The sequence below is a fragment of the Diadema antillarum genome, unplaced genomic scaffold, assembly GCF_040938485.1.
Source record: "Diadema antillarum isolate AM-2024a unplaced genomic scaffold, OU_Dant_1.0 seq00001021_RagTag, whole genome shotgun sequence".
Taxonomy (NCBI): Eukaryota; Metazoa; Echinodermata; class Echinoidea; order Diadematoida; family Diadematidae; genus Diadema; species Diadema antillarum.
The window spans coordinates 85617-157705 of NW_027271856.1; the positions used below are offsets into that span (position 1 = coordinate 85617).

The 72089-nt window shown below is 38.2% G+C and overlaps 2 protein-coding genes across 2 annotated transcripts; one reads left to right on the forward strand and one right to left on the reverse strand.

The window, feature by feature from the left end:
- Positions 1-911: 911 nt before the first annotated feature.
- Positions 912-24399, forward strand: LOC139742809 (leucine-rich repeat-containing protein 45-like). The gene is made up of 13 exons (XM_071653323.1): positions 912-1022; positions 8370-8715; positions 9155-9287; positions 10929-11107; positions 11448-11576; positions 12182-12294; positions 12659-12795; positions 15556-15691; positions 18972-19161; positions 20070-20326; positions 21097-21270; positions 23343-23490; positions 23937-24399. The coding sequence occupies exons 2-13, from the start codon at positions 8427-8429 to the stop codon at positions 24131-24133; spliced, it is 2082 nt and encodes a 693-aa protein (XP_071509424.1). The 5' UTR covers positions 912-1022; positions 8370-8426; the 3' UTR covers positions 24134-24399.
- A 6326-nt stretch (positions 24400-30725) lies between these two features.
- Positions 30726-56441, reverse strand: LOC139742798 (phospholipase B-like 1). Its single transcript, XM_071653313.1, has 11 exons — positions 56199-56441; positions 46244-46357; positions 45285-45507; positions 44100-44334; positions 42745-42909; positions 40500-40644; positions 40054-40254; positions 39095-39235; positions 38267-38452; positions 36901-37004; positions 30726-36342 (listed from the first exon to the last, which is right to left on the reverse strand). Exons 2-11 carry the CDS (start codon positions 46341-46343, stop codon positions 36166-36168), a joined length of 1677 nt encoding a protein of 558 aa, XP_071509414.1. The 5' UTR covers positions 46344-46357; positions 56199-56441; the 3' UTR covers positions 30726-36165.
- Positions 56442-72089: the final 15648 nt, after the last annotated feature.

Here is a 72089-nt window from a genome sequence, read left to right on the forward strand (position 1 = left end):
AGATACACGTCGATAACTCTGTGCCGACGTATATCTTATGCAGAGCGAACAAATTCAGTCAGGAAAGCCCGACAAATTTTGATTTGTTGAACAAAGACTGATTTGGATGAATGAATTAATGTATGGGTGAATGAATGAACTAACAAAATTAATGAATTTGTTTACCAACTGAAACTAAAAATCATGTATGAATATTGGAAAAACAACATATATAACATATCATAAAACAATTTGACAATATAACATATTAAATGTAAGAGGCCTACAAACGTCCATATTGAAACTAGTATCAATTTTTGCATATTATGTGAATTTAAAAAATTATTTGTAATTAAACACACACTGACTTTCCTGCAAGAAACTTATTTCCTCGTCACTAATATTTACATCACAAAAAAATAAAGATTTTACATATAATCTAATTCATAAAACTGCCTCGCTAAGAAAAACATACGTATATATTAAACACCCTATTGACAAAATAACTATAATTAGCCTCCATAAGCCCTAATAGGCTACAGATGACTTTTTCATTTCCAAAACGGAGATTTCCTCTTTGTCACTGGGCAGGGAATTTCAAAATTTTGAACTTGTATTTATAAATCTTGAATTTCAACAATACTGTTCTAACAAGAACGCTATAATGAGACTGTACTTTATTTTGATCAGATCATTCTTTTGTACCTTGTAGGCCTGTATTGATACGTGTTACTGCATGGGAACTGGGTGCGTAGATCTTGTCAGTCATCACCAGTTTGCAAACGATCTCATCAGCGGTGGTGGTCAGACTGCGAATCAATGCGGTCTGCCAGTATTTGTCAGACGAACTGGCAGCTAGCTGTCGGGTCGGCGGAAAGTGAGGGCGCGCTTCTCATTTGAATTTTTGTCAACAAGACTTTTCGTACTCTCCTGCTGTACCATTGTGTACTGGTACTCCTGAATCTGCCTCTGTTTATTTTCTCATGTGAACTGATGAACAAGGAGTAATTTAGATATTTCATATCTCTTTGAGTGACATAAAGGTAAGACGTGCCTGTAGAATCCAAATTTTGTTATTAGTTGCTGAAAATACTCAGAAGAAAGCAAACTGTTTTTCTTATTCTGTCAAGGTTGTTGTCATCGGTTAGTGTAGTCCCATACGCGTACATCGACGTTCGTACTTGTTAACTTGAATTTAACTCTAACGCCACGGCACTATTCCACTAACGCAACGTTAAGTGTCTAACCTTTAGACACTAGAATAGACACCTAAACTTACTTAGACTTAGTAGGGCCTACTAGACACTAACGCCGTTAGACCTCCCTCACCTCGGGCCTCCATCGGCCATCATCATGTTTTGATTTTCCTCAGCTCAGCTAATTTACTCGTAAGTTTAAGTCGTATAAATTTACTACCAATTCGACAACTGGCGGCTCTTTACAGAGTTCTAAAGTTATACACTTACGGGACCACTGTGACATGACTAAACTTCACTAATAAAGTCTATCAGCGTTTCTATAAATTACACAGCCCGCCCAGTCTCTGTATAGCTATAGACTATAGCGACAGGGCTTAACTGCGACTAACCGCAGCAGCGACCCCATACGGACAAATACGTACCTCCGCGACGGGGTTAAACTGCGACCAGCCCCAACACGCAGTGCTCCCACAGTATAACTGTGTACACGGAGCGTCCCGGGGTTAAACCTGATATCATACAGGGGACAGAAACTTGGCTTTCACCGGAGATAAACAATAGTGAAATTTTTCCTGATACTTAAAATGTTTATCGAAGGGACAGGAGTGAGGGTATTCATGGGGGCATTCTAACAGCATGTAAGAAGGACCTCATTATGATTCGCAAAGAGGAGTTTGAAACAGATACTGAAATAATGTGGAATCAAATTGAATTAAAAGGCCGGCATTCATTTTTGATTGGTACTGCATACAAGCCCAGACATGATGATAAACAGTTTGTATATGAACTTGAAAATTCTTTCGAGAAGATATGCAACAAAGGCAAGAGGTACAACATAGTGCTCTCAGGTGATTTTAACCAGCCAAACATCAATTGGGATGATTCTAAAATAGCACAGGACCATTCTGCATCTAAGGAAACAGCAGAATTATTGTTCGGGACCGTGACGGGTTTTGGACTGAATCAGCATGTAAAGGAACCAACTAGAAGAGGCAATATCTTGGACTTAGTTTTCTCAAACAACACAAGTCTTGTGCAGGATATCAAGGTAGAGCCAGGAGTAAGTGATCATGACATAGTCATCGCAAACTTAGATCTGTCGGCCAAATGGAAACATCAGCCCAGGAGGAAATATTTTGTACGTGGTAAAGCAGATGAGGATCAGATTGGAAATGAGCTGGATGAATTAAAGGAACAGTTTTATTTGATGGGGAAGACCTCCGTTCAGGAAAAATGGGACTTGTTTGAAACAAAAATCAAACATATTATGAATAAACATATCCCAAAGAAAACAGCCGCTAAACCAGGTAGCCTACCGTGGTTTACTAGGCACCACCACCGACTCAGACGCAGAAAACAGAGGGCGTACAACAGGGCAAGGAAAACTCGAGACAAAAGAGACTGGGATGCCTTTGTAATGTGCCAAAAGGAATTAAGGAAAGAATTAAATAAAGCTGAACAAGATTTTACATCAAAGAATCTCATCACAGCAATGAAGGAGAACACTAAGCAGTTCTGGTCTTATATGAAACGCCTGGGAAATGGGGAGAAGGGAGTTGCAGATCTTGTGGTAAACAATACTATTATAAGTGATAGCAAGGGGAAAGCGGAAGCACTCAATCACCAATTTGCAAGTGTATTCACAAAAGAAAGCAAGGAAAGTGTTCCATCAATGGGACCCAGTGCCATTGGGGATATTCCAGAATTAATCATCTCTGAAGCGGGAGTTTTGAAACAACTGATGAATTTGATGCCAAATAAAGCACCAGGACCAGACCAGTTGCCACCATGGTTCCTGAAGATGTTCGCTATGAAATTAGCACCAATACTCACAGATCTATTCCAGTCCTCAATTGACCAAGGATCACTACCATGGCAGTAGAAGGAAGCAAACATCTGTGCGATATTCAAGAAGGGAAGTAAGGAAGCACCCGATAGTTACAGACCAGTCTCTTTGACTAGCATCACATGCAAGATCTTAGAACATATTATTCACTCTCACATCATGGGCCATTTTGAAGAGAATGGAGTACTTGTGGATTCACAACATGGATTCAGAGCAAAACGCTCAACAGAAACACAGTTAATAGTCACAGTTGATGATATTTCACAGTCATTGGATAAAGGGGAATCCACTCACATGGCAATACTGGACTTCTCAAAGGCATTCGATAAAGTACCCCATGAAAGGTTATTAGGAAAACTTGAGTATTATGGTATTAGAAACAACCTACAAGTATGGATCAGGGACTTCCTTACAAACCGGATACAAAGGGTGGTCTGTGAAGGAAGTATGTCCTCGGAAGAACAAGTTCTGTCAGGCGTACCTCAAGGCATGGTTCTTGGACCCCTTTTGTTCCTGACATACATAAACGACCTCCCAGAACACATTAAATGTACAACGCGGCTCTTCGCAGACGATTGTCTGATATACACATCTGTCACAGAAGAAGAACATATGGACATCCTGCAAGAAGATCTCAGGGCTCTTGAAACATGGCAAGACACATGGAAGATGTCATTTAATCCTTCTAAGTGTTCTATTGTGGTTATCTCTAACAAAAAGAAACCACCCACTCGAGACTATGTCTTTTGTGGGCAGACCCTCCATCATTCAAGTTCCCAGCCCTATCTCGGAGTTCAAATTGACAGCAAGCTTTCGTGGGGGGAACATGTAGACAACACTGTCACTAAAGCAAACCGGACACTGGGATTCTTGAGAAGGAACCTCTGGTTTTGTCCCAAGGAAGTAAAAGCAACAGCTTATTCCACACTAGTAAGACCCATACTGGAGTACGCATCTTGCGCCTGGGATCCACACAAGATAGGCCAGATTGAGAAGTTGGAAAGGATACAAAGGAAAGCAGCACGCTTCTGCCTAGGAAACTACAGCAAGAGTAGCAGTGTCACACAGATGCTAGCTGATTTGAAATGGGAAACACTGGAAACAAGAAGAGAAAGGAATAGATTGACCATGTTATTTAAGATACAGCGGGGAATGGTGGGGATATCAGCCAATAAGTACATCACATATTTGCCAGAAAGGAAAACAAGGAGGAAAAATGACATGCAAATCCAAATACCATTTGCAAGAATGGATACATACAAGAACTCATTTTTGTAAGGACTCCCATGGCATGGAATAAATTAGAAAATGATATACTGTAAAACGAGAAATTTTCGCGTGCATTTTAATTTCGCGAATTTCGCGAGCGCCAAAATTTGCGAAATTAAAATGCACGCGAAAGCTTTTGTCTACACTACATGCATTGAATGCCAGTAGCAATTCGTAAAATTTCATGCCACGAAAAAGGCTTTCGGCTCCAATTCGCGAAAATTTCATGCCGCGAATATTTCATGTTTTACAGTAGTTAAGGTGTCATCGTCGGAGAGCTTCAAGGGGGCACTTACAGCATAACCACGCACGTGTATTCAACACCAAAGTCAGCGATATGCAGTGTGCTGCCCTGCTGGCTATAACTTTCAGAAGGTTCAGAAGGTTAGACAGGGCTGTACCGTTACCGGCAAGTGCACGGCCCACAACACAAAGAGAGCTCAGCGATCGCTTTACGATCGCTTTTGAGTTTTGATTACTTGACATCATTTTTTTGTCACCTCAAACTCATTAAATGTAATCTTCATTAATGACACTACATATCTATGTTATCGATATCAGTACGGGAAACGAGGTCTGCTTCCCCGTACAAGCACTGCACTCCTCCGCCTCATGAGGCCTCCGGAGAGCCTCGTCATGACGCCCCGGGGGAGAGAGACTCGTGAAGCTCCCTGCACTCTCTGTTCACTTTTTATTCATCTCACATCTGACATATAAATTGTTGCAACTTTGCACGTAACCCCGGCGCGGGGCGCTGTAACCAGTGACTAACAGTGCCCCGACGACTTGTGGGGAATGCAATTTAGTGAAGTAATCAAATGCACTGCGATGCTTGCAATTCAGTAAACAACTCATCGTTCAAAATGACACTTGTACATTTGTACTTGGATTCGCAACGAAAAGTCACATGTTGTAATACCATATTGTTGAATATTATAGGCAACTATGTTGGGTAAAAGTACCAGTATTCAGTCACCTACCGGAATTCGGTCACTTACCACTTATCACCAGCCAGTAAGTTCTGCAGTCACAACTCATGCAAATCACATCAATTCACATACCAGTACTTGCACTCTTATTCAAAACAGGAAAGTCCCTTAGTCCCCTCCAAAGACCCATCCATAATCCCAAATTTTACTGTAAAAAATGCAGAATCGGCACGACTTTCCCAAAGTGCATGCAGATCAAGCCCAGTTTTAAGAGAGGGTCGCCGAAAAAGCTCTAAAAATCGAAAAATAGGCCATTCTCTTGCGGGATTTCTTGCTCACAATCGCAAGCTTGGAGTGTGATGGTATCCTCAAAAACACAAAAGAAAAACAAAATTTCCGTATGTGCTGATGCAGTGACTCAATGTACAAGGGTTGAATGCAAGTGCCGATTCCCCAGTATTCAGTCACCAACGGGCGCCACCACGTACCCGATGCAATTTTGCGCCAGCAAGGCAGTGCGCAGCGCATTTTTCAGCTGCTGTGATCCCAGCGTGAACATGCATTGACTTTGGACGCGCACATTGCATGACCGAATACTGGTTGCGGTAAATGTATTCTGGGGGATTTTCAAGGTGATATATTTTGGGAATTTGTGCAATTCTGTGAGATGTTTAAAGGACAAGTCCACCTTCATAAACATAAGGATTGAGGGAATGCAACAATATTAGTAGAACACATCAGTGAAAGTTTGAGGAAAATTGGACAATCGATGCAAAAGTTATGAATTTTTAAAATTTTTGTGTTGGAACTGCTGGATGAGGAGACTACTACAGCTTGTGAGTCATATGCGTACAACAGTACAAAGAAAATGTACAGAAAATTCAACATATTTTCACTTTTTACGCATAATAAAAGAGCACTTGACTTGCCTCTTTCTAAAGGCAGGGGGAATAATATTACCCATAACATTTGTCGGTAACGAGTCGGGGGAATGTGCACTTTTTTCAAAAGATGAAATTTTGTGAAATTCTCTTTATATTTTCCTTATATTGTTGTACGCATGTGACATCGAAGTTATTCACACACTGCAGTAGTCTTCTCATCCAGCGGTTACTGCACAAAAACTTCGAAAATTTATAACTTTTGAACAGATTGTCCGATTTTCCTCAAACTTTCAATGATGTGTTCTACGAATATTGCTACATTCTCTCAATCCTTATGTTTATGAAGGTGAACTTGTCCTTTAACAAAATGAAAATTGAGATTAAAGAAATTTGATATATTTCACATACATTGCTGTAGATATGATGTATACGTATGTATCATTTTAGTTTAAAAAATATTGCAGAAAAGCTTAAATGACCGAATACTGGGGGCTTTACCCTACCCCTCACCATTACCTCCGAAAATAAGATAAATCGTCATCATCTTTGAGACCGTCTCCGTGAGATGCGAATCGCCATTTTCAACACATCACGTTAATAAAATGATCTGCGCATGCGCAAATGAATATTCATTTCAGTTCTCAGCTAGCTGTCCTGTTTGTTTTTTGCCACACGCATACATTGTGTATTACACGTGCTACGTTTTATCCATACCCGATGGACAGCAAGACTGTTAGCGCATGTGCTGTGTAAGTTGTACTATGATACGAAGTGCGGAGGGACTAAAACCTCGGATAAAATCCTTCACTGAACTCTTGAAAAGATTATATTGTAAATTGATTTCCGCGCCTCTGATTGTAAGTATCTTATCTATTCAAACAGTATGGCTACGAATTTCAGTGTAAAATCCTGTATTTTGGTCTCTGGTCACCGAAATGCTAAGCCATCTCAGGCGGTTCTTCGATAGCCATAGGGCTGCCATGCGACCCCGACTCGGTACGGGTTGGGGTCGCTGGTGCGATTACTTTGCACGGTGATTTTTTGTTACACACACATGTCCACTATTCATGATGAAAAGAAGAAAAAATTCTGTCTGTTTTTTTTTTTTACAACAACTGAGTTTTAGTCAACCTATTCACAGCGACCCATCGAAACACGGGCGCCAGCGGGTTCGCTCAATGCAAGGCTGCCGCACCTAGCGGCCTGATCCGACTAAATATTTTCGGTGCTTTTTTCTATGGCTCTCACCTCTCCACACACGAATCAGCCTCGTGAAGCTGAAGTCTGACATCTTTTTACAAAAATTTGTAACGAGAAAAATAAAATCAGTACTAACCTGATATTGTGCATATATTCCAAATTACTATTCTACACTGATAGAGTAGGTGGGTACTCCAGTTTGTTAGCAAACTACGGTAATCACTTTGTAGGTACAACTGTATAACGGGTTTACTTTCTTGGTCAATTCCGCCGTCCGCTAACCTTTGGGCGATTTTTCTGGAATCCTGCATGACGTGACGTCACATCACATCACGCATCCAGCACATACAGACAGCGCGCAAGCTGTGAGATTTTCAGAGCGAGCTTGTGCACACACCGGAGGATACAGTCAAAGAGGTTCAGAACCTCTTTGGATACATCCATGCACACTTCTGGTTGGAAAGTGGCAGTGTGATATCACAGCAGCAAATTTTGCAATGTAGTGTATGAACATTAACCCCTTACTCAGACTAGTATACTCAGACTAGTCTTCAAGCGATTAAAGTACTGGTAGTCAGTATGACAAGACTTGATCATTTTGCCACATTTCAAGGTATGTTTTACTGTAAAGCAAGATAGTTTACGGCATGAAATTCTCTTGAATCTGAGCCAACGGCCTTTCTTACAGCATGAATTTTTGCAAGTTGTCACTGGCATTCAATGCAGCAGTGTAGACAAGAACTCTTGCGTGCATTTTAATTTTGTGGATCTTGGCTCTCGCAAAATTTGTGAAATTAAAATTCATGGAAACATTCCAGGTTTTACAGTATTCATTGAAGTATTTTTGTGCAAAATGATATAATTTTTCATTATACAAGGACAAAAATCTAAGAAATATGAAATAAAGAACAACTTAGGTAAACTGTATATATCTTCTGATTATCCTAACCAGTGTAATATGTTTGCTCAAATAAGCCTATGGTACAATGTTATTGGTATAAGTTATGCCACACCACACACAGGTATTCCTGACAGTAACTGTACTCCTTTATGCACAATGCAGTGATGTATATGGTGCCGGAGCATTCGTCATACCAAGGGGTATAGCAGTGACAGAGTCATGGAAGCCTTTAAGGTGGTCTACTTGCAGATCTGTAGAGAGCATGGTATTTCACCTCAACAGAGTGTCTTAGCACAGCTAGCTCCCACCTTGAGAGGGGGCCCTGGATCTTCTAAGAGGGGTTCACAAAGCACTCCTTCTGGAAAGGCAGGAATCTCCTCTCCCTCAACATTGGACCTCTCCACCATATCTCTGACTGCCCAGACATGCTCTGTGCTGGGGTCGGCTCTGGCCACCAACCACAGCTTTCAGGAAGTGCGACTGGCAGACTGCTTGATTGGTGATGAAGGTTAGAGGTGCAACTCTGTGAATTCTCTTGGAATCTTTTTGCTATTGGTCTGGTTACTGTGGAGAACAACCATTTTTGAGACCTTTGTGGCAGAAAGAAAGAAGATAAGTGCAAGTGTGTATTATTTGTGAAATAAAGAAATATTCAAATAGTTATCTTGAAGCAGCAAACACATGAAAGCAGAAGAGTGATTTTTTTTAAAGGAATCATACTATGTCAACAACACTGTTTGCCAGACTTTGCAGCACCTTGTATATTTATATGAAAAAAAAAAAGATTAATAATTTTGGATCAACATTTTAGCATTTATTTGGATGCTTGATGAAAGTATTGGGTGCATATTCATATGAACAAGTTAATGGTCATCTGTAACATTCAATAAATCAAGTAGTCTTGGCAAGTCAAGAGCAGATCATTCAAGAAGTGTCTTTTGTTCCAGGAGCCAAGCCCCTCCTCCATGGTTTGTGTTCTAATGCATCTGTCAGAGCTTTGGACCTGAAAGGCAACAATTTGAGGTCAGGAAGTGCAGACAGTGTGGGCAAGCTCCTCAGACAGAATCACACCATTAGAAGGTAATACCTCCAGAGGGTCAGCCTCCTACCAGAAATATATTATAGACTTCCTCCTCAAACAGAATTGTGTAGTGCAAAGAAAGCCATGTGTGTGCACTAATCCACCAGGAAAAGACAGAGGTCTGCCGCCGGCACTTCTATACTGTCATGTAGTGTCATGCTGTGTAATGAACCAAAAAACAACAACAACAAAATAAGGCCACCAGGCTTGAGCCTATCCCAGCTTCTAAAGTGTAATAAGACATTTAACAGGTCATCCCTGGGTTCGCTGGTCATGAAAAAGTACAGTCCATGCTTTATAGAAGAGCCACTCAAGGGTAAGGATTAGGGATGACTGTCGTAGATGGGTGACCACTGTAGATAGGCTTGTTGCCATTATGATTTGTAATACACGTTATGCTGACAAAATCTGTACAAACTGTCTTGTTCAAGACAATGGACTGATAAAGTGCTTAGAAGATATATATCTGTCAAGTTGCTTTATCAATTCTTGTGTAGGCTTATTAGTGCACATGTATGGCAAGTATAAACATTTATTAACTGAATGTATCCTTAAATTTTGTTTAGAAATTATAGTAAGATGAAGTCAAAATAAAGCCAGTGCGTAGATGATATTCATGGCCAAGTCCTGAAGTTATGAGTGTCTAAATTAAGATTATAGAATACAAGTGAGTAAACAGCACAAGAAGTGTGATGAATGAGCACTCCAGAAATTATGGTTTGAAAAGAGTGGAAGATTTCCAACATGCACACGCAAGCAATTGGTTCTTTTTCAAAATCTAGAAGCCTGTGATGAAATATGATTCACGGTCATGCTGTGGCCAGCATTCATAACTTTCAGAAGTTTTTGTAATCTGTACTGTAAAGCAAGATATTTTTGCAGCATGAAATTTTCGCAAACTGGAGCCGACAGGCTTTTTGCAGCATAGAATATTCGCGAATTGCTACTGCCATTCAATGCCTATAGTGTAGACAAGAACTTTCGTGTGCATTTTGACTTTTTGGCTCTTGTGAAATTCAGGAAATTAGAATACATGTGAACATTTCTGGTTCTACAGTGCCCTACGTTGTATTGATTGCTTGATTGATTCAATGTCACAACTTTTTTTGAAGCTGATCTAATGACTGCAGCTGCAGCTCAACTTGGGCATGCTGATGCAGGTTAACAGTCAAGTGAAAATAGATAGAAAATGGATGAAAATAGAAATACATGTAGAACAAATCAGTGGTGGCTTGCTGTGCTAGACAGATAGTCAGTATATGCAGGGTATATATCACTATGTTTTCTAGGAGGGGGATATTTTCTGGCTGTGAGGGGCTAATGACTGCCAAAGAGAGGTGTCAGATATGTTTGGACTCTATTCTGCTTAGTATAATTATTCTCTCAGACTAGGTTTCTTTACTCATTGTAAGTGTCATGTACATCTTATCACAGTCTTCCCTGCGTTTTGATGGCATGCCGTGTGCAGAGAATCTAACAAAATTTAATTTGTCATCCTTTCATGCAAACACAAAACTTGCACTGCACCAAGAATAAGCTTAGCCTCATTTCAGTGTTACTCTTTTCATTTGATCATCTTTAATTAAGATATTATGATGTGCATCTGATTAAGAATGCGGTTGTGAACTTTGCTGTGCCAGATTATGCCTGGAGTGGAATAGTCTTGGATTAGATGGTGCAAGGTTTGGTGTTCTGGCTGAAGGACTCTCTGCCAACAACAGCCTTGAAGTGCTTGACCTGAGAAACAACCAGGTCAGCCATGATGGCGCTGATCATCTTGCCACTGCAATCTCCAGAAACAGCTCAATAAAGACCATTGGTAAATCATCTTACTACTGAATGTACTGTAACCATCAAAGATACACACTTAATTCTCTGTATTGTTTACTTTTTTCAAGTTGACCGCCATTCTTGTGTTCCTACGCTTTTAACTGTGGTGTATGTGTGCAATTTCTGCTCTGCTGTGGAGAACTGATTTCATTAATTTTTGGACAAGAGGAGAATAAAAGTGAGTGGCAAGGAGGCACAGCATTCATTTCTTTGATAAGTAATATTATTTATGATAATTGTGTGTTTGTGAACTGGATGAATAGAAAAGTTATTGAAAGTAATGAAACGAAGGTATTCACTATGAGCAAATTTGTCCTTGTCTTTGTAAGATCTGAGGTGGAACAATGTTGGCATTGTTGGTGGCAGAGCCCTTTTAGCTGGCTTAAAACACAACCATAGCATCACAGCCATAGAGCTGGCAGGCAACAACATCCCACAGGACATCATCAAGGCTATTGGTAAGCAGTTACAACCATTCAACTGGGAAAGATTGTAGAAATTATGGGTATTTTTGTAATGGATATCAGTCCAGAAGATTGTCATATCAGTCTTTGTTACTGGCTAATGCTTAGAGTTAGTCCCACTAATTGCTATTCTTGTTTTGATTTTTAAGACCAGGCCATATTAATTTGAAGTAAACTGAATGAATGATTTGTATGAATGTTAACAGTATTGTTGCTTTCAAAATTGCCCTTTTGGGAATTGATTCCTTTAAAGTATGAGTAAATTCAGCTGGGGTTTTCAAGATCTATAGATGTGATTTTTTTTTTTTATAAATGCAGAAGCCCATGTTCATGAAAGAGACCAAAATATGTAGATGTATTTTATAAGTGCTGAGGGCATCAGATGCACAAGTTTGAAGTTGCCATACTATAAAAGTGTCAGATGTAAATCAAAGCTGTGATAAGAGAACCTTGGAGTGAATGATATGACTTGTCTGCTGCTATGGGTGAGCATTTTAGGGTGTACTAAATCTCTATCAACGTGAAACATTCACAAAGATTTTGGAATGTAGTAGTTTCTTGCTTTCTATGATTTGTTTTCGTATGTTTATGATGGGAAGGTCTGCTAGAAGAGAGGAACAAGGAGCGAGCCAGCTTGGCTGCCTCCCACCAGACCAGGCAGGACATCTTATCCAGAGAGATCAGGCAACTCAAGAATGAAAAGACCCAACAGGTGCGTCTTCTAGTAAGGAAATTACATAATGCGACTCTCATCACATCCCTCTTCTGCCTTTCTTTTGGACTGTCAATATCACCTTGTGTTTTAAAAAAGGAAGAAGAAAGAAATGCAGAGGGCCAATACTGAGGCTTGCCATTTTTTTTCATACCCCCCCCCCCCCTTTTCACTGGAATTATCCATTCATCGACAGAATCTGAAGCTAGTTTAATGTTTGATACTGAATACTAATACTTCACATATGTTATCTCATGATATTACTGCATTCACTCAATCAACACATATATTTGGGTGAAGCATTGTGTCATGAACATTGTAGAGAGAGGTGCTTACATGACAGTGTCATTGACATTGTGCACAGGCTAGAGATCTTCTTCAGAGGATTGACCAGCAGACTGACCAGATGGGAAGGACGAAGCGAGATTCCAGTAAGAAGCTCAGGATGTTGGAGGAAGCACTGGCAGAGAGGAAGTCAGCCTTCAATGCCATGGCTGCCAAGTAAGTCTGTAGGCTTTAAACACCAACATCTTGACATATCTCTACACTGTGTACAATTACAACTGAAGAGCTTGATCGCAAAACAGATTAAGTGCCATTTTTAAACATTTTAGGTTTACGTCCATCATCAGATAAAGCAAAATAAAATTCTTCCGGTGATACCTCACTTTTTGGATAACAAGGAATATTCTTGAAATTATGATCAAAATATTCTGTATTTTCTTATTATTTCCTTTGTTTTCTAGCAGGTTTAATCTCAAATATCTCAAATTGACAAAAATGGAGTTAACTTGTTTTGCAATCAAACTCTTCAACTAAAGAGGAAGACACTTTGTGTTGAGTTGCATATTGTTGTGGCACTCCACCAAATAGATTCACAAACAAACATTTATGTCCTGCCAAGTGTCCATTGGTAGCCAGGATGGATACATTGTGAATGCCAGTGAATTCCATCATTGGAATCGGTCATCTTTATTTTACTTGAAACATATGTGTGTCTTATCCCTTTGGATACTGTTGGTACTAAACCACAGAATTAGTCAATTGCTTTCGTGAGACATTTGTGTAAGTAAGAACCATTTCAAAGTTTCAGACCCAAGCCTGATGGAAGGTATGCAGTCAGTAGGCAAAATAGTTATTATACACCAGTCAGTTCCATTTAATGAATTTGGTACTAGTTATTACTGTGTGAACTTACTGTGAGTTGATATATAATTGGGAGCTTATGAATACTCATGTATTATGCTTTGCCCTTCTGTGAAAAATGAAACAACATCTTACTGGATAACTCCAGATGATACTAATACATTAAAAACGGTAGTTTACAGAAAAGTGATGTTTATTGTATGGCAAATCACATTTTAGTTGCTTTTGATTAATCAGGACTGCAGTGATTTTAAGTTAGCACTTGGTGTAACATAAGTATGCAGCTGAATGGATGCATACAAAGTATTAAAATGGAGGAAATGTTCATGCAATGACCAAATGCAGTGTATGCATATTCCTCCAAAATGTTACCCTGATATTGCTTTTGAACATTGAACATTCTGTAAGAAGTATGTCAGAGAGATCAACTAGTAAGTCAAGAGATGATTTCGAGATGGCATAGATCATACAATGTATGCTTGATCACTGGTGTGATTTCATTTCATTTCATTTCATTTCATTTTATTGTTTCTGTATGGTACAATATAATCAACTAATCACTTTCAGAAATAAACACATGATTCATAAAAATTCATGGCTGATTTTGCACATGACAGGTAATCAAATCATTGTGACAAAGAACGAAGACATAATCATAATAAACAAAAACAAAAAAAAAAAGAGTCAAGGTACCATACAGGAGGATCCCCAGGAAGCCGAGCTTGATATTGGGGCCTCGTACACAAATGAATAAATAAACAGTTCAACCAACTATCGGTTTACTTAACTACAACAAAACAAACTATTTTTAAACAACAAAAACAGTTACACAACAAAACATACAAGGACATGTACACAGGTGATGCTAAGAGAGAAAAACAAGGAAGAAAGGGGACAGCGATAATGAAAGATGGTGAGAAAGAACAAGAGAGAGAGAAATAGAAAGAAAGACTCCTCGTTCACTGTACAATAACACACTATGCAAATACAACACTATTGCAGGTGCATTCACCCTGTTGCCAGGTAACGGCTGGGTGTAGCAACATACGGACCAGTTACATCTGTGTATAAAGATAGAGAAACATTCCATGGCATCCCTACAACAGAAGGCAGAGTACAGCATAGAATGAAGATGCTTCAAGTAACAAAAGAATTCATGTTCTGGATATGTAAATTAAGTCACTGATATTTAGCAACAAGCATATGTTTAACAAATCTTTTAAAGGAACCAATCGAGTGAATTGCATGGGACTGAGATGGTAAAGAATTCCATACGTCTGGGCCAGTGTGCCGAATTGATTTTTTAGCTAAACAAGTTCTGGGATTTATAAGATGAATATTGGAGGCATTTCTTGTAGGGTAGGGAGTGGATTTGTTTATTGAAAAATATTCATGAAATAAGAAGGTAAACACTGAATATTGTAGGGAAACATGAAGGTAGCAGTCTGTAAAAAATTAATGTCATCAATTTTCAAAATGTTATGCTTTTGAAATATTGGGTCTGTGTGAGCTCTATAATCAGTCCCCAGCACAAATACGCATGGCTTTCTTTTGGAGCAAAAAATATTGAATTTGTACTACTGTATGAAGTTGCCCAGACAATGTTGCAATAATTTAAATATGGCAAGACGAGTGAATTATACAATACAAAAAGAGTTTCTACCGGAAGAAAATACCGTAATTTACGTAGAACACCAATATTGCGTGCAATAGGATTTGATATATGTCTGACATGATCAGACCAATTTGAATATTCCTTAATATCAACACCCAAAGATTTTATACATGATTTTTGTTCAATTGCAATATCATCTATGAGTAACACATTATTTTCTGGATCATGATTTGTTCTTCTATAACCTTTAAAATGAATAAAACTCGTTTTCGACAAGTTGAGAGATAACACGTTGCCCTGGAACCAAAGTGACAATTTCGGTAGTTCAGTATTCAATTTCAAAATAAGACTATTGTAATCAGCATGGGAAAAGAATACATTCATTGGTAGTTTTTGTATCTTTACCTGAGTGTAGATATGTAGCTTTTCACCTGACACTTCCACTTGTTTACTCTGGAATCACATTTCTAACACATGTCTGATACACGTCACTGTGGCAGGTTATCAAAGACAGAGGCAGAGCTGTCATTGGCTGAAAGGAAGTCACATGACCTGAGTACAGTCCTTGAAGACACAAGGCAAGAAATGTCCACCATGATGACATCACAGCAAAGAGAAATGCAGGCAGCAAGAGAGGTTTGTTTCTTCTAAAATTGGCACTCTGTAGCATGAGATTAGAAGTCTTTTAGTTACTGTGTGTAGAAGATTGGATGTGATGTCCTAAATGGTATGGATACAATTACTGTTCTCCATCATTTCTCATGCGATTTGAACTGCCTGGTCTTTACGTTTTACCTAACTGTTACAATCACCAAGGGTAAAACTAGAGATGTTGGCATTTTTTCACGAGCTTCTAGTTTACATTTACATGAGCTGTTCAGATCATTCTCACCCATACACCTTAAGAAGAATAGGGTCCTTTTGTGTGCATGAGTCAGAACTGCTGTGGCTCAGTGGATAGACCATAGAGTGCATTTGAGTGCTCTCCTAAAGCGAACCAAACTGTACCTAAACAGCGCCAGAGGAGTGCTCGAACACTCCTGTAGTGTAGCGTTCCTAACTGAGCCGAGCCAAAAGTAGTCCACTTCCCAATGTGCTTCAAAAGGGTACTAAAAATACCAGAAGTTTGAATTCACAGTGTTTTGCCTCTTACCAGGCATGATATTCTGTAGATTTAAATCTAATTTCCGATTTTTTTTTGTTTCAAGTCTATAGACATTTTGCCTTTTTCATGTATCAAAATCACCTGAAAATTTTGATTTCCGATTTTTTCAACAAACCTCAATATCATCTCTGTCTTACAGAGGTGATGTTAGAAGGCATGACTTGATGTCACATCTGACATCAAAAGATCTGACCACAATACTGCAATTCCTACATTGGCTCCCCATACATCAATGTATCACCTAAGAACTCCTTATGGTTTATAAGATATGTAGTAATGTTGCCCCATCTTATCTCAAATACTTGATTTCTGTCCACTTCTCTATTTCAACCTGATCTCTCCGTTCATCCTCCACTCCGCAGTTATATGGTCCTCACACTTGTACCCATTATGGAAACAGGGAATTTTCTGTCATTGCTCCATTCTTTTGAACAAACTCCTCTTTCACATTCAAAATGCTTTAAGTGTAGACAAGTTTAAATCAGTGCTCAAAACTCACTTATTCAAATAATCATTTTGTTGTCCCCGCCGAACGAGTTCGAGTAGGGGACTATGAAACGGGCTCCGTACGTGTCTGTGTCCGTGCGTCCGTGTGTCCGTGTGTCTGTGTGTGCGTCCGTGTGATCAAAATCTTCAATTTGCTACTTCTCTGTCATTTATCAGCCAATTTTGATTCTGTTTGCTTTATATGATAGCACTACATGGGAGCTTTGAAACTTCTACACAGAATTTCAGTTGTGACCTTTGACCTTGACCTTTGACCTATATTGTACATTTTGTTACAAAATGCTACTTCTTCGCCATTTCTAACCCAATTTCGATTCTGTTTGCTTTATGTGATGGCACTAAGTGAGCGCTTCAAAATTTCTACACAGAATTTTGACCTTTGACTTCTTTGACCTTTGACCTTGATTTTTGACCTGTATTGTACATTTTGCTACAAAATGCTACTCCTTCGCCATTTCTAACCCAATTTCGATTCCGTTTGCTTTATGTGATGGCACTAGGTGAGGGCTTCAAAACTTCTACACAGAATTTTGACCTTTGACTTCTTTGACCTTTGACCTTGATTTTTGACCCATATTGTACATTGGCTACAAAATGCTACTCCTTCGCCATTTCTAACCCGATTTCGATTCTGTTTGCTTTATGTGATGGCACTAGGTGAGGGCTTCAAAAGTTCTACACAGAATGTTGACCTTTGACTTCTTTGACCTTTGACCTTGATTTTTGACCTGTATTGTACATTTTGCTACAAAATGCTACTCCTTCGCCATTTCTAACCCGATTTTTATTCCGTTTTACTCTATGTGATGGCACTAGGCGAGGGCTTCAAAACTTCTACACAGAATTTTGACCTTTGGCTTCTTTGACCTTTGACCTTGATTTTTGACTTACATTTTGTTGTACATTGGCTACAAAATGCTACTCCTTCGCCATTTCTAACCCGATTTCGATTCCGTTTGCTTTATGTGATGGAACTAGGTGAGCGCTTCAAAACTTCCACACAGAATTTTGACCTTTGACTTCTTTGACCTTTGACCTTGATTTTTTACTCATATTGTACATTGGCTACAAAATGCTACTAATTCGCCATTTCTAACCCGATTTCGATTCTGTTTGCTTTATGTGATGGCACTAGGTGAGCACTTCAAAACTTCTACACAGAATTTTGACCTTTGACTTCTTTGACCTTTGACCTTGATTTTTGACCTATATTGCACATTTTGCTACAAAATGCTACTTCCGGCGGGGACATATATTACGCACTGCGTAATTTCTACTTTTGCTTGTTTTTTCTCTCTTTTGCTATACGTATCACAGGAATCAACATTAACATTTTCTCTGACGGCCCGTTCAAGCCACTAAAATCTAAAATCTAAAAACTTGGTGGCCCAAAAAAGAAATGTCATGACCCAAGATAAATGTAAACGTAACAATCCTTTTTGAATCTTAGTTGCCTGATCGGGCTGCCAAAAGATAAATTTGGTGGCCCAACACCAATTTTTAGTGGCCCTAGGCCACCCGGCCACCACTAATGTCAAGCCCTGTTCATAATTATATTCTTTATCTTAATTCAACATTTCTGTTCTATATTAATGCATTGAGAAATGCCTTTATTGAGCAATATATGAATGTTATTTATCATGATTATTATTACTAAAAGATGATTACGAGACTGGACCCATAGACCCTGTATGAAAGGCTCAGATGGGTCATCCAGCAAACCACCTTAGTACTCTTTTTATTGTTCATTGGCATCAGTCACTCTTGTTTTTATGTTCTGTGTACTTTTCTTTTGTTATTTCTTTACAAATTTGTGATGTGTGTTGAGCAGTGGTCATTCTTCCCTTAGTAGGAATTATGTAGCTGGTAAAAGATATTCTATGGAATGCAGAGCATGATGGTGTTGGTTTCTGAATGATATGCAACACCATCAATGACCTCACAAAGTTTGATGTAAGTGGAATCCAGATTTCTGTTTGTATCTGTAATTTATTGGTCACAGCATTTATGCATAAATATATCTTTGAAGATGAGATTTTCCAGGCTTGCCAGGTAGTCATGTTGGTGTGGAAGTAGATTTGAGTGGAGTGTAGAGCAGTTGATTTGCAAGTTCATGTGTCTTACAGAATGTACCTGTGAGGAGTGAGGATTGGTTGATATTCACATCGTACTGTTTGATAGTGGAGATTGTTTTATTCCTCGCCGAATAGAGGAGTCTGATTGAAATGATATGTGTCTTTATAGGAGAGAGTGGCGGCAGAGACGAAGCTGATGACAGAGCTGTCTTCAGCCAAGGAGCGGGGCAGGGAGCAAGAGAGCAAGATGGATGAGATGGAGAGAAGAGTGCAGCAGCAACAGGACCAGATCTATGAACTGAAGGAAGAACTCATGACCTCTCAGGCTGAGGTCAAGATGCAGGGCACCAGGACAGAAGGTTGGAAGAGAGGGAGGGACTTATGGGAAGACTGCTGTAGCTAGAAGCACTCACAAATATCATCAGTGAAGACTGCTCTAGTTAGAAGCAGTGCTGTATATAAAGAGAGTGTGGCCAACTCGCTTTTCGGCTCATGAGTTTTGAAGCCTGTGATTGGTCAAAACTGGTTCTGTGATCTTTGTGGAGCCATGTCATTTCCAAAGTGCACTCATACGCAGTGCCCATTGCTAACTACACCTTATATGGCTTGATCGTATTGTTGCGTCTGAGCGTACTTGTTAACCCTCTAACGCGTAATACACACGGTAATGACATGCGTCCAATTTAGTAGTTGACCGGACTCTCTTCATATATAAACTAAATCTCACTGATTTCATAACTGGATATATTGCATAATAAATCTAAACAAAGTTAAAGTGCACAAAACTGTTGCACAATTTTGTTTTATTCATGTGTGTTTTCAGAAAGTAGTATCCCAAATTCATTGAACAGGATTGGTCATGTAGGAAGCATAAATGTAATGTTGGGGTTATACAGGCAATTACCAAGAAAAGGTTTTTCAAAACACAGGAGCTTATGACTTTGTAAATTAAAACAGCAACACACATATATGGGGATCGATATAGGTAATGTGAGCTTTTTCATTTGGCATGGGTTATATAGTTTGATATTTCAATTCATCATCAGAAGTCCTCAAACATGATTTTTTTTTCTACTGTCTGATCTTTATTTTTACAGAAGAAATAAGATATTTTCTTTCCCCAAAATGAAGTTTTTTTATTGTGTGTTATTTTCAATTTGTTTCTACATGTTTAATGAGTTTCTTATAGCAGATTATTATCAAAGTTCAAAAACTTGAGATAGCAGAAGTGAAATAGATTGTACATATATGTATTGTATTGAAACAGAACTACTTCAGGTTGAGAGAATCAAGCACCGTGATGAAATGGGTGACATCGATCGCCGGCACAGGTCTGAACTGCAGCATCTTCGGCAGGGGTATGAGGAGAGTGAGAGGGCGTACCGGGACCGCATCGAGCGACTGGAAGACCACCGGAGGGGCATTGAGGAAGAGCTGAGCCGGCTGAAGGCCCAGCAGCTGACTGAGAGACTTGGTCTGGAGGAACAAATATTGGCCACCAAGAAACAGGTCAAAGAAGAAGAGGTAGGTGGTGTACACAGGTGTCATCCTTGTTGCCACGGTGATTAGTACTTCCCTCACAGAACTTGATGAAAGAGGTAGAAGAGGGTGGTGCGCTTGATGGTTATCTTGGTTACTATGATAATATTGCCAGCCACCATAAGGTTTTAAATGGATACAAAGAAGTTTGCTATGACTTATATCTGCACATGCTCAGATTGTAACTGTGAACTGGCGTATTGCAAACAATGCAATATAGAATGACCCATGGCAAAGGAAATCAATTTTATCATAGTATAAACAATAATAGAAAGGAAAATCTATATCTTATCATATCTAATTATTTCGATATCCAATGTAAGTTGTGAAATATTAAGTTGACCTTGATTTTATCTAGTTTTTGTTTATTCTGTGTTACTCAGTGACATTTTCATAACTTGAAAAATCATCAAAATAATCACAAGTGCATACAAGGCTAAAGTCAACACAGAATGAAAGGAGAGGGGGAACAAATGGACAACTAGCATGTATGTACAGATTAGATTTGTGAATATAGGAATGGAGGAATATAGGGATACAACCCTTGTAATGACTGGAATATATTGCCTTCATGAAAAATACACAACAAAATCATGTTTATCAAGACACAAATGAACACCTTGTTATGAGTTATGTGCACTATATGTATTGATTAAATGTTTCATATTTGGAAGGCAGTAATGTGGACCTCCCCTTTAATCACACACACAAACAAGGAGATATACTGTATGTGCACTAATCTCTTCCCTTTGCAGCAACAGAGAAGCAAGTTCTTGGAGGACAAGTTGCGGGTGTTGCAAAACGCCAAAGATGATGTGCAGCAGCACGCCAACAACCAGAGTCAGCTGGTTGGGGAGCTACAAGCCAGAAACAACAACCTAAACCTTGAGGTGGAGTCTCTCAAGAGACGCATGCAGGAATTAACACAGGTGGGACTTACCTCCAGTTTGTCTCATCTCGACTGCCAAGATACTCTATTATTTGAAGCTAAAAGTATGATGACCTCGGGGATTCAATATGGTTTTAACTGGCTAGCTCCACAAGCAATGTCTTCTCTGCCTCCCTATTGCATATGTCTTGTGGTATGGAATGATATGCACATTTGATACCATCATCCAACCTTAACAGATCTCCAGAATATAATTAAGGGGATTTTATCAAAAAGGGAAAGTTATCTCACATTTAGTGTTCCAGAATTGATGTCCCTACATCATTGTAATATTAGGTTGCTCTCCTTAGCCAGGGTCACATTGGCAAAGTTTTTGAAGTTTGGCCAGTCTGAATGCATCTTCCTAAAAAAGTTCTCAGGAAACCTGCACAAAACTTTTCTCAAAACTTCCCTTTAGAACTGTGGAAATTTACCCTACCCCCGCAAATCTTCTCAAAGTTTGTGCAGTCTTAATGCACGTAGCTGAAACTTGGCAAAGTTTGTCACATGACCAGCCCACTTCCCGTTCGTGGTGCCTCCGAAGCTGTAAAGACAACATGCACTTTCTTGTTTGTTGCACATGTGCACCAGTGACCCAAATTTCGATTTGAGAACTTTATAAGAACCAAAACTTGGGGAGTTTGGCTGCCAGTGTGAATGGATGAACAAACTTTGTAAAGTGTTCTTGAAGGTAAACTTTTTATAGTTTTGCAAGTGTGACCGCGGCTTTTATGATAATGGAAATATCATCTTCAGTGTACTAAGACTGTGACACACTGGCAAACAATACTCCCAACTTGTTATTTTGGATGAACACAATCTCTCATTTTTCTAAAGAAGGTAATCCTCAGTCTTACACAAGTAGAGGGAAGTCATTCTTGATGCGTAATGCTTCCACCAACTGTTCTCTAGGAGATACAGTATGAGAGCCACAGACTGTTTGTGCTGGAAGCAGATAGATTAACTAATTACAGTAGCTAGTTCAGTTCAGTTCAGTTTATTCAAACCAAATCAAACATGACAAAAATACAAGACATAACTGCAAAAATTCAGAATGATAGGTTTGGGACCCCAGTGAAGCACAGCTTGTGGTCGGGGCCCCTTTACACAATACACTACAGTATATGGCAAGGTGTAACATATTTACATGGAATATAACATAATGTACAAATTATACAACATAATAAATGCAGACAAGTACACGTATACCAGCTCCCCCATACACAACACAACACACACTCACACACACACTCACACACACACACTCACACACACACACGCATACACAAATGCATGCACACTTCACACATGGCTACCTCATCTCATTTTCTACATTCATGTACCTAATTTCAATCTGTCGAAAAGGTGTCTTTTACACAAAATTTTGAATCGAGACAGTGTAGTAGAATTAATTATATTACGGGGCAACTTATTCCACTCTTTAACACAGACTATTCTGAATGAATTCAAGGTAGTTTGTGGTCTTGCATATGGCTGATGGATGAGGTTGCTCTGGCGAGTATTATAACGATGGATGGAAGAATTTTCCACAAACACATCAGACAAAATGTATATTGAAGAGCTCGACATTTAAACATAAATATTAAGCATTGAAGAGAAACCATTTCATCAAACGGCAAAATATGTAGCTGCAAAAACAAAGGAGTACTGGGTGATCTATAGTTTGAATTTGTTATGTACCTGACAACTTTCTTTTGAAGAACATACAACTTATGTACATGAGTCCTAAATGTGTGTCCCCAAGCAATATTGCAATACATCAAATGAGGCATAACAATTGCATTGTATAAAGTAACTAGGGTATACTGGGGAAGGAAGAAACAAAGTTTGGATATTTTATTATGTAAAGACATCATCCCCTTTTGTCTACAAAGCTGAATTGTACCAGACTCAAAACTTATCCTATTATTCATCATCTACTGTAAGGCAAACAGGGCAAATTTATCAAGATCTCCAATCTCTCTCCCTTTTTAAAGAAACTGAGAACAATCATGTTTAGATTTACAATTGTGAAATATCAATGACTCTGATATCTTGTCTCTGTTCTTCCAGGAGTTGGCAGGAAAGAACAATGAGAAGCTTTCAGCTGTCCACCAAGCTGAACTTCTTCACCAGAAGGAGCTGCAGCGTATGGAGACCAAGCTGGCTGGCTTCCAGGAGCTCAGGGAACACTGTGAGGAGCTGGACACCAAACTCGCAGGTGAGTGACCTCTGACATCACTGCTCACCACATTAAAGGTCTATTTGACCCCCTCTTTACACAATGACCTACAAGCTTAGATAGGTCAAGGTAATTTTGTAAGAAACATGCAGGTATTGCCAGTTGAGGATAGTTTGATAAGGATAGTGATTATGCAAAAAGCGCTTGGCATTGTATTGGTGACATTGTAGACAAAACTTGGTAGAGTTGGTGATATTATTTTTGTGATATTTCATTATACGGTTTCAATATTTTGTATGTTGATTGAATCATCACATCAAAGATTGATAATTAAAGATAAAAGAAAATAGACTTATATGACAATTGGATGATATGTACAAACTTTGTTTTGCCATGCATCCTTAGATATATATGTTTTTTGAAGAGAGATAAAAAGTCTGCTGCATTCAGATTGTTGTTCCTACACTCTTCCTCCTGTCTATCAGATGTGACAAGGAGATCCAAGATGGAGCTGTCCAGCAAGCAAGGAGAGTTGGATGCTGTACAGGAGCAGCTGAGATCCAGGGAGCTAGACATGGCTAGACTCCAGGAGGAGGAGACCCAAAGAGCTAGTGCTCTCCAGTCAGCCATCTCCAGCTACCTCCATGCCCCTCGTACACCACCCATCACCCCCAGGCGATGACCACGCCCCTCGCACACCACCCATCACCCCCAGGTGATGACCACGCCCCTCGCACACCACCCATCACCCCCAGGCGATGACCACGCCCCTCGCACACCGCCCATCACTCCCTAACGATGATTCACCAAGTGATGGTGCTTCTCACCACAAGCTGGTATTGCTTTGCCAACCCAATCACAGTTTTCAACATTCTGTGCTGATACTAATGTGCAAGGGTGCTGAAATGTGGTACAGATCATAAACCTACATCTGATGCTATAAAGTGGTCATGACCTTTCCTTGGAGGATAAGGCAGGCTTGAATCTTCCCAAGGATTTCAGACGGTTTGCACACTGTGTGTATTCAATCCAATTACCCGCAGAAGAACATAAAAAGACCAGCAAAATCAATTAATGTTACACACATACATTCCTATATTTTCACCTTGATTATTTGGTGTAGCTGTTGTAATTGCCAGGGTCATACTGTACATGCCATACATTTCACGAGGTTATTATATTCGCGAATTTGGTGAGTCGGGTGCTATTCACATATTTAAAAAACAAGCGAAAATAGTGGGCCGAATGCATAAAACAAGCAATTGCTTGTAAGCAATTGCTTTAAGCAAAAGCACAAGCTCGTCTAGCAAAAGGTCTAGCTTAAGCAATTGCTTATATCCATATGCATAACCTTTTGCTTATGCTAACACCTTTTGCTTGTCCCGCACAAGCAATTGCTTGCGTTTTCAACAATAGGGACGTCACGCCTGTGCGAACACAAGAACAAAGGAGTGTGGCTGCATGTATTTGAAGGGGCATGTGTGTGCGGAAACACTTCCTGACATAGCAGAAGAGCTATGAAATGACACTCATAAATGCACACACGGACGCATACACACAACTATACACACACATGTATTACTGGCTGATTCCCATCACTGCTTACAGTAGCCCGGATCTTCCAGATCGCACGTCATTTGCACGTGGTGAGAGGTCTCTTTGCTCTCCACCGAAGTCAGATGTCCTACCTGTTTTTGATCATATTTTGCGTGCTAACCACTGGACATTCCCGTTGTTGAAATGAAAAAGTTTCTTACTCTACTTATGAGTAATTTCTTGTAGATTTGTACCACTCCTTCACAAGTGCGGTCTTTCTTTCATGAATATGAAAATAATACTTAAAGGGAACGTCCCAGTTAAGCAAAAGCTCAAGCTCATTTTACAGAGCTTGGAAAATCGTAAGCAATTGCTAGCAAGAACTAGCAAAAGGTATGTTTTATGCATACGTTTTTAAGCAAATGCTTGGCCTCTAAGCAATTGCTTGCGGGCAGCAAGCAATTGCTTGTGCTTGCTAGCAAACGCTTCTGCTAGCAAAAGCTTCTGCTCGCAAGCAATTGCTTGTTTATATGCATACGGATTCGAGTAAAAGGCTAGCACAAGCAATTGCTAGCGTTTATGCATCCGGCCCATTAACTCTGATTCTGACATAAATGTGATGTACAGGTATGCATTTGTTCTGTTCTGTACTTGAACGATTGGAAGTTTTACCACTCGGGAAGTTGCCCGGATGTCCCGATTGAACAAAATTAGACTCCCTAAATGTATGGTGTATATAGTAGGTTAAAGTGAGGGGTGCTGGACATAAAACATGTTAAGATCAATGTATTAACATCTGTTCTAGTGTGTCAGATTCATTGTATCTCTCCAGTGAGACTAGAACACCTGCCACCCTACCCACACATGGTCACAATATTACAATGAAAATCATATGTCATCCATTTCCAAGTCTATTCTTTGCCCCTTTGGCCCCACCCTAACCTCTCCAGGCAGTGAGATGGCTGGCCACCAGACTCAAAGGCCGTATATATATGAATGTGGTGTAAATTTGGTCTATGGACCAAAATAAGCATGAAATATGCATATCTTTCATACATTAGTACATTATTGGATTTCTGTTAGTGGATACGATCTTTCACATGCATTTACTCAAGAGAAATTTGCATTTACTCAAGAGAAATTTGCATAAACCATGGGCTAAATTTGAACCACATAAAAATGGGCCATTGTGTTTAACAGCTGTTGCTGTACATCTTGCTATTTGCATGCTTGCGATATTCATTAATATTTGTGTGAGCTTGGAGCTACCCGGTATTCAGATATTTGGCCAGTACCCGTTGATGTGACATTTCTTGGACATGATTTAATGTCAAGTTGGAAAACACCTTGAAGCTTTGCTTAAGTTATTATTCTTATCAGTGACTATTTGGTGTGAATATGTTTTTACTGCCTTTGATGAAATATGGAGCATTCATTATGTTGAAATTTCTACAGTGATCTGCACATCTAGCATTGCAGTGTTTCCACATTCCAGGAAAGTATATTTGTAAATGTGACTGCATTGGATGCATTTTCTGTAATTGACATAAATAAGAATTCTGAAGTCTTGCACTAATTCAAAGATGATAATGAGCTGTATATAACATGAGAATGCAATTCACACGTAAATGTGTTCACAACTTGGGCAATGTGTTCGAAGAATATGTTGAAAATATGAACCATTAGATTGTAAAATTTAGATGTGGATAAAAGTTACCTTACAGGTTTACTCTTAAACTTGCTGGATGTATTTTTCTTTTGAAATCTTTGGTGGCTATTTTTGGTGCTTTGAACTCAGCATCAGCTGATTTTAGCACTCATATTGTGAAGTCTTAATTGTAGAAGTGACATGTACCTTCAATAATTGACATACACAGTCAGTGATTTAAGCTCGCCTAGGCCAAATGGCTTGAGTGAGCCATTGCGAGTGTTCACCATCCAACATCCAGCCCATGTCATGTGGCATTCTGTCTTGCATAAACTTTTTCATAGAATCTTCCTCTTGAAAAGTGGTGGCTGAATGTTGATCAAATACCTTAAAGTAGGAAGTTGTTGTCCAGGGACCTGCAGCAATCCCTGAATCTGCACTCCCCGAATCTCAAGATTTTGAAAATAAAAAAATTGTCTTGTGTGGAATGCTGTGAAGGCAAAGTGCACTGCCCAGGTCAGCACTAAGCCCATGGGTCTGCTGTTCTTTATTCATCAAACTATGTCACCATTTTCTAGTAATATCAGAGCTCAAACCATCATTACAGAACCTGGTATGCCAGGTTTCTGTGGCATCAACTGATATAATGGAAACTGGTGTACTAGGTTTCCAATATGTAGACAAGATTGTCTGCATTTGTGGCCTAAATTATGTTTATTTGTATTATGCTGCCCAGAAAAAATGACTTTCAACAAAAGATTAGAGTTTCTTCTATCAATATCTGTTCTCTGTATCAAAGGTGTTTGTATTTCTGTCTAATTAACATTTTCCAACATATGTAGTATAGTATGACTAAATCAGTAAAACTCGTTTGAAGACATACATAGCAATTTACGCTGAGATCACAAGATTTTGACTTTCGCTGACCACATTTGGGTGCCCTTACAGTGTACGTATAACAAAAAGGGTTTGTGAGCCCTTCAGTGCACACTCTATTCATACCTCACATCCGATCGATATTTTGCATTGTGCAATGGCACATGGAGGTGATGGTGGAAAAGGAATACATGTAGGCCTACTGCTTGACTGCTGCTTTTTCGCAGATGGGGATTACCGACCTCTCCATTCTTTGTTGACCTGCAAAAAGAATTTCATTTGGGGGCATTGAAGGCTCTCAGGGAATTTTGGGAGGAAAGAGTTAAATGGTTATCACACTGTTGCACGTGTCATCCATGTTCATAAAGAAAAATACTTTTTATGAGCTATGTGTCTACATATCGTCGGTTGAGAATGATAAGGGCGTTAAGTTGTCACAAAACCCATAGTGTTCGAGACAACTTAATGCCCTTCTCATTCTCAACAGACGATATGTGTAGGAATATAAAACAAAGACTTTGATATGAATATGACATATGGGCAGGGAGACATGTGTTTGAAATTTCATCCAATGCAATCCCAGAAGTTCTATATGCAGCCAATTCTCAATGCACTGGCATTTCCTTATCATAGACTTATATGAAAGATTGCTACATCTACAGAAAACCACTGCGTACTAATTGAACACAGGGCAAAGTTTAGAGTAATTCTGTACGTCTATTTATCAGAAATATTTCGTTTACATTCCATCTGTGAGGACCATGAAGTATCTGTGATTTCTACAGTTTGCCATGTGACAAAAACACAAACAAAAGATGTGTATTACAAGAGGTTGGACATAATAATTATTGATACCAATGCTTTCACACTAAAGCAATTGTGAAATACCAGAATTTACACTCATACCTGTGACATACGAGTATGGTCTGCCATTTTTTTAAATGTATCATTGTTTATATTCAGATGTGGCTCTGAGGTTGGAGACACTTGGACACTGATATTGGACCCATTTTTGTGTAGTATCTTGTAGAGATCACATTTTTGCAGCTGAAATAAAAGAGTGATTCTTTTGCAGAAGTAGTGATTAACAGTACATGTATATGAAATGGGTGTCCAGTTTTCATGCATTCATGTCTTGAATGTAATCTGCTGGCATTTGATGAGGAATAAATGAATAAAATGTACATGGTGCTGATTTTAATGATGATGCTATGTAAAGACAATTAGGGCAATAGAAAGGATATACAGATACATAGGATATGTCATCTATGATACTGTTATTATACTACTGTGAAAGTGGATATTTTCGCGCGACTAATTTTTCGCGCTCGGCCGGATAAGAAGAGTTTCGCGTGTTTTTAATTCCGCGGTATCAAGACATCAACTACAGGAACATATGGCAAGCAGAAATATTCACGTGCTTTTTATTTTCGCGCTAGTTTCTGATTGCGCGAAATGCGTGAAAATTTCAACACCGCGAAAATTTCCACTTTTACAGTATGTATTGAGATTGCTTCTTTTGAGTTTTACATCTGCACTTGGATAAGCAGAGATGCTGGTAACCTGAATAAGAGTAAATGGAGACTACTGTGCAATAATGAATGTATGTATGTATGTATTATGTATGTATGTATGTATGTGTGTGTGTGTTTGCGTGTGTATATGTGTATGTACCTTGCATCTCCCCTCCACTGATGGTCAACTCAGTGAAACAATACCAGCATAAAGTTGATATATTTCCATCAGCCTTCATATAAACAGCATGTTTATCCTTTATGATTTACATTGTCTACATTTTCAAAATATTTTGATGAAGAAAGAAATATTTCATTTACTTGGTGAAAAATTCTTTTGAAAGTGTAGAAAATATCTTCATGACATTACAGATTGTTAAAGACATGATTTCAAATATATGTAGACAGCTAGCTACCTGGCATGCAGATGAATAGAAAAAATGAAAGAAATGAATGAAGAAGACAAAGAAAGAAAGATTGGTAGATAGATGATAGATAGCTAGATAGATATAGATAGATAGATAGAAAAATAGATAGATCTGAAAGTTACATAGACAGATAAGTAGATCTGTAATTGTATACAAATATGATTATCACACTTTTTCAAAATTTACTAGAACTAGCCCCAGCAGCATGAAATCTACACATGGTAGAGCCTAGACATACATGACTTCACAATAATCACATTAACATCTTATGTAGAAATTAGCACTGAGTACATATATATATTTTTTTATTTGAATCCATTTCTTCACACAATGGAACATGCACGGCAATAAGTTGTACATTAATACCACAAAGAACCAAATAGAGATTGTTGTAAGACTCTAGTTAATCCATGTAAAACCTGACAGATAAATTCTTATCAGTTTTCAGAGAAGAAGAAAAAGAAAGAAATACTGTAATTGTGATAACATGATAACACTCCTTTTCCCACTGCACACAGTGTCAAATCAATGCAAAATCACATGAGACATGCCATGGCAATTTGGTGCCATCACTTATTCCACAATACTATCCTCATGCAATAAAACAAGTAATAAAAATCATTAAAATCATATAAACTAAGAACTGAAAGGAAGTATTTTAGCCTTTTTAGCTCAGGGGTGCATCAGTTTGTTTTAGACTCTTGCCAGTAATGAGGCTTTCACTTCTGAATCACAAGAAATGTTGGCAGAAATTGACATGGCTATTTAATTAAAATCATAACATACTATGCATGAGTGAAGATTTTTTTCTCCATAATTTACATGAATGACTCATCTTCGTTTAGTCTTTTCATGTATCTGTGTCGGTTTAATACTTTAATCCCTGCAGTTCTATGCGATATAATGTTTCAGTAACTGTGGGTCAATGACCTAGCAAAAAGCAACCCATTTGCCATTTACACTTCTCCAAGCAAGTCATGATATGATTTACCTCTACACAGTGGTAGCCAAAAATATTTCAGAGTGTACATGGAACAGATATAATATTTGATACAGCAGAAATATCAAACTTCTGGCTACTTCCAGTCTCTTTGTATCAGCATTTATACATAAGCCAGAGATTGTGTCATTTGATCTTTTCCTGGACAAATGTAACATGATTGATTACCAGTGTGAATTATCAAGCATTGCAGAGAATCAACTTTACACCAAATCCTTCATGATTTTCATTGTCTGCCTAAGGTAGCGAAGGGACTCAACACACAATGCATGTCACTATATCAGCAAACGGCGAGTTTCATGCAAACATTCAAAGGGTCTTCATCAATAAGACACTGAGGCTCTTGTGTAAGCATAAAACCCTGTATGTGATATCAATCATATCTCTATAATAGTATTGAAAACAAGAATAAAGGCAACACATGTTTACAAACACAAACATATTACATTTTGATGGCATACATGGACACAGAGATTATTCATGTTTGAGCAAGGACAATGTCCATTTCATCAAAGTTCTATAAGGATGCAAGGGTATTCTTTCTTGTTCTAAACTTTTCAGTCGATTATGGAAAAAAATATCACATCTTCAAACAATGATCAAGATAAAAGACAAAGTAACAAAAAAAAATCAAATCTTGTACACAATTCAAGGAATATAACAATACAACTTACACATATAGACCATTTAGGAATATTTGGCTGAGACTAAATAATGTGAACCCATATTTGACCATAGACAGCAATTATATTTCGGCTCTTTGTAACACGTTAATCCATTTATGTATACAGGGAATCCCAGTTACAACAAGATCGCTTACAACAAGATCCCCTTTTACAAGGTAAAATTGGCAGTCCCAGCAACTGTGTAATAACAGGTTTTCCCTGAATAACTTCAGCATAATATTATCATAATTATAAGTTCGCATTGCTAAAACTGTAGTATAAATACACAACTCATCATTAAATACCATACAAATTATTCAGTCAGTTTCTCATTGTGAGTAACAACAAGATTTCTGAGGTGTGAATTTTCTACAGTTTGTCTCCTACTAATGAAATTTGTATTAAAGATCGCAACTGCTGAGCTGTAATTTAACATGTCCGAAAAAAGGAACCACGGGACTTGAACCTGTCATCTACAAGGCAGCGACACAACCACCAGGCTATCCCTGGTTGCCAGCAGTGGCACAATGAAGTCATTTGTAGAGGGAGACAAAATGAATAAAATTCATACCTTGACCTTGACCCTCTGATTAATATTCTCTTGCGACATGATTTTTCTTCTCCAGGTGAAACTTTTGAATCGTCTGTTTTCGGGAAGTGATCTCCTGGCGTGACACACCAGCTTTGTCATGTTAATATCCTGAACTTACCCTTAAGGTGTCAACTTGTTGTTATATTCTAAATATATAATTGTAAAAGTAATTCCTACCAGTCAGTTTTGAAGAGAGGAACATATCCAAGACTAGAAGCTGCCATCATTCAGAAATATAGACTTCATCACTATATCTGAGCAAATAATCATAAAATTGTGTGATTTCCAATTTTCAATAAAAGGTGATATCAATACTGACAATGACAAAGGTACAATTTTACATCCCAGTGTGATTCAATGACATTTTATGTCAACACATTTTACCAACAAACTAAATAACCATCATAGTTATTTTACACATTATTTCCCTCAACTCATAATACACAAATTCCTCTCCCTGGATGGTTTCTCTGCCTAGCTTCAAGTTTGGCACTCTTGAAAATACAAAATCAACAAAAATTATTGTTTTAAACAGAGGCATACTCGCACTCCTCAATATATCTTTGTTTGTTTTTTCTTTGTGCAGACAGATGTATGTGGCTCATTTTATTGAGATATGAACTGTTGACTCTTTATGAAATTAACCGATATCTCTGCAAGTCTATATCCTGCTCCATACATCAATGTAATTAAAAGAATCCAACATCTGGCTCCCACAGCATTATTACAGTGTTGTAAAATCCATGCATGGCAATTCTTTAATGACTACAACATTACTTAAAATCTACAATCTATGACCTTGGTTCATAGTTAACTTGTTAAATTACTTCCAGAATACAGTTAATGTGAGTTAGTTCTCTATTAGTTTAAGCTATCTTCACCACACATTAATGTGCGATTAATTGCACACATCTTAAAGGTGTTATTTTGCTTTCTTTTGTCTTTGGCCAATGCTAGTCCAATACAAATACATCAGTATGAATTGAGCCCAGTACAATCCTTGAATTGCAGCAACACAGCAGTACAGCATCTTTCATAATCTTAGCAAGTACAGATCCATTATTTTACAAATATGCATTGTTTGAAATAGACGACACTCATTTATTTCAATCAGTTATTCTTATATTTAAGTTCTCAAAACATTTCCTACCTATAATTTTTCAAAATAATTTTTTTCTTCAAAATAACATCAATATCCATGCTTATACCACTTGACATTCTTCTGATGTTCACATGGACAACCTCAGATTACTTTTAGCCATAGAGATATATACTAAGAACACTAGAGGGCGGACTCCGGAAAATCCCTGTGACCGATAGAAGGAGGCGTTCGCCATTTTGGTCCGGGCAAATTTCGACTTGCGGCCGTACCGATAACGTACAGCGCTAGCGGAGCGCAGGGAGATCGACGACGGGATGCAACGGCAGTAGGCTAGCATCTATGCCAAGGTCTCCATCGGAGTTTGGAAATTGAAAGTGTTCTTAAATTCGTAAATTCTACTTAAAGTAGCATAGATCTATGTTGCAAAATGCCTGAATCATGTGCTACTTTTGGATGTAGATACAGGAGAAAAGAAGGGGAGCAGAGTTTCCTTTCACAAGTACACGTGTATAACTAAAATGACATTCATAGTGTGTGTTAAACAGATTGATTCAAGACCAAAAAAAAAAAGGAAAAAGTAAAAGAAAAGAAAAGGTCTTGCAAAATTCGTCAGGGGGCACTCCGCCCTCCCTCAGCCATTCTTGATCTAGTGCTAGTAGATAGCTAATACAATACATGTACATAACTATATGCAAGGTCGGCGGAAGGGGGGGGGGAGCATTTGCCCCCTTTCCAAGAAAACAAACAAACAAAATCCACTTTTTAAGTTTAAAAAGTGCTCTTTTCTAAGTGCCCTATTTGGTCCTTGAGCTCCCCCCTCCCAAAAAAAAAAAACAAAAAAAAACAAAAAAAAACACAAATTGTTCCTCCACCCTTTGCTATAGGCCTACTAGCAGTTAATTTTACTATGGTGATAATGTGAGAAAAGCTAGAATATGTAATATATGCCTGGTGACAGGTGACATATTATGCTCCGGCATTGATATCTTTCTGAAAATAGAGTTAGCATCATGGATCTGATTGGGCTTTTGGTTCAAGGCAGGGCGAGGATTAGGATTAGGGTTAGGTGTTATGATTTGGGTAAGGGTTTATGTAAGCTTCAACATTAATAGCATTTTGAGCTTGAACATTCTATGTCATGGAACCAATATGCCTACACTTACTTATAAAAATGATTTATTTCATTTCCATCAAAAAAAAAATCGGAAATACAATGAAACACTCGTATACACAGATGTCAGGACTATAGAAAGCAGTCCCCTCATACAGAAAAAAATATAATTGCAAAAAAACAAAAATCACAAGGGGCACCCTGCTGTCTGGAGACCTAGAGAACCCTTTGTATTGCATGGACCATGGTCGTGTTGGTCGGCTTGAAAGTATTACCTCGTGGAGAATTAGGTAAAATTTTGTTTAATTTTCATTTTCTTTACCACTCATAATAAGAGATTGCTAGCAACTTAAATTTTTGAGTTGTTTCCTTCTCTCATCTCCGACCCCCTCATCTTCTTGCTGAAAGACAAGTAGGGCCTATATGAATTACACTACGTGTCCACCACTACTGCACTGCCCGGACGCGATACTTTTTGCCCGGACAAAGATGGCGCGCGGCCTCTTCTACTCGGCACACGAGCACTGCATACGCGCCACACGCAGTCCGCGCTCTAGTATATTATTAGTATACATCTCTATGCTTTTAGCACACACACACACATACACACACACACACACACACAAACCAAAAACATATGAGGACAAAATAGCTCCTCATGTTTGAAATTCATTACCTGAATATGTAAAAGCTGCACCTTGTCTGTTTTCTTTTAAGGCCTTAATTGAGAAACTTATTGCTCAACTACAATCATGAATGATCAACTTGAATGCTGCAACCTGATTATGCTTTTCTCTTCATTTCTTTTAAAACTATACAAAATCTGAACAATGGCAATATCACTCCACAAAGTTACAGTTTCACAAGCTATACGCTCACTGCACCAGTACACTTTGTACACACATCACAGACATGTAAAATGCAATTTTCAAATTAAAGTGGCAAATTAATATCTTATACCATTTATTTTCTACATTTCCACAACCTCAAGTATGTAGTGTATTATTTTTCTTCTTTTTTTTCTGGCTATTACCCCTTCAAGCAACTGCATTAATCAAAATTGTATTTACCTTTAATATTAAACAAGGTTTGTATTGATTATATCAATATCTATACACTGTACTATTTGTTTATCACCTGACTGCTTTGTCATTTCAACTATTTTACTGTTGTTAACATTCATTACAAAATAAATGCAGAAAAGTGTCTGCAAACAGACTTTGAGAAGACGGTGATACACATTTCATTATAGAGGCAGGCATGCATCACAACACCCATCTCTCTCCATACAGGCAGAATTCACTCATAGTTCTTGGTGATGTCACCAGTATTAGTATGTTACCTCCACAGAGGTGAGACAACAGTTATCAATCATCAAAAAAATCTTGAGCAAGTTACGCAAAATTACACATGCCTGTGGTTTAACATCAAAAGTGATACAATATCTATAACAGCTTACAAAAATCTTTAGATTTTGCAAAGTAAATTGGATTTCTACAGGCAGTACACTTCACAACTGTGAATTAAATTCTTTGCAATCCTACAGAACGACATATTATAGCATGAAAATGAAACCTGTTCTCTTTTTCTGAAAGATCAAAAAGTACATCTTTCATTCAAAGTAATTCACACTACCATGCTTCATGGGTCACGGCTTGCATGGTGGCCTCACCACATGGGCAAAAATCAGCAAAACACAGCAGTCGACGTCTGTCTTTCATACTGAAAGCAGACTAAAGATTAAAAACTCTTAGAAAATTAACAATCTGTAGTTTACTCCAACAGCACCTGCCAAGAGAGAAACTAGAAAATAACAGTTGGCAGAGAGTTATCCACATCAGGCAGCATCTACATTGCATGTATCTCACGTTAGCCTGAACTGACTTCCTACAGATTATGATAAATTCTGCTCCTATTATTTTCTGTGGTACCAGTCATACAGTTATCACACACAATAGCACGTAAAAGTGAACTATTAATCTCAACTGGTGGGTAGCTCATCTTAATTTCTTTTCACTGTTGCTACTTTGTTTTGATAGTTGTAAATTGTTGGGTTAAGTTCATGGGTTCAGAGAAAACTTTAAGTCTAGCTGCATTAACCAATCACACATAAACATCCCCGAGGTAGATGGTGCTTGCTGTATGATCTTAGCAGAGAGCAGGAGTTCCTTTCCAATGATCATAGTCAGTACACATGTGCATAGGACATCATTAAGTACTGTCCAAATATTTCCAAACAAGACTACAAATCTTTTGGTTTCATTGTCACGAAGTCAAAATCATACTCTTGTGGCAGACCCTCATGTGAATACCGAGTGAAAGGAGAAACCCACTTGAACGGTGGCAGACTCCCCTCAGCCCTCGTCGGCCCATTGATGACATAGCTTGTCTGCTCTGCTGCCATCCACAAATTGGCAACCTGGTGAAATCAAACATTGAATTCTCATTTTACACAACATCCCTCGTCAGTTTGATATTCTGAAATCTTGTAAGTGGTTTCTAAAATGAGGCATTATGATTTCTAGGTTTTGGTGTGAAAAATCACCTATGTAAGAAACAGAAAATCGACTATAAAATCGAGCTAGTCCCTCACAACATTAACTCAGAATACACTCAACCATCAACCTAAAAATATAAGCCTTAGCCTCCATTTCAGGAAAGACATCCAAACTTTAATTACCTGGCATGTGTCTAGGTTGATCCGCAAACATCAGTGCATTACCAGTTGAAAAGTATATGAGTAAATTTTGCCAACTTTTAACTCATCAGAGTTAGGAAGGGAAGATGTGAGACATGTGAGCCTCTTTTCAAGAATGCAGGCACATTTTAAATACATTTCATTGTAACCACAGTCATGCAGACAACACTCACACACTCAGGCAGCTGCACACAACATACTTGTCTACACAGGATATTCTTCCTAATGCATGTAAAATGAAATACAGCACAAAAGACAAGATTGGAAGACATTGTTTACCTTAGTGTCATAGCAACCATCTGGAACAGGCTTGGTCATCAGGTCACCTCTCATGCAGATGCTCTTGGAAGGATCACCCTCAGAGTACGGGTCAGTCTTATACTCTTTGGTCAAGCAAAGCAATACAACGGGAATTTATTGGTAATAGTGGTGCTATCAAATGGCAATACATTATTTGGTGCCTAAAGTAACTGATTTTGAAGACATATTGACTCTATGAATTCACTGTGATTACAGGACAATCTTGAAATATTCTAAATTTTCAACATTTTCATCATTCTTTTATGTAATATTATTTTTTTATACAACCTAGAAATTTTAAAATATTAAAAAAAAGGTGCCAGAGTATTGACAGGATATAACAATTTTTATATCAAAGTATGTAGTTTGACTGAAAATATGACTTATCTTCACTCTCATGCTCACTGAATCTGCATATCAACTTTAAATCAAAATTAGATATAATCAAGAGAGAGCTTCAGCCAAATTCTACTGTTGAAGTAATGATTGCAAACAACTGGTTGAATATGAATCATGTTGACTGGTAACTGGAGGTATGTAAGTCAAGTACACTAAAAATACATTAACAGGTTTTACAACATTAAATGAAAGCAAGATATTATTCAGAGGGGTGAAGGTTCAGGTGTAAGTTTCTTCATTTGTCTCCCTCTACAAATGAAATTTGTTCATATCCTCCAACAATAAGCATAAAAATCACCATTAATCAAGCATTTGTAGCAACAGTGGTCCTCTTTATTGCATTCTACATGATCAAAAGTGAAGTTCATTCCTCACACTTTTGTCAATGTGCTTATAATCAGTCCAGTAAGATATCAAATTAATCTACTTCATTGGTGTATACTTTACTTTTTGATTACCAATGATTACAAGACTGCTCGTAATTTAAGCATTCTTTGATAACATATACTGTATACGCCATATATTTCCCGAGTCTAAATTTTCGTGAATCAGAACTTCCCAACAATTTCATGAGTGGTTAAATTCGCGATCGTAGAGTCCTGTATCGAATGGAGAAATGTATACGCATACATCACACTCGTAGCTTGATCAGAGTCACTATTTTCGTGTGTCTTTAATTCCGCATATAGCACCTGAGTCACAAAATTTGCGAAAATAAAAACCTCGCGAAATATTCGGCGTATACAGTATACAAGTGCTAGCTTACACTGATATACTTAATACATGAACGACCTTTAGCAGTACATGATTTTCTCCACGACAGTTACATTTTTAACCCAGCAGTGATACTATTTGCCTAGACTAAGAAATAATCTCAATCACATGTTTGTTTGTTTGTTTGTTTTTTTGAAGTTATCAAAACTATTTAGACCAAGTGTCATCTCACCATTGAACCTCATGATTTTCTTCATGGAATCCATGTCCACCACCTTGCCTTGGTCCCTGCGGAATATCTTGGCTCTGGGAGCCAGCTGGTAGGATGTGTCTGGACCCTGTTTCTCCACCATGGCAGGATAGCCGCTGATGTTGAAGATCTGCTCGTAGAAGGGAACGTTGTAGGAGGGCCAATAACCTGGCGAGATGTAAGATACAAAATGAACTATTCAGGAATTCTGCTCCTAGGGTGCAATGCATCACCTTCTAGATATTGTTGCAAATCTTGGCTACTTGTAAGAATAGCAGTCCAACATTCACTCCAACTTGCTACTACAGATCACAGGTACTAGCAACAATTTCTCAACATTTTCTCTAAATGTTTGTATGATTGCCTGGTGGTCACAAGCCCAAAGCACAAAACTGTACATTCATTTGACTAATGCAAATACTGTATAGGCTGTTATTTTCGAGAGGGTGTAATTTTTGCAAATTTCGCGAATCACAGTTGGATTGTGAATTTAACAACATGCGAAAAGGTCTCCATGCGCTTGGGTAATAATGCATTTACATTAGCATTGCCATCAATTCGCGAAAACAACATCTTGCAAAAATGTCTATGACCTCCTCATTCGCGAAAATATCTGTCAATGAAAATAACAGCGTATACAGTAAAGTAGTCATTTTGTTATTCAAATGACTTTTACTTAGTACCTAGCATCTGCAAAGTCATAAAAAGCAGGCATACTGATTTAATTCTACATGGCACATTCCACCATGACACCTTTCAAATGATACTACTTTCATTTAATAAATCTCATCACGAATACCATGTACTTACCAGCTCTTAGGATATTCGTCTGATCACCTGAGACAACAAGCGTTGGAACTTGCTCAACTACCCACAATGCATCATCCAGGATGGTGGTCTTGGGCACTATCTTTGTTCTGTCAATGATCATGTACTGGTTATTGTATGTACCTATAGATACCACAAAGTGAAGAGGGGGGAAAAAAGATAAAGAGCATCTATCATAGTTACACATAGTCTAAATTGGACTGCTTTGTCTATGAATATGAAAGACCATGAATTAATCCTTTTACAACAAAGAGTATCACTTAACAACTAAAAGTAAATAGATAATCAGACACACAGGCAGTAAAAATAAAGATAGAGAAAGAGAAAGACAGACTGACAGACAGACAGACACAGCACACACATACTTAGAAGCAAACTACAAACTTATGAGCAATGATTCACACAGTCTCAGATGATTTGTGTCAGAGAGTGCCTTTCTTTAAAGAATTGGCCTAACTTTATGTGTCATAATGCTAATATGGACATAGGATTTAAATGAACCACTGTAGATTTAGAGGCAAAGAAATTGTAATTCTTGTATTACGTGAAGCACTGCATGTTACAGAAAAGACTTCATAAGTCTTCTAGAATGTATGGGTCATATACCAGGTAAATGAAAGGAACCAGCCATCTTTCTGTTCAAGTCAGTAGATATCTAGGGACATTGCCTTTGTACCACACTAACATATCTTGGCAGGCTACTTCTGAACAAGTAAATTTGTCTTTCATTCAAAATGGGAGATCTGTTGACAAATTGAGCCGTGAAATACTCACTGTTTAATAAAGAAACACATGAAGTGAATATAGCTTGTATACTTCTTCTCTGCTACAAGCTAAAGTCTTCTCTGTGAAAACTGTTCCTAAATGGCTGGAAATTTTATTCTTAAACTAACCTCACCTTCGAAAGGTTAAGAGGACCTTCAAAAGTTAAAAGGACTTACCAGAATTGTATCTGGCAACGATCTCTGCCCACTCCTTCCCACTCCTTGCCATCATGTTGGCCACACGGACACGGTGCCATGCAAACAAAGACTGGGGCTGGACGAAGGTGTACAGTGTGCTATTGAAGACATTGTTAGTGGTTTGCAGCATGCTGAGGCCACTGCTCATGATGTAGAAGTCGTCCAGGGATTCCAGGAAGCCTTCAAAGAGTCAACATCTCCAAGATTTACATCCAGTTCATCATCCCCAACATGTAATATGATAGCATAAGTTCACATGGCTGACTGTGCACACACTTAAATGAGGGAAGTTCTATTTCACACATGCAGAATATAATGCAAGCCATGCATTAAAACAGCAAGTCAGTAGACATTTAAGCTGTTATTGGCACAAATTGCCCAATGAAATGAAAACCATCAGCTGCTTGCTGATATTAATTTCTAACCTGGATAGCTGGAGAATGACGTCACTTCTGCTGCATTATGCTGAAAGCTAAGCTTAAAGTGGTAATGCTTGTAGATCCTGAGGGTTGCACTGTACGTAAACCAGCTAGAGTGAGACATGAAGACATCTTCAAACCCTGGAAGCACCTGCCAAACCAATCAACAATTTTTGACACTATACATTCATCTGAACATCAATTGTATAAGTTCATGATACCATACTAAAAAATAATGCTTAACATTGGCATTGGTCCAACAGTCCCAGACCAATAAAGTCACTGTCAGGCCAGTAACTTTTCAGGAATTGCCAAATTTACTGGTCCGACATGACTGGTAAACATAAATGAATATAAATGAATATTAGTGTCGGAGACAGTCGAAAAATAGAATAGGACAAGCAAATTTGGGGTTCAGACAAATAAAAATGGAAAAACTGGTTATCTACTGGTCCGATAGGGACAGGTCAGACCGGTAGGAAAAGTGGAATAATGTGCAGCCCTGCATAAGATAGCAAAATAGCCATAGATAAGCATGCATTGCCTTACCAATTTTACTTTTAAAAGAATGTGTAGTCAAAGAAAGTGGTGTATTACACCAGTGAGAAAATAATACCGAATTTAATACAATTGTTTTGTGTTTGTTTGTTTGTGCCTACTCGTAATATCAACTTTGCTCTATCATTTCTGGCTTCTAGAGAAATATTCAGAGATTCCTTAACCCTAACTTACCTGGGCTATTTAGCGAGCTTGAACATAAAGCCGGATGTAATCTACAAGACTTTTGAGTTAAATTTTCAAAAAACTTGCATTTTCTATTTTAAATTAATTAATTATGCAAATATATGCAAAAAACCTCATTTTCGTCTGTAATTGGCTTATAAAAGCTTATGGAATGCTGATTTTTGGTGTAAATATTCCTAGTGACATTCCGAACATTTGTGCATAAAAAAAATTCAGTATCAAAATCAATTTCATATGTTTTTATTGTTTTATCAATTTTTTATGTATTTCTATGTTTTTTCAAACTTTTGTTTTTGTTGTTTTTTTCAGCAGAATTTGTCATACACATTTTTTGAAGCATGATTATACTAAAATAAATTGATTTCAGCCGTTAAAATTAAGAATATGAATCTTTATATGAATTAATTGAAAAAACACAATTTGTATTGACTTTGTACACAAAATCACGTTTTTGAGCAATTTGGGGGTTGACGAAAATTTTTTGAAGGGGCGTGGCTTCGGAACGGTATGCCCGGGCGCGACAAATTTGGTCTCAAAAGTTGCGCGAGACTTGAAAGTAAAAGTCAGCGAGCGGCCCGGTCAAAAAATTTTGCACACCGGAATGGTCGCGGAATTCGAGGGGGGGGGGCACCATTATGCCCCCCCCCCCCCCCCCCCCCCCCCCCCCCCCCCCCCCCCCCCCCCCCCCCAGGTAAGTTAGGGTTAATGGGGAGGAGTTGGGCCCCCCTAGGGCCAGCAGGGTGATCATTGTGCCCATTTGCACAAATTGAGATCCTACCTCCCTTGGGATGCTACCTGCCAAGTTTGGTGAAAATCCATCATGGGGTTTTCAAGAAGAAGATGAAAATGTACAGTTAGGCCCATTATGAACCCTCCCCCCTGGCTCCATAGGGGATACCCCAAATCTGCCATGAGCAAACTTGAAACCACATTTATTACTGTACTAATAATTCATAGTCTTAACTTAGTTCTATCACTTCTGGTTCTAGAGAAAAAGATTTTCAAGATTCCTTAATTCAACCCCCCATGGGGGCATGGCACTACCCATCCTACCCCCTAGAGATGCTACCTGCCAAGTTCTGTGAAAATGTAAAAAGTTTATGCATAAAATGCATGATGTACGATGCACAATGTACAAAGGATGCTGGACAGTTATCCATCGCAATATCTCACTAGGCCCTCCACTCAGGTGAGCTGAAAAGGCTTGCTGTATGTGATGCTGCAGGAACTAAGCCACAGTGAAATCAATAGGCCTTGATAGCTTCTTTAGACTTTGTTGTTGTTGTCTCCTTTTTATTTTTTGCCTTCTTTAGATTTGTTCTTCTCTGAGAGGGGCTGACATTTAACCCGTTGAGGACGGTTTGATTTTGCTACAACACGCATTTCCTATAGACACCTGCCCGAGTATACTCGGGATTCGTCCTAAACGGGTTAAGGCATACCTTCATTTTAGTTTTTTGTTTTGTGTGTGTGTGTGTGTGTTTTTAATCCTTTCCCAAGAGCTCACCTTCACAAGGGCTGAGCAGTGTCCACTGGAGGCCACATATCGGTAGAATTCTTGCTTGGTAACTTTATCAAAGTCTGGCATGAGAGAAGGCATCACAGCCTTGGTCAGGTCCAGTAGATCACCGCATGCATTCAAAACCTGCATGGCCAGGAAGTAATCCCTCGACTGTGGGAACAACAATAGACAAAACCAAACAAAATAAAACAATAATGTTCAAAACCAATCCATTTATCAACTCATCAAAGAAATCAGTAGAACCTACACACAAAATATACTTGCTGCAATAAGATGAAAAACAAGAACATTAAATGATAAACATAATGTGTTGCATAGTAATCTCTCTTATTTGAGGTCTCAATTTGTATCTTTAGTTTCACTGTCATGTGATCTTGGAACTTTAAATCATATAATTCAAGACAATACAATTTTATGACATCATATGATGCCATATAATAATATGATGAAATATCAATTTCACTCTTATGACAATCATAAAGAATCCTGCTAGCAGAGAAAATACTATGAAGTCAAGCTCATCTAATATGATCACATGAGCTTAAATGTTGTGAAATATTCATCATAAACCTATTTCCAGACATGTATGAAGTAGAGAATAAATGCCAAAACTCTCAGAGTTGGTCATCCTGCATACAATTTTCAATATTATGGCAGCCATCATGTCATTACATATCATCCCAACAGACTGATTTCATTTCCCAAATCATCTGTATGTCGAAAGTTAAAAAAAAAGACGACAGCAAACACTGCCCTCGATATCTAATCTACAAATGCTCATTTCATCACAAACAGATAAGAGTAACTTTTCATCAACATTGTTGTCCATAGTGTAAGCACCGAAGTCCATTTGCTGATTACTAAAACTCTGGTCACTGATTTCCTTGTGAGAATGGCTACAAGGGAGTGTACTTTTGCCAACTTTTTGATAAATCATTGAGTAGCAGCAATGTGTTATTTGTTATACAGTGCACTCCTGTTATAATGAACACAGGTATAACGACATTCCGGTTACAACGAAACAAAAATCCAGGTCGCAAAATTATCGGCTCTATGTTTTGTTATCGTTTATTTGTTCAGTTATAACAAAAGTGAGATATAATGAAAGAAATCTGCTGGTTCCGAGAACGTCGTTATGGCGGGAGTCCACTGTACACTCATCTCCCCCCCCCCCCCCCCCCCCCCCCCCCCCCCGCCCCCTCCATGAATATAGGGTGATGAGGACAGTGTCAAATGGAAATTATAGTATCTTCTGGCAAAGGAGTTCAATCTTCAAAATCTGCAACACACAAAATGATGTACAGAAGTCACATGAGGCAAGAAACATTTCTTGAACAAACCTTGTTTGCCACACGATTGGTATTCCCCTTGTAGCCTTCAATGAGACCATCAAACTGGGCAACCACCAGGGCCACGCCCTCCCAAAAGGGGTCATCTTTCATCCTCTCTGCCATCATCTGCCTCATCCAAACATCCTGCTGCTCAAAGAAGGTGACAACCCTGGCCCAAAGCTCTGGATCACCGTCAGACCTGAACATGGTGGAATTGATGTTCTGGATGTTGGCTGAGATTTCTCTATGGTAGAAGGGGGAGGAGAGAGATAAATAGTCATCATAAGTCACAATGCAAAACACTCTCTAACTGGATGCCAGATGGGATATATTAAACAGAGTATTCTAGTGAGAATGGTAAGCCTTGACTTCAAATATATCACTTTTCAATTTTTACAAAGAACAGGATGAAATTTTAGACAAACCAGCAGACATACAGTTGTATAATGGTTTAGTGTGCTTGATCCAAACCCCTCTTGGTTCCCACTGGAAAGCACCAGTGAAAGTCACCAGGTAGTACATCTACTGTCTGTGCAGTCCCCTCAATTTTTTTCAGTTTCAGCTTCAATAAAGTACCGTTACTCTGGCTGTATGAGATGATCAAGACCTAAGTGAGAACTGAACAGTGACTTGCCAGTCTGTGCCTCAGAATTCATATACCCATGTGTTGGATCAGTAAGTAGAGCGGCTGCCTCACAATCGCAAGGTCGTGGGTTCGAACCCCGGCCGCGTCATACCAAAAGACGCTAAAAGATGGGAGTTGCTGCTACCTTGTTTGCCGTTCAACAGTTGAAAAGGTTAGAGCAACGTTGATCTGGTGCTGCTCAGTGGCTGCCGGGCCCACGATCAATTGGGCAAAAAGAATTTCCATTTCGGACAATAAAATTTGGAGTTTATATCCAAAACAATTATTATTATTATCATTTGACATACCACCTCAAATGGTCAAAATCTGCATTTGAAATTCACCCGCCAACACATATCACTGGGATAATTTCCTGCAGACAATTAGACTGTTTTTCTGTACCAAGATGTTGTTGTTACAACACTAACGATGGGTACACCACATCCCCAGTCTTGAGGGTCTTCCTTATGGTAAAAATGTGCAGCAATAGATCAAAAATAGGACAACAACTCTACCAATACTCTTTGAGATTTACATGATGTCAACAGATTAAGAAAATTCTGACTCACTTTGCAGTTAGAGCCCCTTCTAGCATGCCAGCTGCAAACATGGTATCATGGTCTGACAACAGCTTGTTCCCCTGTGAGTAACCAGCAAACAAGTGCAGCTCCCCCCATCCTGTTGTCATGAGAGTGTTGTTGTAGGTGCCATAAGCAACTCCAGTCTTGTCGATGACACCCAGTTTTACTTTGAAGGTGCCGTCCTGCATGTACACAGTCCCGCTGACAATTTCTGTCATTTTCATCAAAAGTTGAATAGAAAACGATGACATTTATGCAGCAATGAATAAAAAATGAAGAGCTACAAATGTAATAAACAAATACGACATCAATTTATTGACACTTAATGTACAATATAATTACACCAGAAGTGGATGAGAATATCATTAAAAAAAATTGTGGTACATCATGTATTTCATTAGATTCTCATGCTTCAGGCATTTATCTCATCCCTGCCTGCCCCTCCTAGCAAGCAGTATTAACATCAAATACAATGTACATATCACATTCATGACTCTCCACTTGCCAAAAATTTTGACCAATTGAACAAGTGGTCATTGGTCACTCGATTAGCTTAGTTATTCCACTATTAAATGATATCACTCAGTAAGATAATATCAGCATAATTACATAAAAACCAAAGTCAGCACATATGATTAAAATGAATACCAATGTCAGCACGTCACTACACTCAGGTGAACATAAGCCATTCCCTTCCCCCTATCATCTATCAAAATGGCAAGTAATTATTGTTTCAACACTGATCCAATATTTTTCACTTAAATTTCTTTCATTTCACTGCTTTCATTTTAAAAATATTTCTCTTCGGGTAAAGTCTTCCTTTGAATACCTTTACAAAAGTGAACTTCAACCTTCTCTATCAATTCTTAACAGGTTTGTGAGGATGCCCTGGGTTCAGGGTCCTTCTGGTGGGTGATTGAAGGTAGTACAGGACACTGAAGACTTACCTGCCTCAGCACCTTTCATGAGCAAGGTCCATGAGAGAACACAGATAATTAGCATGACAGGAGACCTCTGACACCAGGACTGGGAAGCCATTGTTATCATGTGGTGTGTTCTGGCTGCAAAACAATACAATAACGAATAATATCACTTGTATCATACAGCTTATTCATACTTTTTTTTTCAATAAGCATGGACTTAAATATTACTGGATGAGAAGACTACGACACTGTGATGACATGTATGGAAAACAATACAAAGGAATAAAAGCTCTGTAGTCTAGTGGATATGACGCCCGTCTAGTAATCAGGAGGCCATTGGGTTGACTGACCAGCTGCAGATCAATACAATAGTGCACAATATGTCTTGTATTATACAGCTTAGACATGAGAAGACTATAACACCTTGTGATGTCATGTATGGAAAACAATATTAAAGAACTGAAGCTCCATAGTCTAGTGGATACAACACCTGTCTAGTAATCAGAAGGTCATTGGTTTCAGTCTAATCCAATTCCCTTGATTTATTTTTAATCAATGCTACATTGCACAACTAAAACACTACATAATATGCATTTATTTATGTCTGGGAAGGGCAATTTGTCAATCAGTTGCAATAAAATCAATTTGATGCAAGAATTTGCAAACTTGAACAAACTTTTAGGACTTGGTTTAATACAGTTTGTATACCTTTACCTGCTGGGCCCCTCTCATCTTTTGTGATTCCCTAAACTCAAGTGATTAACGTACTGTGGCTAATTGATCCTCTTTGAGCAGCTAACCTTTAGTAATCTGTTCAAGGTAATAACCCTGACAAGAAAACTGTGTGAGATATCACGTACAGAAACAGGCTTGTTGTGGCCAAAAATACACCAATGGATAAGCATGCTACACATTGTACTTAAAAATAGTATCAAATATGAGCTTTGTATGTTAACATAAATGTGAGTGAATGGCTGAAGTTATGTCAAAATTAGAAATGAAAGTCTGCAATATCTAAAGTTTGTACATGTTGCATGTCTCAAATTAAACTGACAAAAATTCACATTTTTGCTCAATGATTTTATTACCAAATACATTAGCTGCTATGTTCAAAAGGATTTAACTTTCACAAATTTCCCAAATCCACGATGGACCCTCTTGCAAATTTAACAACATAGTGAAACTGTTGGTGCACTTTCAAGTAGGTTAGCCTTGGTGTCCATTTGTGAAAACAGCATCTTACAAAAATGTCTGTGACCTCCTCATTTACCAAAATATGTGAAAATAACAGCTTCTATGAATTACGAACCATTCAGCATACTGTTGTAATTTTTTAAAATGTTCTGTCAATGTCAAATTGTAAACTACTACAGCTTGAAAAGATGCTGAGCACTACACTTTGGTATCATCAATTTATAATGGTACATGCACAAGGCATCACCCACTTGGCTCCACTTAGTTTCTCATCTCAATAACCCAGGGTTAAACTTTGAACCTTAACAATAAGCACATACAGTTGTACTTCTGCAAACGATACCAAACCTTGTGAATACATGGAAAATGTGGGTAGTTGCATAGTTATAAAGCCCCGCGTCTACAGACTTTTCAGTACAGCCCAGTCAACAAAAGCTCATTCGGTTAAAGTTTGAATATGGTTCATCAAATCAAAGGTGAGGTCATAAATCAAAATCCAACAGGCTGTTGATAGAAATTTTCATGGCGTAAGTAACAATGCCATTGTTGCAATCATTGTGGCAATGCAGCATATCAGTAACTAAAGGACAGGCTTGCCAAATCATACAAATACAGTGAGGTTCAAAATATGATATGCTAAAAATATTGCGTCCAATTGCCACCATTCAAATATCATTTTAGTATAAGTAACCATAATGAGAAATAACAATTTCTTTATTGCAACTCATTACTGATTGACAAATCGCCCTACATCAACATAAATCAGCACTGAATTGATCAGTGTTTTAGTAGTAGCCATGATAAAAGAAATCATGGGTGTATGTACTCGAGCAGGATGGAAGAATTTCATGAATTCGAAAAATTGCTTAATTTACTTACAAACTGATATACAATGTAAACATATTTTCAAGGATGTTTGCTGTGTAGTATTACTAGTATACTATTATTTTTTTTCAATGTTGTGTGCAAGGGAGAGGAGGGGAAGAACTACAATAAAATATCCTGTCATGATCATGCTCACCATGACTGGTAATCTAAATTTGATTTTCTCTAAATAATGAATGATGTGAGATTTCCTATTTGGGTAATGCTGGCTACAGTGACACAACGTTTTCTCATTGGACAGCAACAATTGCTTTGGTCTTATTTTCTCCAAGGACAAAGGGCTAGGATTAGGGTTGTGATAGAGTTTTAGTTAAATTGATGAGAGGATTAGGAGTAGGATTAGGCTATCAATTCATATTTGTAGGCAGAATTTTTGTTTTGCTTAGTGTGCAGATAATTAATGGAAGCAATCGACGCAGGAGCAAATGTCATGGAACCACTCATTACAAACTACGCAGGCAAGTTTCATGGAGGACAAGAGAAACCCTTCAATACCCATACGTCACTGACTGGTGGTAGCAATGCATCCTGATCAGTAATGTTCGAATTAGCTAAACTTACTGTAGATACCGGTACTTGAATTACAGCCTATGACGATGTCCAGTCAGTCAGAGGGCCATTCAACAGATCCTATCCTGAGCCTGAAGAGTTCAATGTGATATATCCACAGGGTGGTCAATTCATGCTATCTGGGTTAAATTTATTATGCTTCTGTGTTCACTGATCATTGAGCTTACATTGGAAGGTGTTAAAGGCTATTGTAAGAATTCTGCTCTCTGGCTGAAAGAGTTTCAACCCCTTACTAGTGCAATACCTTCCTTTCTATGCCACTTAAACTTATGACCATGAGTAACTTGATCATGATAACAAAGAGAACAGCTGGATCAAAATCTTTCATATCATGCAAACCCTTCAAGACTTGAATCATCTCTGCATGCTAAATGTCTATATATTCTAAGGATGGAATCCCAAAGACTCCAGACACAAAAATAGTTTACGAGCAGTCTTACTAAATTTACAGTTAGACAAACACTTCCTTAGTCAGGTGAGTAAAAGTCCTTTTGATCAGACAAGTACTTTATTTGATTTTGCAATGACTTTGTGCACATGAAGAGTAAAATTGAGGTTACAGAAGAAAACACAACCAAAGATCCTTTTCCTCTTTGACTGTCTGAGTAACCTTGGGACTATCATTCTTATCATCTGAATGCATCTGGTATTAATTGATGCCGAGGGTTTTTAGGACCATTTTGAGTTTGAGCTGCCATACAATGTATCTGTGACCAGTCTTCCAGCTTGTGGATGGTTTGTTGCAGTAACTGTGCATTTGGCATCATTTGCACACAGTCTCACGTAACATTATGTACATTCAACATCATCTGCATTCACATTACAATACAAACAATGCTGGGCCTGGGTCACTCCCCTGTGGAACACCAGTGCTACTGACTGGCCTCCATGAAGAAGCCTCACCACGGACAATAATGACCCTTTGCATCTTGTTATCAGAGAGAAAACCCTAAATCCAGCTCAATACACTGCCATTAACCCGTTGAGGATGAGTCCCCAGTATACTCGGGCAAGCATCTATGGGAATTGAATGCATGTTGTAGCAAAATCACACCGTCCTCAACGGGTTAATGCCAAGGTGTTCTATTTTGGAGAAGCCTTGCATGGGGGGGGGGGGGGGGGGGCACAGTCAAAAGCCCTTGAGAAGTCTAGGTAAAGTACATTAAAACTGTCACCATTGTCAAGACTCAAGACCACATATCCATGCAATTAAGGAAGAGAAGAGAACAAGAATATTTGAAACAAAAACTAAATGTATACTGTACATCACTAAATAGATCATTATTGTCAAGAGGCTTCATGATATGATCACAAATAATGGATTCCATAGTCTTAAAAAACATATGATGTCAGACTGTTAGGTCTGTAGTTACCAGGATCAGATGTACTCCCTTTCTTACAAATTGGTATTACATTACTGGTCATTAGCGTTCTTCCAATCAAATGACAAAATGACAGTTTTCAATGATTGTAAAAATATAAGCTGCAGAGGAATTGCAATTTCCCTTCTAGCTTCTTCCAGGAATTTAGGATGAAGACCGGTACCAACAGGGACTTGGGCTTTTCCCTTTTTGAGATTATCAAGTTTCTCTGCAATAGTGAGTGTGATGTTGATGTCAGACAAAATCAAAATTGGTAAAGATCTATAGAATATCTACATGTGCTACGGGTACATATCAAGTATACTTCTTAACTAGTATTTATACCGGACAGCATGGTAATTTCGGACGCGCACATTTTTGTGTAGACATTCAATACGTGTCCATTCTAGTCTGCGGCAGTCTGCTTTCTCAATAAGAAATGTAAATAATTTGACTGCACTACCCAACTTAAGGAAGTCATCAACGCTACGTACCACCATAAACCAATTCGTTCCCTAGAAAGATACTGGAGAAATAATCCAATCAAGTATGAACCCTACCTGAGATGGGACAGAACTGTAATGAGGGACAAATAAACTTTACTTCCACTATATCCAGTCTCTACACCCAAGTTAACTACAAGCAGCCGCTGTTGCAAAGTAACATGTGTTAAGTTTAATAGTTTTTCTAGCGATGAATTGATGTAACAAAACAGAAATGCACACTAATAGACTCTACGCTAACATGTAATCATATCTAAACTTAGTAAAGTTAGTTCTAGTTTGTACTACAGTACTAGTACTAAGAGGAATACTAGTCTACCATCTAGTCTTGTTACATTGTAAAATTAACATCGCATTGGCGGATTGAAATAAGCCAGACCAGACGTAAAATTGTTAAAAACAGATGTTAGACGTCAAGTGGTCTAAAGTTACTAATACTATTAGTATTAACATGGTCTAAAATTATGCCAACAACGCGCCCTTACAAAGTTTGACAGGCGTTGTTAGTCTGAGAGCTGGCTGCTGGTCAATTTACCCCATCAAGCCCAAAAGGTTTGACCCCTCAGAGTTGCTGGGGCCACCCTCCTCATTAAAAAAATGCCCGTCAGCCTGGTCCCTGAGGGCGGGTTCGGCCCCCAGGGACCCCCCAAAAAGGCCCTCCGGCGGGTGTAATTTACCCCATGGAGCCCATGGACCAAACTTGGCCTATATGAATGTCCTATGGGTGTACATAATCAAAATATAAAAACTGACAAAATATCTGGTCGGGAAAGGGGTTGCCAGACCGCTTGTTTGCAGGCATAAAACCTTGTTTTTGGTCAAGGAGTCTGCGCCAAGACTACACTGTCCCATAGGCCCTGTACTGTAGCGTCTCCCAACAGGCTGACAGACAGTGCCAGTTAGTGTATGTAGTAGTCTTGGCGCAGACTCCTTTACGCCCAACAAGGGTTATTGCCTGCAAACTACCCGTTATACCCTGGGACCCAGGGTAGTTTGCATGCATAAATTGACCACACACACACCCACCCCCCCCCCCCCCACACATACACACATACACACACACACACACACGCACACACACACATACAACTATGTTTACACATGACTCTATGTACAACTGTATATACCATAACACTAAACATGTTACAATTAAAGGACAAGTTCACCTTCATAAACATAAGGATTGAGAGAATGTAGCAATATTAGCAGAACACATCATTGAAAGTTTGAGGAAAATCGGACAATCCGTTCAAAAGTTATGCATTTTTGAAGTTTTTGTGCAGTAACCGCTGGATGAGAAGACTACTGCAATGTGTGAATAACTTAGATGTCACATGCGTACAACAATATAAGGAAAATATAAAGAGAATTTCACAAAATTTCATCTTTTGAAAAAAGTACACATTCCCCCGACTCGTTATCGACAAATGTTATGGGTAATATCATTCCCCCTGCCTTTAGAAAGAGGCAAGTCAAGTGCTCTTTTATTATGCGAAAAAAGTGAAAATATGTTGAATTTTCTTTACATTTTCTTTATACTGTTGTACGCATATGACTCACAAGCTGTAGTAGTCTCCTCATCCAGCGGTTCCAACACAAAAATTTTAAAAATTCATAACTTTTGCATCGATTGTCCAATTTTCCTCAAACTTTCACTGATGTGTTCTACTAATATTGTTGCATTCTCTCAATCCTTATGTTTATGAAGGTGAACTTGTCCTTAAATAGGTTTCTCATTAATGCAGCCATAATACCTAAATGTCAAACCTATAAGATGTTCATACCTTTTGAATGTTTTACATGGATACTATCAATACACCTTTAAGGAACACTGAAGAAATTTGAAATTTGTGTGAAGTTGTATTATGTTTTATTGGCCACACAGCCTACTCTTTCTGTATGATGTATTCACCTTATGAGACTCAAATAGAGCTTTTCAGAAAATGCTGAAAAACCTTTGTTGTGAGTAAACTTCAGTTTAAGACCAACCACAACAGTGCTAAAGGCCAGTTGTATAACACATTTAAGTAAACATTTTCATCAACCGTGCATTAAACATAACTCTAATAAAGTTTATGTCAACAAGTGGGATGTAGCTTGGATTACTTCTTTTTCTCCTGCTTGATATCCTCTTTTAGATACAAATAACAAGTCTCAATCCTAATATAAGATTCCTTTGAAAACCTCAAACTAATAACTTTTTGTGTTTTTGGCTGATAAAAACCACCCTTTGATGTATAAAATAGGCAAGGATTACAGCATCCATGCCAACATTTCCTTTATTTGACTCTAATAAATTCCAAATCAGAATAAACTGCATAACATAAGGAAGGAGCTTAATGGTTTTGGAAATGATATTGATCAATTTTCTTACTCAGTAGTGCATGTCACCTCATAGTTTTGGACAAATATCTGCATATCTATAATACTAATGAACATGTAATTACGGTGTTCTATATACATGTATTTCTTCCTTGGAACCTCAAATAAGAAGCTTCACAATAGAATGCTAACTTTCTGTAATGGAAATAAACAGGCCAAGAGCATTTACTTTGATCTTGTGTTCTCTTCATCTCTTCAGCGCTTTTTTTTTTTTTTTTGTGGTCATCTTCTTATTTCTGGAGATATATTTTATTTATAATAGTTCCCAGCCCCACACAAATGGTGTCACATACTGCAAACACTGCCAATGACCGTGACCAGTACACACCAAGTTGAAACATAATAGCTCTCTTTTTATATAGCATATAGGCTGAAAGTATTAACTTGGTCTTGTGGTCTCTTTATATCAGCAGTTTTGTCAACTCCTTATTTCTGGAGATACACTGTACTTCATCTTCAGTTCCCCAGCCCCACACAAACAAAACTCAACCTACGGTGTCACACACTGCAAAGAGCGCATCATAGTATATGATTGCCGTTAACCCGGGACATATACACACAACGTGAAACATAAAATTACCAGCTAATTGAAATGTTAGCTTAATTTCTTTTCTTTAACAATAGCATGCACGTTGAGAGCATTTACATGTTGTGTTCTCTTTTATATTAGAATTTTTGTCAACTCCTCATTGAGATACTTTGTCTACCCCCCTCCCCCCCCCCCCCCCAAAAAAAAAGATAATACTTCCAGGGTGTCACATACCATCTACAGTTACAATGCATGTCCTAGTTCATATTTATGATTTAGTTGCCATTCAAAACCATGGCAATTACACATCAAACCATGCATCACACTCTATGGAAGACTAAAGCTTACATAAATTACGTATAATGTAGGCCTATAATAAGCATTGCACATGTTTCAGTTGCAGTCTTATGATTCCTGAACTGACCAGTATTTGGCATGAATTTATTTCATATAATATAAAACATAATTTCACATTTTAGTCTATCATACAGTATAATGCATGATTTGAGAAATTGAAGTCTACTCACAGCAAAGGGTTTATTTCAGCATTTTCCCAATATATATATATATATATATATATATATATATTTGTCTTATATGGTGGATACATAATAAAGGGTAAGCAGGTTGTGTGGCCAGTAAAACAGAATACAATTTCACACAAATTTCAAAATCTCTTCAGTGTTCCTGCTTGAAGGTTCACTGATAGTATCGATGTAAAACATTCAAAAGTTATGAACATAATAATTATAGGTATGTGCAAGGTATCATGGCTGTATGGAGAAACCACTGGTCATGTTTTGTGTTACGCCTTATGGTATTCTTAGTATACATAGAGTCATGTGTGAATGTGTGTGTGTGTGTGTGTGTGTGTGTGTGTGCGTGGGTGTGTGGGTGTGTGTGTGGGTGTGGGTGTGTGTGTGGTCAATTTGTGCATGCAAACTACCCTGGGTCCCAGGGTATAACGGGTAGTTTGCAGGCACAAACCCTTGTTGGGCGTAAAGGAGTCTGCGCCAAGACTACTACATGCACTAACTGGCATTATACAACACCTCAGAATGATGTCGAATTGTGATTGGCCAAGAACATGTCACATGACATTCAATAGAAAATACCTATCAAACTCATTGAGAGTGACAGCCATACAATAGGCCCCTGGCATGGCCTATAGCACGGCTCGAAGGTACTATAGCACGGCTTCGCGGGGGGCTACTAATGCATGGCCACTCACAGAGTTCTGTGGCTCACACCCGTAGCAAAGCGCCAGCAAACTACATTGTACGTGCTAGCCGGCTGCGCTGCGCTGCCGGTAAGTCTCACAGACCAGGCGCGGCGGAGTACTGCAACGTTAACGTGTACGCGCAGTTACTTTTACCGAGCTAGTTGCATGTATCGCGGCCTGTATACACCTAGCGGTACTGCTGTGTTTTTACTTTTGACTCTGATCTGCTACGTGGACCACAGTGATCCCAACATCAAGACTTCATTTCAAGTTGAGAAACCGTAATTTGATTATTTTTCTGTGTTTTTTACACAAAATCATTTTTGGAAATAGACAAAGTCTAGACCTACTACTAGATCTACCAACATCTCAGATCGACCTAACAGCCAGGCTAACTCGATCTAACGTTAGCGTAGAATGGGTATAAGACCCTGCGGAGTTCGTGATTCCTGTGACTGTGTGGTCGATCATGACGAGTGTTTGAATAGCAGTACACAGGGTGGTTTACAATTCTCTGCCTAATTGTTACATTTATTTTTGGCCTTCCTGAGTTGGCGGTCACTAATTTTGTATTGTGATTGTGGACAAGGTGTTGTATAAAACGAATAATTTATGATTTTGTTCGTGCATTGGGGCACGTAATACCGCACTCGGCGCGAGATTCGCCACTGGTCTATTCAACGCGCTACGCGCCTTGTTGAATAGACCAGTGGCTCATCTCGCGCCTCGTGCGATATTCGTGCCCTATGCACTCACAACTCATAAATTATTCGTATACTGTCCGTCAGCCTGTTGGGAGACGCTACAGTACAGGGCCTATGGGACAGTGTAGTCTTGGCGCAGACTCCTTGACCAAAAACAAGGTTTTATGCCTGCAAACAAGCGGTCTGGCAACCCCTTTCCCCGACCAGATATTTTGTCAGTTTTTATATTTTGATTATGTACACCCACAGGACATTCATATAGGCCAAGTTTGGTCCATGGGCTCCATGGGGTAAATTACACCCGCCGGAGGGCCTTTTTGGGGGGTCCCTGGGGGCCGAACCCGCCCTCAGGGACCAGGCTGACGGGCATTTTTTTAATGAGGAGGGTGGCCCCAGCAACTCTGAGGGGTCAAACCTTATGGGCTTGATGGGGTAAATTGACCAGCAGCCAGCTCTCAGACTATGTGTGGTGGTTTAGGTCCTACCACTGCACTGTCAGCTACTACTACACTGATTACTAGTAATTATTTAGCTTACGCATCGATTCTCCTTTGTGATCTTGACACCTCTAAAAGTTTATTTCTTTTCCTGCCAGGGGAGAACGAATAAATCAGGGCCTAGGTACCTACCAGGCAAGGATGAATTTAATCAGGCCGCGGCAAGCGGCCGACGTTGAACTGAGAGTGAGATGAGAACGTCGATGACAAAGCGTAAAGGGATGGCGGCAGGAACGTTTTATTGCATTCAGATACAGTGTGGCTGGTTCATCCTACCGCTACATAATACTTGGACAGTAAATAGGCCTATTGTTATGAGAAGACTTCAATCGTCACCGATGCATCACGCGGATCCGGACCTCTTTCCGACTGACCCCTACGTAACATGCCATTACGGAATCACCTGACAGTCAGTCATGATGTCACATGACCATAACACAATGGACGCAGTGCGTGCGTTTAGGCTGCGTTCACACAGAAGTACGTACTAAAAAAAAAAGGTGTATATTCGGGGCTCGTTTTCGAGGGCACGCGAATATAGCTTGAATCGAACGATAGGATTTCCTCACACCGGTTCACATTAGGAGGGCACTATTCAATTCAATTTATTTGTTCAATTCCACCAAGAAAACAAATAACAGAAATTGTAATACCTCGGTATTGGGTGAAGACAAGAAATCAATGATTACACAAACATGACAGATAGCTAAAAAGATATACTAGTACATGAGATGGAAAAGATAGGAGTCCTGCTGAGAAGCAAAGCTTGTAAATTGCAGAAACTCCTATTTACAGATACAAAACAAAAAATAAAAAAACACCAGATACACAAGACTGGAAAATTCAGCCTGAAAACTATGTACAATTTATACATACAATATGCGAAAATGAAATGATAATTGGGGGGGGGGGGAGAGAAAGCACACTAACGGATGTTAAAAGAAAAAAAATGTATTTAAACAGAATAAGGGATTGAATAATGGGAAGAAGAAAAAAAATAACTTGGACTTGGACACACAGTAACAGGGACAAGAGTAAAGAGGGTGAATAAATAAAGGCAATGACTTACAAGATATCCAGTGCTTAACTAAGATGTAGCTCAGCATTAATCAATGAAAAAAAAAAGTAAAACCAATAAAGCAAATTATATCAAAAAGCCTACATATATCTAATTATTCATAAAGATGTGAATTTAACACTCAGGCCTATTTAAAGATTACAATTTATGGAACTTTATCAACAATGGAAACACATGTATGTATTCCCTCTGACAAATTTCAGAGTGTAAAAAGTAAAAAAATAAAAAAAAATATACAGGTTCAAATTTCAATACACAGAAGCAAGGTCAAAATATTTGACACAAGTTGTATGTCACACAAAAATCTTTTGTACAGTAGGACCTCAGTAAACAACTATTTGAAAAAGGTCCCAATTGCTATTCATAAAACAGACTCACATTATGCACAAAAATGTATATTTATAACTATGAAAGTTATTTCATCTGAAGTACAGTAATACAAAAAAAAAAACACATCAGGATTCATTGTATCTGTCAAGAAGGTAAGAAAAGATTCAAAAGTGCCGAATAGCTGCGAATAGTATAGCAAAGTGGGAATCGAGCTTGTTCGATTTTCTTGCAGCGTATACCGTCTCTCGTTTATGAAATAATGACAATTTTGGTCTGGATTTGCCCTTTAGCAAAAATAAGCATGTAGACTGACATTCTGATGCAGTTTAGAAATTGTTAATAACATTTGCTGGAATGTAGGAGGAAGAAATCCTCACTGCATGAGATGGTGAGTTGACGGTGCGGGTGATGGTGTACAGTACTCGGTGCCCGAATAGCGAATAGCGAATAGCGAATAGCGAATAGCGAATAGCGAATACTTCTATGTGAACGCAGCCTTGGTGATGCCGGATTCTGGTACAGTACCATCAAGGAGCTTGTGTAATAGCTCCTTACCTTGGTACCATATTAGAGCTGTGAATACAGCTCTATAACCGTGAATATTTTAGGTCCCGCCCCCTCCCCCCCCCCCCCCCTCCCCCACTCGGGTGGTCATTTGTATCGAATGTGCGTTCCTGATTTTTCGGGGCTCAGCTCGGGAAAAAAATCCCCGAAAATTACTTAATAGAGGGTCTTTTATCATTTCCCCCCGAAATAGCTCTTGTAGTCTTATATAGTATAGGGGTAGTGAGTACTAAGTTTAAATCTCCCCGAAGCAATCTTGAAATAGCTATAGATTCCGAAAAAAAAAGAAGAAAAAAATCTGAAACACGGCCGCATGCATGTTTTGCTGGGAAGTATGCCAAGCTTTAGCTGGCCTTCTTTTCGTAGAATGAGGATCTGTCTTTACGTGTCTGGTGATCCTCACCCACTAACCCCCCCCCCCCCCCCATCACTTTTATTAATGATTTTGCATACAATACCACATGCAAACAATACAAGAAGGATTATACATTGCGCCCTTCCGGAAAAACAAAATAGGATATTTTAAGAACATGCCTTATGATAATAAATCATTCCCAATAAAACAGTGCTAGTCGATTGTTCTACCATATCAAAACAGCGATTGCAAAAACATGCACCAATAAAGATCTTCATATCAGTGTATATAAACCAGACGTAAATAATTGGCACTCACATACACTCACAGTGTTGTGTGATAAAGATGAAAATTATAAAGACTTGGCGAGTTTGTCCATTTCGTTTTAAATTAATCTTTTGAATATGATCGAACAGACACAGAGAAAATTTATGCGTATCGCATTCCGTAACACAAATTGTCGACATATACATTGCAACGGGAATAAATATGAGACGCCACTTTATACTTCGTATTTTCCTGTTTAAGATGTGATGCTACGTTTTCGAAGTCTTTCTTTTTTCTTTTATTTTACAGGAAAATGATACAATACACAGGTACAAAATTTGTAGGCACATTTGATACCTATAATCACTATTATGCGAATAAACTTCAATTTATAGTTTCAAATATATTGTGGTAAAATCATGAGGAACGTACACAAAATCGGCCACATAATGCGAGAAAATGAGGTGATGATGTAACTGCATATACAAAGATATCATACTTTTTGTCGACGAATTTGCACCTATAAATGAAGCATAACTATAGCATAACTACTAAGTTAAAAGGCAGGCTATAATTCTTGAATAATCTTTAAAAGAATATGAAACTTAACTGTATATTTATTATCTGAATAGTTTACTTGTAAAAGTGCGTAAATCCATTCTTTATCATTATTATTATTTGGTATAGATAGTTCTTCAAATGCCCAGATAGACATTCACCATGTGCATTAAATTAACTATAATTTATAATGTATAATAGTAATGGATATAGGCGCCATTGAAAGAAGAGCGGGTTTTTTATTTTTTTATTTAGGTCCCTTGAAATTTCATATCAATTTTCAACAAACTTCCTGAACTGTTTCCATGGGAGCTAATGGACTATAGTCAGTTTATAGGAAGTTATCCTAATTGACTAAAGCGAAGCCACTAATTAGCTTTTGGACCAATACAAGATAAACACACAACCAGCTGAGCACGTCTGTGTAAGGATTTGTAATGAAATTACATGTTATGTACTACATCAACCCTGTCAAAGAGGGGTCATCCCACTAGACCGACACCCACGAGTCATACAGCCCACGAGTTCGACATTGAAAACAGGTCCATTGAGTCATACAGCTCACGAGTTATACAGCCCAGGAGTTCGATACTAGGCAAATAAAGCCCATGACTTCGACAGCAGGTAAAATCAACCCACGAGTTCGACAGATACAACCAAGGAGGTACTAGGCAAGCTTGCCTAGTACCTCCTTGATACAACACGGTCTCGTGGGCCTTGTTAGCTTATAGTGTCGAACTAACGGGCTGTATGATTCGGGAGCTGTATAACTCAAGAGCTGTATGACTTGTGAGCTGATTGACCCGTGGGCTGTATGACTCGTGGGTGTCGGTCTCGTGACGTGCACCCGTCAAAGATGGTGATGATGACGGTGGTGGTGGTGGTGGAAGTGATGATGATGATAAAGAAGCAAACCCCTTTGAGAAGCATGCAATATTGTTCAATGAATAGATTGTGTATTTTTGGTAGAGATTGCTGCGAAGTTGGGCAATCCCGCTTTCTGGTGATACAGAAGTCCGTTTATATAAAATACTGACAATCAACGGCCTCTTGAGGCGTGGGACCAATGACAAATGGTATATACTGAACATCAAATTTTGAATTGTTTTAAGTTGTTACTCTATCAGGCAGGGTTTCTAGTAAGCAAGTAAACAGTTTAAGCAGATCAGCTGGTGAAGTGAGGATAGGGGGTGAGAGACGCGGTTTTTGTGTTTATTATAAACCTATTTATGTATGTGAATAATTATTTTATGTATGAGAATGTGTGTATACCTATTACCCTTTGACTTTTCTTGCCAAAGGGCCTAAATAAAAAAAAAAACAAACAAACTAATAATTGATACGCAAAAATCATTAAAGAACTTAAAACATGTGTCGATTTTTTTTATTATTGTCATTTTTCACATTGATGAAATTCTTCCGTCAAAAACACGGGTCACTTCGGCGCTTATTTACGCCAATGAACAGGTGATGTATAGGGCAATTTTCAATCACTTGCAATTGTTATTTTTATTACTATGGTCATGATGGCGGTGACTCTTGAACATTTTTTTATTATTATTAATGAAAGAACTTCTTGAATGAAACAGAATTGTGTGAAATGAAAAACCTTGATATACTAGGAATTACACTGTATATACTGTAGCTTTAAAGTGGATTTTATGTTCCTCTGAATGAAAACTCCTCAGTCAAGTGACCTTGCAAAGCAAAATCAACAAAAAGTCGCCAGACATGGATTTTCAGGTAAGAGGGTAGGTTCTAAAAAGGGCTTTTTACACTTGTGTTTCTTAACCCCGGACTTTCTCTGACCCAGGACTATCGTTAGTCCCGTACCAATTTTTTCAGCTTTTTACACTCGCCAATTTAATAGTCCCGTACTATCTCTTGTCCGGGGCTAAGGAGAAAACTGACCTTTTTACACTCGTATTTCTTAGCCCCGGACTTTCCAAACCACATGAATATTCATAATTACGCTGTGTACTGTACACGTACACGCACGCACCGGCAGCACTTGATTACCTCGTTTCTGATTGGTCAGTGAGGGTCGGACTTCGTCTCCGTCGCTTAGCCCAGGATTATTTTTTCGTTCTGTTTACACTCACTTGCTTGGCACCGCAATTGCGGTGCTAACCCCTGCTATTTTGCAGGGCCAGATAGTACCGTACTATCGGTGGGGCTAGCCCACTTTGGCAAAAACGAGTGTAAACAGAAAGTGGGCTAAGGATAGTCCCGTACCAACGGTGGGGCTAAGGCCCACCCCCCCCCCCCCCCCCCCCCCTTAGCCCCACCGTTGGTCCGGGGCTAAGCAAAAATTTACAAGTGTAAAAAGCCCTATCGAGATATCTAAGCTTCAAAATGGACCTTCATAACCTATCAAAATAACGGACTGAGTGTACACACACTCTGGAAAAGTGTTTACTGAGAAAAGAGGCTTTGAAGTTTAGGGTCTATTTAAGGGTTTAATCTGACTAAGGTGTGCTTTGTGCAATGAATGGGACGAAAAAAAAGACGTAAAACTCCGAAAAAACCCCACAATGAAGGGACTATCCGATTAAATTGAAATTTTGCACACTTAAAGAAACACATTGTATTCATGGCTTATAAATGCTAACTTTAAAAGCAATGACGTCATCCTTTATAAAGTTATTAGAGTTGAAAGTGAAGAGTGTGGAAAGGCTTTTTAAAGAAATGATAAGGAGCCCCTGAAACGTATCTAATCATGCTATAATTCTACCCAAAACCGAAACTGCTATAAAGATACAAAAACACAATTTTCCAATTTTCTTATGATCCCAAACTTTAGAATTATGTACAGAATAATAATTGCTTTTTTCAGACAAAGTAAAAAGCTAAAGATTGACTGGGTTGACCTTTTACATCTCCGAGTTCTCGTATAGAATCGGGGCCTGATGAGTTTTTTTTTTTTTGCCTAGTGTCGAACTGGGATCGTATAGCTTGTGTGCTGTATGACTAGTGGGTATCGAGCTCGTGACATGCACCAATAATGCATCTATCATTTATTGCGCATTTCCCCTTATCGCTGGAAATAGCTTTATATGTGTGTGTGTATATTTATATATATTTATTGTGAGGTGATGACATCGTCACTACACGATTGTGACCATTATTACTCTCATGTGAAAACATCTTGATATGGGAATTCTACTACATGTATGTCATACCAGGCCCGTAACTATAGGATTTCTAAGGGGGGGGGGGGGGGGGGGGGCGTAACTATTAGTATAGGATTTTTATGGGGGGGGGGGTTCAAAATTGGCAGGATTTTTATGGGGGGGTTCAAAATTGGAAATAGTGGACCTTTCTGAGGGAGTTAAGCAACCAAGCGGGATAGGGTCTCACTCTGGAAGGGGTATATTTTGGACCCTACTCGCTTTATTACATAGAGTATTCAAATACCACTATGATAAAAAGCAAGTGGCATGTCAGGGAGGTGTCGGAAACTGACTCCTGATTAATGGCGCATTGGAATGGATCGCGAGCAGGAAGGGACAGTCATTGTTCAACCATCGGAGTTAATGTTGTAGCTCCATGGTTGAACTATACACGTACATTCACCACAATTAATCTGATGTCATCACCTTCACTTTGTTGGGGCATTCATGACCTGAATGATATGATATGATATGATATTATATATATATATATATATATATATATATATGATATGATATAACAAATACAATGTAAATATTATATATAGCGAGAAGCTTGACTTATACATATTTAAATATTCAGTGCTAAAAATTCACCAGGAATATTGCCTAAAATTCTTTCAAAGTTATAAATTAAGTAAAACATCACACACAACAAAAACAAGTAACAGGTAATGAAGATTACCTGCACTATGTTTACAGAAAGATATGGCACAATATGTCACGAACAAGATCACTTGTGAGAGTTAAAAGTACATGTAATTAAAATCATTTAAATATCCAAGTTTGGGAGTAAGAAGTTAAATGTTTCATTATGTTTTCTTTAATTGCATAGCTTAAAGTGCATGTGGCCATAGATTGCCAACCCACAAACATTTGTATTTGACTGATTCCCTTTAAAACATTCCAATGCATTTGGCACGTGGGAACAACCCATCCACAGGCATTCAAATGTATAACATGCGTACCTGGGCAATACCCACTGTCGAGTGCAGCCATGTATACATAGGTACACTCTACAATATTATTCTGAAGCCAAAAAAAAAGAAGTAATAATAATAAATAAATAAAAGAAAAGAAAAGTACCCACAATTCAGCATAAGCAGGCTTCTCATCCAATGTTTATCATTGATCTACCTACCTTCCTGTTTGTTTCTTTGTTTGTTTTTTCAGGCGTGAGAAAGTGATTACTTTTTTATAGCGGGTGAGCGCGAGATAAGTCGCTGGGGAGTGAGACTTGCACAGTTATAGGCGTGAAACTTGGTATATATAGGTCTGGTGCGCGGGTATGTGAAAGTGGGTATGGGTGGGGAAAATGTTTTTTCTTTGTCTGGTACATACAATCCCCTTATCATCCTATTTGCAATTTAATCCCCACCAGAATGCTCCCCTAAGGAATAACAAAATGTGATTATTCATGAAGATAGCAACATATAAAATAGAAACACAAAACAAACACAGTTCAATAATGTTCCATTTGAAAGTCAATGTAAACACACAAAATATGTATTCCCAATATTTATTCCTTTCTGTTTATTCTTGAAAGGTCAAAAGTCAATATAATATGGTACAAACAATCTGTAAGTGGCATTATGCTATCTGCCATTATATTTAATCAATATGAATAAAAATTGTAATTGACAAATATCAAAAACACAAACTATGATATTCCACTTCCATCTAATCCCTCACGAAAATAGTGAGTCATTTACTGCACCCTTCATAAAATAGAATCAAGTTATGTTCCACACCATAATTAAATTGGCTCTATATGAACAGTGTAAACCCAAAAATAATGATAGCAATTTTTTAAAAGTCAAGAGTAAAGGAAAAAAAAACTGCATTTTCAAGGAGACTGGTAAATGTTTTCAGACTTCAGCATTTGAACATCTACAAATTGTTTGTGCTGAGTACACAGTTTCAGAATTTATTGTGATTGGGATGAGAATTAAGATTGTTTTCAAAATTCATTACAATTCACAGTGAACGATGATGATGACATAGCAACTAATGCATGATTGCATGCTGAAGGAAGCAAAACTAAAGAAGAAAGCATGCATAAATTCTACACAGGTCAATTTGTTGAGTAAATGGTATTGTAACGGATTACTTTGCTACATTACTGGAATATGTGAGCCTCCTATTATAGTATCATCCCTGTTCAGTGTCATAATATCAAGTTGGTTTTTCAGAGAATTTGTTTATATGCTCCAGGTCCACAATTAATTCCACAAATCTATACACTATCGATCTATACCCTACACAATGTACAATTAAATGTATTAAAAAACAAAAACATTGTCTGGAATGTCCCTTTAAGTGTCACAAGGTTTCCCAAAAAAGGCAACCAAAATTACATTAGATGATGTTACAAACTGCCTCAAGTTTTTCCCTTTTTTGACATAAAATTAAAATACTGGTCAATTTTTGCATCGTATATCATGCTGCCTTGCCCAAATGTGATAGTGACTTTTAGGGGAAAATGCTTGTAGAAGTTAAATTACTACTGGTACTCTAAGACTTGATGTAACATTTTTTTCTTTGATATGATATTTCTGTTCAATACACCTACTGTATATCACGTATGAGAGAATTGTGGAGTGATTACATCTCATACAACTCATATAACCAAGTTTCATTGTAGTTGCCATAATAAACCTTTATTATTTTATACACTGTAGGACTTCAAGACTTGTCTTCAAAACCTTTTATTTTTAGGTTTGATTTTTGTGAAATTTTATCATTCTATTTGTCTGATTTCACTCTATTTACCTGTGTTTGAACAAAGCAAGAAATCTTGAGGTGCTGCATATTGATACGATTAAGGCTCCTTACTTATATCCACTGACGGTTTACAGACCTACGTACTTCCAAGGATATTTTTGCACAACAGCTACAGTCTGAAGCATAACAGGAATGTATTAACTGGCTGTGATCAAAGCTCAGCTGGGGTTTGAGAATCCCTTACTTGTTTTGTCATAACTAGTCGGTACATTGTACTTCAGTAGAAATATCACATAGATTATGACCTCAAATTCACTCTTGTGAAGTGGTACCAAATGGGCCTGTCACTTATCCACTGAACAATATGACACTCTTTCTGCCAACAACAGGCTATGCATAAGATGCACATGAATGGGGCATTACAGACAATTTCCATAATTTCACTTCATGTAGTACATAAATTGACAGCTCCATGTGTAGATTTGTAAAATCTATTGTGGTCCTTGAGCAGAGAAACAATACTTTAAAAAACCTGAAACAAATTACACTGAACAATGATGATGACATAGAGGCTCACATATTTCAGAATTTCCATTACAATACTGCTTGCGTGCAAGTTCACCTACATATAATCTATACATGCCTTATTCTTTTGTTCTGCTTCCTTGAGCCCCAAATCATGCATTCTTATGGTGAGGCTGCCATGTCATCATCCTTGTTCATTGCAATTTGTTATAAATTTTGAAAACATTCTTATTCTTCATCCTAATCATTATAAATCCTGAAACACTGTACTCAGTATATAGTTGTTCAAATGTAAAAATCTGAAAATCCTTCGGAGGTCTACTATAACTACAGCAACCATCCTCACAATGTGCCTTGATAAGGTCTCCACACATGTTTCTCTGTTTTGCTTAATACACTGCAATACATGGAAACAAATACAGTTATAATGGTGAAGTACAATGCCTCTCCATGCAACCATACGACACTTTCATATTTTGATAAAAAGCAATGACTTAATCAACCAATCCAATTCTGTAGGATGTTCCTAATTCAGTAATCAAAATCAATATCTTTTTTTAATGACTAAATTCTTGAAATAAAAAAGGTGGAGTCTATGGAATAAAACTATACATACACTACATTCATGCAGGTAGGTGAGACAAAATCACCTCCCTGATTCATGATACAACTTACAATGCAGAAGCTACGAATAGTGGTACTTGCAGCACAGAGAACTTATACACTGGGTAAATGGAATTCAATCATAAAAGTTTCACTAAAATTGGAGAGCTATGAAATTCCAAAGTTTCACAGGTCTTCATGATACAAGGATATTGGTCACAGCCATACAGGTAAAACTTGCATATTATGCAAATTAGATGAAGTGATGATGTCATTGTTTTGACAACTCTACTATTCGTTTGACCCAAAATGATAAAATCCTGTTTCTGGTTGATGCTGTAGCATATCCACTGAAGGTACATGTACATGTTATTGCTGCAGACTCGATATAACTCTGTATACGGCACATTCATCTAAAGAATAAAATTGTGTGACTTCTTTCCCAAAGGAAAACAATTCCAGAAGATGAGTCAATGGAAGACATGTGATGTAATATTATCAGCCCTTCTAAATTTGCATTTAATTGTAAATACACATGCTGTAGTACAACTGTCTGGCTGAACATGTCATATCATAACTCCATAACTTGATGATGCTATGTCCAATTTCACTGAAAGCCTACCATTGTTTATTTCATGCTACTCCACATTACAGTCCACTTCACATGGAATGTCATATCTCTTTAAAGAACTGCAAGAAAACTGATGCCTCAACTGATAACAAAATGATGTGAATGAATAACAAGAACAGGTCTCACTGAAATCCATTTTACTACATTAGGTACTTTCTGTTCGAAAAGAAGTTAACAAATTGCATAATCATAATATACCATAACTCAATGCCTATGCCATACATTGTAGCTATATGATAATCTGGGAACATTGTAAAGTGGCCAAATGAAATTACAGCCTGTAACATTCTCTCCATACAGAACTTGTTCATATATGACAGACATAACTTTTTTCCTTTCTCTTCCTCACTCTCTCTCCATATCAAGCTCATACTTCACTAGTGCCATACACCACAGCCTGGAGATACACTATGGAAATAGCGAATTAATTCAAAATACAGTACATGGAATCTCATATTGAGGTGCCCGAATCAAAAAGCTATAACCATGCAATATCTACCTCAGTACACATGCCTACATGATATCCACCTTACAACTTACAACAAATACAACTTTATCAATGCAAATAACAGGGAAAAGAAGAAAGCTGCTGCAAATACATACAAGCTGTGTATCACAGTTAAGCACAGAAATATAATACCTTGTGTACAATGTACAATGTATATCACAAATTGACAAATCAAATACTTGAACGGATCATACAATGAATATCAATGAAATGCTCCCAAATTTAATGCCATATGTTTCAGTCCAGATTTAGTACCTGGTATTTAATTAAAGGTGTATGTATCCTTTAAAAAACCTGTCTACAGTTTGTTTGAAATGGTTGGGAACACCAGTTTTTAAGTTTTCTGCAAAGTGTGAAGAAGCAAAAATTACAGGACTACAAAAACTTGAAGCACATTGCATGTGCTGCAAGTTGTTGACACAGACATGCATACATGGGACTGGACATTATGTTGTGAGTGGTGACACAATAATACTCATGTCGATGTAGATTTGTCAAAATGATGGTGCTGGTAGTATTGCCCAAATCTTCTCTGCACACGAGTTGTTTTGATATCTGCTTCTAATTGCTGAATGACAAAAATGTACCGGTAATAAGAAACATTTATGCTGGCGGTTTGCATAACTTTACCAAGATACCGGTATTGTGCAACAGAAAGTCATCAAGCCATACATATGTGCAAACTTGTATAAAAGAATACAAGTTAACAAAGTATTTAATTTAAACCAGTTTTGAGCTCTATGGTAACACTAAATGCTGAAAAATGAAACCTCAATAGCTCTGCCATTTTTTACACTGTCGACACCTTTCTTGGCTGGTATACAAAATTGCTCCTACCATTTTCATAAGTTGGAGATGTCAAGACGTAATCTTACCCGCAAAAAATAAAGAAAAAGTGTCGGATTACACACTATACATTTAATCTTCTTTGCCATATTGGTCACAATGACTACCTGCATGACCACTGACTTCATCACGCACCATTCTTGCCACCTTTTAACGGATGCACTGTGAACGGTTGTGTACATGTACCAGCAATTGTAACAACATGCAAATTAGTCTACCTCTTTCAAGATGCTGGGAAAATTGGGCAAAACAGAAAAAAAAAAATAGTGCAACATACAGCTGTATGCATGAAATGACATGTTTAGAGCCATATCCCATGTAGAACCCACACTAATGTATGACTGAAGGCCAGCCAAAAATCCAACGATAATGCATCACTTCCATGTGCAGTTATCATGCAAACAACACTTTGATTTCTCTATGACACAGCATTGTTCATCAGCATATATGGCATATAAGGGAGAACTTGGTCATATTACGTGTACCGGTATGTAAATGAAACACTGTTGACACCTACATCTGTACCTACATCTGTACCACGCCATAAAAGCTCCCCAAAATACAAAATGTTTGGCTATCAAATGCAATAAGTTAATGATACCATAACAAAGCACCAACAATGTCATGACAAGATGGAGAAATGCTTACAAAAACATGATACATAAAGATTCAAAGACAGCAGGAATAAAGAAGAGACGGAAATATTTTCAAGAATTAAACATTGTGAAAGCATCAAGATGGTTCCCCCTACCCTTATCTGTATAACAGACAATTGATATCTCCACAAAATACATGTACAATAAACTTTCACTAAAAACATCAAACAATATATTTAACTTAAAATGAGGCAGATCTATACAGTGTACCACCTTGGCAAAATTTTGAAAAAAAAAAAAATATGCTTAAATGTTTCAGTCCCAGGACTAAGAAATGGCAGATGTTACTATACCTTCTTTTCATACTTTAAATTTACAGAAACAGCAATGGCAAACCCCTTCAGACATTCACTGACACGATCACCACATTTGTTCAGTCACTACAAAACAATAATGTACCAGGTATGCGAGAAAGTGAGAAGCATTAAACTGTTCATCTTCAACAGGAAAGCTAACCTGTCACTACACAAGCTCACAAATTAAGTTCTGTCCACAAACTGCACACTCGTGTATAGCATTTAAGATCATGAATTGATGAGTAATATAAGATATACATTTCACCTTGAATTCTCAAAGGTTATACAAGCAAGGAGGTGTGATGTTATGGTAGCAACATTGAGCTAAAGCATGAAAACTGCTTTAAGAAAAAAGAATGTAAAAGAAATACGTTCTGCTGCTGAAAATGCGTATTAATGCAAAAACACAAAATTCCACACTCGCGTAATCTTACAGAGTATTTTTCCCCTTCCTCCCCCCTCCCAAAAAAGAGAGAAAAGCTGACCGAGTAAACTCCTGCTTTTTACAAGCATTTAAAACTCAATTATTTTGATCAAAGCAAAGATAACAAAAAAAAAAAAAAAAAACACACACACACACACACTCCAGGGTTTTAACACACACTTTCCTACCATCTATCATCTGTTTTAACTTTTGCATTCAAATTTCAGTAGCTTCTAACAGAATCATAGTGTTGAGGAGATCATAAAGCTTTTCCTCAGATATGAATTATGAAAAGAATGCAAAGGGACATGGAAAGATTATAAGTGACTGTGATACAAGATCTTTCAGTAAAAAGCATTCTGAGCATTCTTTTTGCGACATTGGCTATGGTCGAGTGCACAAAAGTGAACAAAAGCAAACCAAACGACACTGTGCCATACCATTCCATACCATGTCAGATCGGGAGCATTTCAGTGCTCTGTGGGGAAAATGTACTTAAGTATACCCCATGAGCTACTATTTTTGGACTAGAGTCAGAGGGGATACACATTTTGTAGGAATTTTGTCATGCACCTGGTGCGATGATGCAGGTGTCCTGAACAAGGAGAATCAACTCGTCACATTATGGAATGGTGTGTGTTATGCACATTTTTCTCATGCCTACTTCAGAACAGTACATGTACATATGTATGGTGCATTTGTACACCTTTTTGAGCACATCGAGAAGAGGTCCACTTTTAGCTTGGTATGATATGGTACAGTGTGCTTCAGGGGAGCGCTTGAATGCACCCATTATCTTCTAGACCAATTGGTACTTTTCCATAAGGATTGATAAAGTGTAAAAGAATGGTGTGGTGCAAAAATAGCACACTTATTGCAACACTGCACGTCCCATGTCCCAGAGGTATAAAAGCAAAGGCCATTCATACACACCTCCATTGCTGCATAACCCTGAGTTTTCTTCACTGTAGTGAATTGGCGAGTGAGCAAACAGTATGAAGCTTTTCATTCTGTCTGAACAGCAGCAAATTCCTTTGTGTTCTTTGAATCATGCCAAGCCAACAGTCAAACTTGATAGCACTTGTACAATATAAATGCCACATACTCCTCTTAGTACTGATGCACTGGAAGGTGAACAGTGCGATGCTTTTTCACTGCCACAGGTCTCAACAAAAAGCATTCAATTGGTATAACTTTAGACCTGCATCCTGACACTTCAGACAGCCAATTACCAATGAAGAAAAAATGGATTACAGTGTGTACTTTGAAAATCACACTAACAAAGTTACTGTACATACAATTGTATACATGCTATGCTTTATCATTTACTGTGAAATTTAGATTATACATTGTATCTATCACAATTTTTTTTTTTCCAAAGATTATGAGCGAGGCAGTATTTTACCATGATTGGTGCCCTGTAAAATTTCACCACAGCTTGCCATTCCTGGCATACAGGTCTTTGTACAACATGAAATTCAGAGTTAAATGATCAAATTGTGGGGTAATTTGAAATGTAGCTGAACAGAGATTGAATGTGGTTTTCACTCTGATAAGAAAACATTTTTGGAGTACTCTTGATCCTTTGAAAAGCTTTGTTCATATCAATAATGAGAATACAATGTGAAAGTAAGATACAGTCAAACCTGTCTATAGCGGCCACCCAAGTCAGACGGACAAAGTGGCCGTTACAGACAGGTAATCCAACTTTGTGTGCATTGCTTACATGTACATGCGATCATCATTGTATCCTTACATGTACATGTATATGTGTACGTATGAAATCACCGTGTTTTTCATGCATTAATATGGCGGTGTATATGAAATTGTTGCACAGCAGTATGTGTATTGTAGTGAAGAAAGCTTTTACACTAGTGCATTATCATGACTGAATGAGGGATGAATGCAGCGGTGGCGATCTACTGAACATTGCCCGCACGACTACAAAGCAGAACTAGAAATGTCGCTATGGCGACTGGTATGCCTCAGCCATAATGCATGATTCTCCTAATAGGTACAGATAGTACATGTGGACAATGCGTGATTACATTTTCACAAAATTGGCCAAATATTAAAATGACAAGTTTGTCACAAATTAGTTAAATGTTCACCTTCCTTGACCTAGGTTTAATTGGATGAATAGGAGAGCATGTATTTGGGAGTTAAGGACTTTGACTTGACTTTGACCCATTATGCATTGAGTTATTTTCAAGGTCAGAAAAAAAGTGCAATTTCTGTATTGAATAGTAAATTGTTACCATTTTCATCTGGCCTTTGACCCTAAAATTCATAAAATAATCACTGTCAGGCAGAACATGCATAAATATGTAGTATGTTTCAAGGTAACTTGAGCCACTTCCGAGATATGGAGGAAAAGCTTAGTTCAGCACTTTCACTTGATCTTTCACCTTTTGACCTTTGAGGCAAAAACAAAAGGAAAAAAAAAACTTTCCAAAGAATCTCTATTAGGTTATGCATGCATACA

What these genes read in the sequence shown, in the direction of transcription:
- LOC139742809 (XM_071653323.1), top strand. Translation starts at nt 8,427, where the DNA reads ATGGAAGCCTTTAAGGTGGTCTACTTGCAGATCTGTAGAGAGCATGGT. An exon ending in CAGAATCACACCATTAGAAG is followed by an intron (nt 9,288 to 10,928) that starts GTAATACCTCCA and finishes TTGCTGTGCCAG; the next exon opens with ATTATGCCTGGAGTGGAATA. An exon ending in CAGCTCAATAAAGACCATTG is followed by an intron (nt 11,108 to 11,447) that starts GTAAATCATCTT and finishes TGTCTTTGTAAG; the next exon opens with ATCTGAGGTGGAACAATGTT.
- LOC139742798 (XM_071653313.1), bottom strand. Translation starts at nt 46,343, where the DNA reads ATGATAACAATGGCTTCCCAGTCCTGGTGTCAGAGGTCTCCTGTCATG. An exon ending in GTCATTCTCCAGCTATCCAG is followed by an intron (nt 40,255 to 40,499) that starts GTTAGAAATTAA and finishes GACTCTTTGAAG; the next exon opens with GCTTCCTGGAATCCCTGGAC. An exon ending in GAAAATCATGAGGTTCAATG is followed by an intron (nt 37,005 to 38,266) that starts GTGAGATGACAC and finishes GCTTGACCAAAG; the next exon opens with AGTATAAGACTGACCCGTAC.